Raw genomic sequence first — 71,268 nt, forward strand, 5'->3', positions numbered from 1 at the left:
CATCAGAGTCATGGTCAGGGGAATTGGGATCAGTATTGGCTTTTGCAGAAATCGGCGAAAACAAAAAATCATCTTTGTTTCTGGAAGAAGAGTCCTGCCTGGGCAGGGGACCCCCATCTCTGCTTCAGGCCTTATGTGGACTCCATGCCCCTCTCCCTCCTTAACTGGTAAGTCACTTACTGGGTCCCAGAAGTCCAAAGAGAAGCAGCCATAGAAACCAGAAGGCAGGAGGGATGTTTTCTCTTCTCATCGCTAAAGGATGCACACAGAAGTTGTCATTTGGATGCCTGGGTTCCAGAGGAAAGCTAGGCCAAAGAGGCAGAGAGACAAGGGGCAAACCCCCTGGGCCTTGATAGAAAACAAAGTCGTGCAAAAAGACCCAAAGGCCAGCCAGTGCCAGGGCAAGCCTTGCAGGCAAGTGGGATGGTTGGGAGGAGTTCCCAAATTGCTCCACGGTTTGGCTTCGTATTTTTCTTCTTTTTTCGTCGCAAGCATATCTGTGGCATTTATAGCTGACACTGAGTAAGGGAGGTCAGAGCTTTGGGTCCTCCCTCCCCAGGGAGGGGCATCTCCACGCCGTGCTTTCTGCAGGGCCGTCTGGAGAGGTGTACCCTAGAGGAATCAAGGCGGAGGAGAGAGTCAAGTCGGCAAGACCAGAGGGTGCACACATGAGAAGGGGCAGGGAGGGAGGCGGAAGGAGGGGATCAAACTTGTTGGAGTGGAAGGGACCCACCCTTTGAACCAGAGCTGACCTGAAACCTGTTTTCCCTGGGTATGCCTCATTTCCAAAGCAGGGGGGACCTTTGTGGAAGAAAGAAGGAGGAAAAGAAGAAAAGGAAGCAGATGGGTGATAAAGGTCAATAGCATCTCTCCGGGGGAAGCTGGGGATTTGGAGAGTGAGAGGAGCATCAGGACACATGCCCAGTTTTCTCCAGTGCTCCTTTCCAGCTGCAGAGCAGCATATCACTGTGTGAATGATACCTTCCACTTTCTATGAACTCTCCAAGGGTGGGGAAGGTGGATGCTGAGTGAGTCTCACTTCTAGTTTCAAGCAGAAGTGAGTAGGGAAGAGGATGGGGCAGAGAGCTATTACTTTCCCTGAGTCGATCTTTGGCAATGGCTCTTAAGCAGAGGTCAGGGACTCTAACTCACCTGGGTCCCTATTTCTAGGCTCACAACTGGCAGTTAATTGAAATTTACCGTGTAACTCAGATACGCAAGGAGAAATGTAGTTTGACTTGCTATAACTCACCCAACTTAGTTTTCAGACTCTGTTTTCCACCAATGGTGGAGAGGGCTGGGGTAGGGAATGGGGATATGGGTTTAAGCTTGCCAAATCTTGGTGATTAAATTTCGTTTTCTTTTAAAAGTGTCTCTGTGTGGTTCTAATTATATGAAAGTCAAGTACAGGGAAAAATCAGTTGATGATGATTGAAGTCAATATACTGACTACCTCTAGGGTGTCATTGCTGGGGAGGAGGCGGGGGAGGCTTCCGGGGTGATGGGAATCTGGCACATCTTGGTCTGGAAAGTGGGTAGGTGAGGGTAGGCATGTGTTAAGATTCAACAGTTGGCCAGGTGTGGTGGCTCATGCCTGTGATCCTAACACCTTGAGAGGCTGAGGTGGAAGGATTGCTTGAGCCCGGGAGTTCAAGACCAGCCTGGGCAACATAGCAAGACCCTGTCTCTATTTATTTAAAACAAATGAATTAAATAATTAAATAAAATTCGATGACTTGAGCACTTATGTGTCCACTCTGCACATTTTACTGGGTGTATTTTAAGCCTCAATATAAAGATTAAAAGCAACAGTCAAGGGTACAAACTTTCAGTTATAAGATGAGTGAGTTCTGGGACTCTAGTCACATGAAGACTGTAATTAATATTGTATTGTCTATCTGAAGTTTGCTAACACACATAGAAAAAGGTGGTAAATATGTGGTGGTGATATGTCATTAGTTTGACAGTGGTAATTATTTCACAATATATACTCATCAAATTAACACGTTATACCCTTGAAAACATCTCATTTTTATTTGTCAGTTATACCTCAATAAAGCTTGGGGGAGTATTAAAAACAATAAAAAAGAAAAAAAAATTTGGCCAGGTACAGTGCCTCACGCCTGTAATCCCAGCACTTTGGAAGGCCGAGGAGGGCAAATCACGAGGTCAGAAGTTCGAGACCAGCCTGGCCAACATGGTGAAACCCCATCACTACTAAAAATACAAAAAAAAAAAAAAAAAATAGCTGGGTGTGGTGGCAGGCACTACTCGAGAGGCTGAGGCAGAAGAATCACTTGAACTCGGGACGGGGAGGTTGCAGTGAGCTATCATGCCACTGCAGTCCAGCTCAGGAGACAGAGTGAGATTCCGACTTGCAGAAAAAAAAAAGAAAGAAAAAGAAATGCCTCAGGTCTCTTTTGGGTAAATGCTTGGCCATACGAAATTTAATGCCCTTCTCAGGGCTGTTCTTCCCACTTCAAGGGCTCTCCCCTCCACCTCTTCCTTCCCACATGTCCTCTGAGGGGGAATTTATGCCTCCTATTGGCAGTGTGGGAATGGGTCTTAGACCTTTCAAGCTGGTCTTTCCTGAGCTTCCTCTCATCCATTCTGGTCACTGGGATTCTGCATTGGCGTCCAACAACCCCTAGACCCAGTACTACCATTGTCTTCATTTTACAAATAAGGAAACTAAATCATAGAGAAGTCAAGTAATTTGGCCAAACTCACAAGTTAATAAGTGATGAAGTCAGGAATTAAACTATCAGTCCAGCTGCAAAGCCTGGAATCTTCGCCATTATAAAAGGAGGGTGTCATGTACAAACAGAGCTTTGAGTCTGGCCCCTGAATATCTTCCTCCAACCAGACTGCCTGTCCTCAACTTCATCTGACATAAAAATTCTGGATCTGTCACTGTTAGAAAGTACGCAGAATATAAAACCACAAAGCTACAGAGGCCCAGCCACGTGGAATTTGAAAAACAGATGAACAAGTCATCACAAGGGACGTGTCGGGAAAATTAATGAGTAAGGAGCATGTTGCTCAAGTGGAGCTGACTAGTCTGAGATCATTTTTTAAATGCTTATTTGGAAAGTCTGAGTCATGAGGGGTCTGATGATTATGAAGGAAAGAGCGCAGAGGGGTTGAGGGCTTAGGACTTGGGTTTGTTTTAGAGAGTAAGAGGAGTTTCACACTGTAGGGAATTCCAGGGACCCAGCATTTATGTAGAGTACACAATTTATAAACATAGCATAGATCTGAAATTCTCCCTTGAATGACCCGTACTGAAGGTTTTATTTAGGAAATGCCTGTGTTTCAGACTCTCGCTGCTGTCTCTCTCAGCCTCACCCTGTCCCGGCTTAGATTTTCTTCAAACTGGCTGGACAAGGGGTCTGCTTTCTCTTCTAATTTTAGTTTATCCACAATTCAAGTAGTTCTCTTCATCACGAGGAATCTCCATGGTTTATCAGAAAGTAGCAAAAAGAAGCAAATTTTTCTGTGAAATACAGCCCGATATGGTCTATGTCTGTGACCCATTGTCCCACAAACTGACCCCTCTGACGGTGGCCACCGTCCCTGGATTTAGAGATCTGTCCTACGGCTGCTTAGGCTTCTTCAAATATCTGGAGTCATCATTTGCATAGAAATGTCCTATGTGCTTGAGTGCCGGTCTTCAAATTTTCTGTCGTGTATATGCTGAAAAGCAATTTTGAAAAGCTGTTTTCCCTCATCTTTTTATGTTTAATGTAAATTTTTATCATCCATTTAATTACTGCAAAGAATGTAATTTCTACCATATTGTAAATATAGGCATTGAAATAATAAAACGGTTTTACTACTCGTTAAAATGTTTCCAGTAGACTCTAAACACTGTCAGCATCTCAACACTCATCATTATCCTACTTATTTTATTTTATTTTGAGAGATGATGGGGTCTCACTATGTTGCCCAGGCTGGTATTGACCTCTTGGGCTCAAACAATCCTCCCACCTCAGCCTCCCAAAGTGCTGGGATTACAGACGTGAGCCACTGCACCCAGACTCCATTCTTCTTCTTTTTCTGCGTGTGTGTGTGTGTGTGTGTGTGTGTGTGTGTGTGTGTATGACAGAGTTTTGCTTTTGTCGCCCAGGCTGGAATGCAGTGGCGTGATTTTGGTTCACTGAAACCTCTGCCTCCTGGTTTCAAGTGATTCTCCTGCCTCAGCCTCCCAAGAAGCTGCGATTACAGGCATGCGCCACTCCACCCAGCTAATTTTGTATTTTTAGTAGAGATGGGGTTTCTCCATATTGGTCAGGTTGTCTTGAATTCCCAACCTCAGGTGATCCAACCGCCTCAGCCTCCCAACGTGCTGGGATTACAGGCATGAGCCGCTGCGGCCAGCCTCCATTATCCTTTTTAATAATGCAGGCTGGGCGCAGTGGCTCATGCCTGTAATCCAAGCACTTTGGAGGTCAAGGCGGGCAGATCACCTGAGGTCAGGAGTTCAAGACCAGCCTGACCAACACAGTGAGACCCCCGTCTTTAAAAAATAATAATATTGTTGCATAGGTACACACATGGCAGTGTGGTTTGCTGCCTTCCGTCCCCTCACCTGTATCTGTCATGTACCCCAAAACCTAAAATGCAATAAAAAAAATAATAAATAATATTAATATATAAGCAACTCTTCCTCAACAGTCTAGTTTTTAAATGATTCCTCCTGATCTATGAACTTATAGTTCCATTTTACTTTCCTCACATTATTCTACTGGTCTCTCTCCATATATAATATCAAATACCAGTAATATATTCTACTGCTATATATGTAACAGTATATCTAATTAATAAACCTTATCTCTTAGAGCAGTTTCTGGTTCACAGCAAAATTAAGTGGAAATTACTTGGGTCCCACAGGCTTCCTGCCCCTGAGCAGGCACGACCTCCCCACCTCATTTACGTCAGGGTTTACTCTTGCATGTTCTATGGGTTTTGACAGGTGTACAGTGACATGCATCCGTCATTGCAGTATCATATAGAGTAGTTTCACACCCTAAGAATCCTCCGTGCTGCACCTAGTCACCACCCCACCCTCGTAACCCCTGGCAACCATTGACTCCTTACTGTCTCCATAGTTTCATCTTTTCCATGATGTCATACTGTGTGTAATATTTTTTTTCCTTGAAAAGCTTTTATTGATCACCTGATCATACTTCTCTGCACCAAAAGATATGTTTTAAAGTTTATAAACTTTTTTTTTTTTGAGATAGAGTTTTTGCTCTTGTTACCCAGGCTGGAGTGCAATGGCACGATCTCGGCTCACTGCAACCTCCGCCTCCTGGGTTCAAGCAATTCTCCTGCCTCAGCCTCCTGAGTAGCTGGGATTACAGGCATGCGCCACCATGCCCAGCTAATTTTTTGTATTTTTAGTAGAGACGGGGTTTCACCATGTTGACGAGGATGGTCTCGATCTCTCGACCTCGTGATCCACCCGCCTCGGCCTCCCAAAGTGCTGGGATTACAGGCTTGAGCCACTGCGCCCGGCCCAAGTTTATAAACTTAAAAAAAATTTTCTATGCCTTGTGAGACTCTAAGTGTTCAATTTATAGCACCCCAATAATTTTTTGGTGAAAGTTAAATAAAAATGCTTTTCTTATGACGTTTTTCCATATTTTTGAGAAAATACGAACCATTATATTAAAACCTAACATTTTATTTTTGGTTTTTTTTTTGTTTTTTTGTTTTTTTTTTTTTTTTTTTTTTGTTTGTTTGTTTTTTTTGAGGCAGAGTCTCTCTGTTGACCAGGCTGGAGTGCAGTGGTGCTATCTTGGCTCACTGCAACCTCTGCCTCGGGGGTTTAAGTGATTCTCTTGCCTCAGCTTCCCATGTAGCTGAGACTACAGGTACCCACCACTATGCTAGCTAGTTTTTTGTTTTTTGTTTTTTTTTTTTTTTTTTTTTTGAGACGGAGTTTCACTCTTGTTACCCAAGCTGGAGTGCAATGGCGCGATCTCGGCTCACCGCAACCTCCACCTCCTGGGATCAGGCAATTCTCCTGCCTCAGCCTCCTGAGTAGCTGGGATTACAGGCACGTGCCACCATGCCCAGCTAATTTTTTTTTGTATTTTTAGTAGAAACGGGGTTTCACCATGTTGACCAGGATGGTCTCGATCTCTTGACCTCGTGATCCACCCGCCTCGGCCTCCCAAAGTGCTGGGATTACAGGCTTGAGCCACCGCGCCCGGCCAGTTTTTGTATTTTTCGTAGAGATGGGGTTTCACATGTTGGCTAGGCTGGTCTCAAACTCCTGACTCAGGTGACCCACCCACCTCACCTCCCAAAGTGCTGGAATTACAGGCATGAGACACCTTGCCCAGCCAACTTACCTAACATTTTAAAAATAACAAAACTTATGAAATAAATTTTGTTAAGTGCTTATGAAATGCAGGACTATTCTAAGGGCTTCACAATAACTCTGTGAAGTGGATACTATTTTCACTCTCATGTTTACAAATATGGAAACTGAGACCCAGAAAAGTTAAGGAATTTGTGCAGAGCACTGAAATTGGATTAAAAATCAGAAATTCAAGTTCCACAATCTGTGCTCTTTTTTTTTTTTTTTTCCCACAATCTGTGCTCTTAACTGCAATGCCATATGGCCTCTCTATGTGTCTTTTATCTTAAGATGTAACATTAATCAATTGCAACTTACAACACTTTTCTCCTTGAAATCATGCAAAATACACAATTGCTACCTAAACCAAGAAACCAGTGAACACGAAGCTCTTTCCCCTTACAGAAAATAGTGTGCAATTCAGGGAAGTATGCTTCATAGCACATTGCTATGTCCTAGAAGGTTGTTTATAAATCTTGAATATTCTAAAGTAGGCAAGCAGACGGATACGGTGAATTGACAGCCATGGGATTTTTCTCCTTGGTTAAATAAGGCACTGCTTCCTTTATTCTTTCTGCTGATTCTGCTCTTGCTGTAATGTTATGAGATACCTTGAGAGGGACGCCTTTTTAAAAAGTGGATGGAAGAGAAGAGACTGTGAAAAAAAAAAAAGGAAAGAAAAAAAAAGTTTTTGTTACTCCTGTTACTTATTTTTACAGGGTAGCTGCGTAAATAACATCTTAACACATGCCAAAATTACCAATTCATTACACTCCGTGTAGCCCTTCACAGGAATTTACATGAGGCAGGAGAAAACAAGAAGTTCTACTCTGGGTATATGATCCCTAAATTAGAGGTATTTCAATTTTTGAGGTATCCCTTTACTAAAGGGATGATTTGTCAAGTAAAGGCTTTGACACCCCCAAAATGTTCTGCACCTTGCAGAAATATGGTAATAATAACATGGGAGCTACAGAGAAAATGTTGGACGATCGTCAAAGAAGAGTCAGAAAAGTGCAGCCCTGACCACAGAGGTGCTCTCAGACAGATCAGTTCTGGAAGATGGTTCCCATCAAACAACATAATACTCTTCAGGAAGTATTTTTGTACATTCAAGACGTGGGGCACAGATGTGATGTGAAGATCATTCATTGTGCTAACTCCACGTTGCAAAGGCACAGGTCTAGATGGGCAGCCCTTTAACCCTGTCCACTTCCTGGACTTTTGCTTGGGTCAGACATGCCTGGTGGGCTGGGGCTTTGTCAGATTACAGGAGTAATACGCCTGTATTCTATGACAAAAGCTGGGTAATGATGCTTCCAAGATCTACCCACACGCCCCAGTTGCTGGGAGTAATGAGATATTCACAGCATAACTATGTGAATCAATCACAAGCTAAATTGCTCACCAGGGATTTCCCCACTTTTGTCCTTCCTCCAGATCAAAATGCCCATTCATTCAAGTTATTTCTTGTTTATCTTAGGAAATAATTTGTTTTTTGAGATAGTCTCACTCTGTCCCCCAGGCTGGAGTGCAGTGACACGATCTCAGCTTATTGCAATGTCCGTCTCCCAGGTTCAAGTGATTCTCCTGCCTCAGCCTTCCAAGTAGCTGGGACTACAGGGGTGCACCACCATGCCTAGCTAATTTTTGTATTTTCAGTAGAGGCAGGGTTTGCCATGTTGGCCAGGCTGGTTTCGAACTCCTGACCTCAAGTAATCTGCCTGCCTCAACCTCCCCAAATGCTGGGATCACAGGTGTGAGCCACAACGTGTAGCTAGGAAATAAAAATTTTTATTTACATGATGTGCCTGGTAATAAGAGCTTTTTTGATCTATAATTTACATACCATATAGTTCACCTGTTTAAAGTATATAAACCTAGCTAGGCACAGTGGCTCACACCTGTAATCCCAGCCCTTTGGGAGGCCAAGGCGGTGGATCACCAGCCTGGTCAATATGGTGAAACCCCGTCTCTACTAAAAATACAAAGATTAGTCAGGTGTGGTGGCACTCACCTGTAATCCCAGCTACTTGGGAAGCTGAGGAACGAGAATCTCTTGAACCTAGGAGGCAGAGGTTGCAGCGAGCTAAGATGGTGCCACTGCACTCCAGCCTCAGTGATAGAGTGAGACTCCATGTCAAATTTAAAAACAAATAAAATAAAAAGTATATAAGCCAATGATTTTAGGCCGAGTGCAGTGGCTCACACCTGTAATCCCTGCACTTTGGGAGGCCGAGGTGGATGGATCACCTGAGGCCAGGGGTTCAAGACCAGCCTGGCCAGCATGATGAAACCCCATCTCTACTAAAAATACAAAAAAAAATTACCCAGGCATGGTGGCAGGCGCCTGTAATCCCAGTTACTCAGGAGGCTGAAGCAGGAGAATAACTTGAACCTGGGAAGCAGAGGTTGTAGTGAGCTGAGATCATGCCACTGCACTTCAGCCTGGGTGACAGAGTGAGACTCTGTCTAAAAAAATAATAATAATAATAAATAAACCAATGTTTTTTAGTATATTTATAGAGTTGTACTTGGTGAACCTTTTTATTTATAGACTCAAATCTTTTTTCTATTCCACCTCTTCTTTTCTTTTCCTTCTAATTCTTCCATCTCTTCTCTTTCTCTCTGTTTTGAGCCTGATTCCTTGCACGTTAGTCTTCCTGGATCTCTCCTCCAAATGTGTTACATTTGCAGGGTGATTTTCGTCCTGTATACTTGTGTCCATTTGAGTTGTTTTTCCCACTTGCTCTTCCAGATCACTAACATAACTCTCTAAGTGGCCAGCCTCTTTCAAATTTGTCTATTACATTTTGAAAATACATGTTTTACCTTTTTTTTTTTTTTTTAACGATCCAGTTGGACACCCTTGCCTGATCTTACTTCTTTTCACGTTTTTCACATAAGGCTTTCCACAGTTCCCGTCAGTGGGAGGCATCTTTTCAGGGTTTCCAACTTGTCTTCCCCTTCTGGCTTCTGGATCCCTTTAAGTGAGCAGATGATGATGATTGTCTGCATATGGCTCAGCATGGCCTCTCTGTTCCTCAGTGGGCAGGTGTGTGCACACCTCCCCGAAAAGACTAAGGATGCTGAGAGGCTGTGGAGACAAAGTGACTCCATCTTGGATGCTAATCTGCCATGTTGACTTCGGATTAACCAGGTCCCATGAGTCACATGGGCCTTCTCGTTCCTACTTTATTTACTGTTCCTGGTGTAAGAACAGATATTCACTGTAAATCCTGCCTTTTTTGTTGTTGTTTGTTGTTTTGTTTTGTTTTTAGAGGCAGAGTCTTGCTCTGTCACCTAGGATGGAGTGCAGTGGTGCAATCTCAGCTTACTGCAACCTCTAATTCCTGAACTCTAATGATCCTCCTGCCTCAGCCTCCCAAGTAGCTGGGACCACAGGCACACGCTACCACTCCTGGCTATTTTTTTTCTTTTTTGTAGAGATGGGCTGTTGTTTTGTTTCCGAGGCTGGTCTCAAACTCCTGCCTCCAAGCAATCCTCCCTTCTCTTCCTCCCAAAGCGCTGGGATTATAGGCATCAGCCACCACACCCAGCTTTAGATCAAAGCAACCTTGATATTATGGCACAAATTACGATATAATGGCTACGACCTACATAGCATTCTTGCCTGTTCTGAAGGGTTGGTTTTAATCATCTCTATGGGGAATGTACACCCTTTCTTAGGTAAGCCCTGGGTCTAGGCATAACAGGTGTGGAGATCTGCTTGTCTCGCTGCCACTCGAGACTACGCTTCTGTCTGTCAATTCCCCAGCAAATCACCATTTTTTTTTTTTTTTTTTTTTTTTTGAGACAGAGTTTCGCTCTTGTTACCCAGGCTGGAGTGCAATGGCGCGATCTCGGCTCACCGCAACCTCCGCCTCCTGGGTTCAGGTAATTCTTCTGCCTCAGCCTCCTGAGAAGCTGGGATTACAGGCACGTGCCACCATACCCAGCTAATGTTTCGTATTTTTAGTAGAGACGGGGTTTCACCATGTTGACCAGGATGGTCTCAATCTCTTGACCTCGTGATCCGCCTCAGCCTCCCAAAGTGCTGGGATTACAGGCTTGAGCCACCGCGCCCGGCCAGCAAATTACCATTTACCGACAAACTGGATTTGTCTGCCTTATTCTCAGTTTCTCCGCTCCTTCAGCATTTGGGAGCCACTTTACATATATGACCATTTCATGGAACAGAGGCTAAAATAAGAAGCTGACAAATCCAGTTTCTCAGAAAGAAATATTTAACAAGGACTAAGGAACAGAAGCCATATCCTGGGAAGCTGCGAGACAATGGATACTCGTACCCACTCTCCAGAAAATATCCTTTCTATAGCAAGCATTTAGGGTAAAGTATATGCAACTGGTCATATGTCAGACTTTCTTGCCAAAACCCATAACCACTGCGGAAGTCAAATAAGCATCTTTGTGAAGGGTTATTTATGTGGTTGGCATAAATTCTTTTTTGCTGAAGCCCAGGCGCGGTGGTTCACACCTGTAATCCCAGCACTTTGGGAGGCCAAGGAGGGCAGATCACAAGGTCAAGAGTTCAAGATCAGCCTGACCAACAAGGTGAAATTCCATCTCTACTGAAAATACAGAACTTAGCCAGGCGTGGTGGTGGTGCCTGTAATCCCAGCTACTCAGGAGGCTGAGGCAGGAGGATGGCTTGAACCCGGGAAGCAGAGATTGCAGTGAACCGAGATTGCACCACTGCACTCCAGCCTGGGAGACAGAGCGAGATTCCATCTCGAAAAAAGAAAAAGAAAACAGACTTTGCTGCAGAGTACTTCAGGCTATGCAAGGGTGGACCGTTGCTCATGAAGGTGGCTTTGCTTCAAAATGATGTCCCTGTTGTCATGCAACCGGCTGTATTCCTCCACTCCACCTCTCAGAACTGGCCCTGACAATTTCACAAGCTCACGTCTTCCGTGATAGTCCCTGGGCCTAAAGGGAGGGCTCTTGAAAGTGCATGGCTTTAGCAGTAGTGCGTTGGCTCCGCTGGAGGCAGATGTCACAGCAGCAGTAAAGGCTAAAACAAGACAGTAAGGAATGTCTGAGTACAGCACCTAAACCAAGAAGCAGCTTCTGCCACCAGGCACCCCAGAACCCAAGCCAGCTATGAAGCCAATTATTCGAAGCAGGGGTTTGATCTGAGAGATAGGCTATGTGGGTTTCTATATTAGTCATTAATTTAACCATATTATCTGATTCACGAGGAATATAAACACCTCAGTTTTTACAATTGCACAAGTCCCCCGTTGTACAGCAGGGAGTAGTATGTCTAAAGCCCCATAATTTTGGAGGACAGACTTTCCCATGACAGTGACTTCCATGTTTAATAGAGAGATTCCCAGGCGGAGCACAGTGGTTCATGCCTATAATCCCAGCACTTTGGGAGGCCGAGGCAGGTGGATCATGAGGTCGCAAGTTCAAGACCAGCCTGGCTAAGATGGTGAAACCCGGTCTCTACTAAAACTACAAAAATTAGCCAGGTGCGGTGTCAGGTGCCTGTAATCCTGGCCACTCGGGAGGCTGAGGCAGGAGAATCGCTTGAACACAGGTGGCGGAGGTTGCAGTGAGCTGAGATCATACCATTGCACTCCAACCTGGGGGACAGAGAGAGACTCTCAAAGAGAGAGAGAGAGAGAGAGACAGAGAGAGAGAGAGAGAGAAAGAGAGATTCCCCTGCAGCTATCATTTAAAGTTTTCTTTGCCTACTTTGTAGAGTTTCTTTTTTTTTTTTTTTTTTTTTTTTGAGTCAGAGTCTCACTCTATCACCCAGGTGGGAGTTTAGTGGGACAATCTTGGCTCATTGCAATCTCCACCTCTCGGGTTCCAGTAATTCTCCTGCCTCAGCCTCCGAAGTAACTGGGATTATAGGCATATGGCACCACACCAGGCTAATTTTGTATTTTTTGTGAAGATGGAGTTTCACTATGTTGGCCTGGCTGGTCTCGAACTCACGGCCTCAACCGATCCACCCACCTTGGCCTTCCAAAGTGCAGGGATTACAGGCTTTGTAGAGTTTCTATATGCCAGGTAATATCTTACTAGAGGAGGAAGAAAAATGGAGGCTAAATAATCATACCAATAAAAAACAGATCAGGACCAGTGGGATTTCAAATGAGGGAGATTGAGAGGCTTTGTGAGTGTGTGAACTATTCAGCCTGTGCCCATGTATAACCCAAAGAACACCTTCCTAAACATGTAGGGGGTCACCAAGGCCATAAATTGGTGCCATATATCCAGGAAGTTCCATTTGGGGCCAACCAATAAATTCCTGGACACAGTGCCAGTTCTGTAACATGCCCCGTGAGCATTTTATTATATTATAGTATAGAATATAAACATCAATCTCTTTGTATCCATCACATAACCCTTGTGCAAGTTGGCCAAGTATCTTTAGAATGATTCATTTGTTCCCAACACTGAGGAACAGGTTGACTAACATGGCCAAAAGATGGAATTAACCAAATAAATCCAGCCTGCATTTGGGTAGCAGGTTGTTTTGTTCTTTATTTAGGGTGTTGCCAGTTGAAGAGTGACTCAGTTAGTCTCATTGACAGAAAAACTCTCCCCATGCTCCTTTTCAGAAAGGATAGCATTAGGCCAGGCGCCGAGGCTCATGCCTGTAATCCCAGCTCTTTGGGAGGCCAAGGCAGGTGGATCACCTGAGGTCAGGAGTTTAAGACCAGCCTGGCCAACATGGTGAAACTCCATCTCTACTAAAAAATGCAAAAAATTAGCTGGGTGTGGTGGGGCACACCTGTCATCCCAGTTACTCAGGAGGCTGAGGCAGGAGGATGACTTGAACTCGGGAGGCAGAGGTTGCAGTGAGCCGAGATCACACCATTGCACTCTAGCCTGGGTGACAGAGTGAGACTTTGTCTCAAAAATAAAAATAAATAAATAAATAAAAACATCATTAATGACTCATTGGGATATTTTATTTCTAGTCAAACTCGTATTCAATACCATCATCTAATTTTGGGAAACAGTGGTCTATTCCTAATACTTTATTCAATCCTGTCCTTGAAAGGGAGATACCCACCACAGCAGGCTAGAAGCCCTAGAGGGTATCGTGAGGCCCATGGCTGACAGGTGCTTTTCTGTAAGCCACCAGCATAGTCTTGGGCCCATTGTAGGAGAAAGTTTTCTTCACAGGCAACAGCCGGTGATAGTAGTGACAGATTATAACTAAGGAAGAAGAGGAAAAAACATAGTGGGTAATAGCAAGGGAAGATCTTCATCTCTTAGAATAATGCTAGTCAATTCGTTTAGACAGTTAGGATACAAGGCAGCTCTTGGTTTTTGTAAAGGGGTCGTATACCACATATGTTACCCAGCAGATCAAGTGTCAGCAGTGGTTGTCAAAGTAATTTGGTTGACAGTAAACCATATTAGAGAGCCCACCACTGTGCCACAGGGTGTACATGCTTCTCCTGGCCATTTCCAGTGGATGGGTATGGATCCAGGTTTTAACAGAATCAATGAGGACCCCTCTAACTGTTCAATGAGGACCTCTCTAACTGTTCAGCATATTCCCCATGATCTCTCTGTCATTTTCTTTTTTCTTTTTTCTTTTTTTTGTTTGTTTTGTTTTGTTTTGTTTTTTTGAGACAGAGTCTCGCTCTGTTGCCCAGGCTAAAGTGCAGTGGCACAATCTCAGCTCACTGCAACCTCCATCTCCTGGGTTCAAGCAATTCTCCTGCCTCAGCCTTTCAAGTAGCTAGGATTACAGGCATGTGCCTCCACGTCCAGCTAATTTTTGTAGTTTTAGTAGAAAGAGTTTCACCATGTTGGCCAGGCTGGTCTCAAACTCCTGACGTCAGGTGATCCATCTGCCTTGGCCTCCCAAAGTGCTGGGATTACAGGCGTGAGCCACCTCGCAGACCTATATTCCCCACTCTGTAGCAGGAAATAGCCTATCCCGCCTGGGGGTATTTGCCATTCCAAGGCCCAGCATGTGTTTCCTCTCCATTAGTATATCTGCTGGCATCTTCATGTACAAAATACACTGATTGTCAATGAGGTCTGGGAGCAAGCAAAGTAATCATCTCAATTACCGCTTGGAAACAGTGGTAGGCCTGGGACATGGTTGTCCTAGCTGGTCCCATGGGGCAGGCGTCCCCACTTTAGCTGAATTTAAAGAAATGAAGGCTACAGATAACACAATAATCTGCCTTTGCAAGGTAGGTTTCCCAAATTAAAGTTTGAATTAGTGCTTGCAACAGACTGGTATTTCTTTTAATTAACCTGCTACTTGGAGGTTAATCTTCTAGGTGAGATAAAAGTGCCATACTGTATCGTGTTTCCCGGCTCAGTCCTGCACATCATATCCAGCAAAATGGGTCCCTCGGTCACTGTCGATGTGCCAGGGCTATCCATACATAGTACTGAGAGCCTCTAAGCCTTTAACAGTACTGGCTTCATTAGCTTGCTTATAGGGAGAATCTTGCAGTAGTCCGGTAGTCATGTCCATGCAGGTTAACACATATTTATTTCCTTGACTTACAGGGGTAGGGTCTAAATAATCCACTTGCCAATCTGTTTCATGGTGGACAGCCCTCTGAATATCTGAATACATCCTGCTTGATAGGATCTACAGTAGCGAACATGGTAAATGATTTGTAAGAGCTGTTGGGAGGGCACTATGTATTTTTTGTTGTATGTTGATCCCATAGAGATGGGATCTCGCTATGTTGCCCAGGCTGGCCTCAAACTCCTGGCCCCAAGTAATCATCCCACCACGGCCTCCCAAAGTGCTGGAATTGCACCTGCACCTGGACTAGATCACTATATTTTAAGAACAATCCTGCTCCCTTGACCATCTCCCAGCCTACTCTTGCACTTCTGTGACCACTTTTTTTTTTTTTTCAGAAGCCCCTTCCCTTCCCTCTGTGACCACTTTTTGTTATGTACCCCGGTCGCTAGTTCAGTGGCCTGAGCTGGCATGATGCTTCTAATTTTTGTTAGGGTTTTAGCTTCCATATTTCCTGGAACTGAGTGGTTTTTGTGTGCAGTCATGTGCAGTTAAATCAGCCACAAGGCGTTGCACTTTTCCCATATGTCTTGCCACATGTTCATGCTCCATGCGGGTGTGTGCATAATCATCCACTTTTCTTGCTCCCGTTGAGCCAGACACATCTTTAGGCCTTTGAATACAGCTCAGCTATGAATGCAAAGAACCAGGGGCCAGGCTCATGTGTGACTATTAACCAGGCTGCCTGCAACTCATCCCGCTGGCTCCTCTGATGCCCACCTGTATCAAACCGGATTGCATCAGTTTGTGTCTGTGTAGCCACAGCAGTCCAAGGACAGAGGTTTCCCCTGCTGGAGTCCTCTGTACACCGAGCATCATCTGGAAGCTTACTGTGTCCAGTGCTTGAATTGGAGAGGTTCACGTGGTATCCTTTGGTGTTCACATGTAATAGAACCTAATGCAGCACGTAATTCTGGGCTTAAGGGACTCACTGCTAGAACTCTTCCTGGTTGCAAATAATCATGCCATTCATTCAAGATAGGTGTTGGGGCTATAGCGGAGGTGGGTTGTTTAAAAATCCTTCTAGCCATCCCTTGATTGGTAGATCTATTCTCACAGTCATGGGAAGGGTCTTCATTAGCAGTTCCACCTGCTATAAAGCATTCTATACTAATAACACTTCTCATTCAACGGGAGAGTACCTGGTGTCAGCTCCCTTCCTAAAAGGACTAGTTTCCTAGACTGCAGTTGCCATGAGGTCCCACTCATACCCTCAGGAGCAGCAGTAGCATCCAAAGTCCTACCCATACCCTCTAAAGGGGTGCCTAAGACCTGTGCCTGCTGCACCAGTGCTTCAGCCTGTTCAAAGCTTCCTGCTGTGGTGTATCCAGGCCCGATGTGCCCTTTCTCTAGTAAGTCTGTATAGGGGTCTCAAAAATTAGGCTAAATGTGGGATGAATACTCTCCAATAACCCAAAAGACCCACAGATGTTTGGATTTCTTTTACTGTTTCTGCAGTTAACATTGTTGGGCTTTGTCAGTTACTGCACCCAGCATGAAAGGAGTCTTACCCAACCACGTAACCCAGAAAAACTTCACTGTGGGCCCTGGGCCTTGCATCTTCTGAGGACTGATTGCCCGTCTCCATTCCATAGATGAGCACCCAGTGCCGTAAGACATTACTGCAAACCAAAACAGCATAGTACTGATACAAGAACAGACACGTAGGCCAGTGGAACAGAATAGAAAACCCAGAAATAAGAGCACACACCCGTGACTATCTGATCTTCAACAAACCTTACAAAAGCAATGGAGAAAGAATTCCCTGTTCAATAAATGGTGCTGGGATCACGGGCTAGCCACATGCAAACAATTGAAACTTGACCCCTTCTTTACACCTTACACAAAAATTAATTCACGATGGACTTAAGACTTAAATGTAAAACCCAAAACTATAAAACCCTGGAAGACAACCTAGGCAATACCATTCAGGACATGGGCATGGGCAACAATTTTATAACAAAGATTCCAAAAGCAATTGCAACAAAAGCAAAAATTGACAAATGGGATCTAACTAAATTAAAGAGCTTCTGCATAGCAAAAGAAACTAGCAACAAAGTAAACAGACAACCTACAGAATGGGAGACAATTTTTGCAAACTATGCATCTGACAAAGGTCTCATATCCAGCATCTATAAGGAACTTAAACAAATTGCCCATGGATGGAGATAGAAGCCATTATTCTTAGCAAACTAATGTAGAAACAGAAAACCAAATACCACATGTTCTCACTTGTAAACAGGAGCTAAATGATGAGAAAACACGGACACATAGAGGGGAGAAACACACACTGGGCCTGTCAGAGGGTGGAGGGTGGGAGGGAGGAGCAGATCAGGAACAATAGCTAATGGGTCCTAGGCTAAATAGCTGAGTCATGAAATAACCTGTATAAAAACCCCCACATGACACACGTTTACCCATGTAACAAATCTGCACCTGAACCCTTGAAGTTAAAAAAATGAAAAGCCATTGCTGTTGCACAGTGAAAACTTCAGTGTTGACACAATGCCAATGAGATAACAAAACTAAGAAAGAAAAGACGGAGCAAGAACAAAGACAAGACTCTTTCATGGGCTTTGAGCTGGGCTGAAAATTGTTGTGCTTATTGGGAGGATAATCATTGCACTTATTTCAGCACGCTCCCTGGACAGTGTGAACTGTTTAATGTTGACAACCCATGTAGGGGCAGGAAGTTCCTTGGGCTCCCATTTCGCCTCTCTCCCAAGAACAGTCTTCACTACATGCACCTTCTATCTGAATTTTTCCACTGAAGTTTGCAAAGTCTTTCCTAACAGAACACCCATGCTTTCTGGGATAAAATGTTTTCTGGGATACGGAAAAGAAACACCATATATGAGGCAGGGGGAGCTTTCCCAATACCTAGATGTAATAAAGACCTTCTCACCCAGATCGTTTGTCCCCGTAACCATTGATGGCAGACCATTGATAGGTTTTACTTATGGATTCCCATGAATTAAAATACATTCTGCCTTAGTATTTACTAAGAAAATAGTCTTTTCCTCATTTTTTTTTTGGAGGAACAGTAAATGGTGAGCTCCATATGGAGCCTCTGGTCGCCTCCAACATGGGGTTGACCATGGCCCCACTCCTAATCTTGGGGCCAGGGTAGAATCCACACCTGATAGACTGGAGCATTAGAATGAGGGGATGAGTCATCTCCCACTTCTGACGGAGGGGCAGAGAAGAAGGGTCAAAACAGCTCTTCAGTCTGTGTCACTCCCTAAGGCTACTAACACACCATTTTTCATATTTTCCATTTGTTAGCATTTTTTACATATTTTTTTCTCAGAATGTTTCTGCTCCCAGTAAGTCATGCCACATTTGCTTCTGCTTGACAATTACTGGTCCCTTTCCCTTATTCCCCCCCTTCTTCCTGTGGAGTTTTCTTTTCCTCTTTTGTCAGCCCTTGCTGGGTCACAAAGCACACCCTGTTCCTGGCGTTCTTAGTTGCTCCCCAATCTGTGATGGCTTCTCCCACATCATATACATCTTTTTTGTTGTTTTCTGTCTTTTTTCTTTGACATGAAGTTTGGCTCTTGTCGCCCAGGCTGGAGTGCAATGACGTGATCTCGGCTCACTATAACCTCCACCTTCCAGGTTCAAGAGATTCTCCCACCTCAGCCTCCTGAGTAGCTGGGATTACAGGTGCCCGCTACCACACCCAGCTGATTTTTTGTATTTTCAGTAGAGATGGGGTTTCACCATGTTGGCCAGGCTGGTCTTGAACTCCCAATCTCATGTGATTCACTGGCCTTGTCCTCCGAAAGTGCTGGGATTACAGGTGTGAGCCATTGTGCCAGACACTTTTTTTTTTTTTTTTTTTTTTTGAGATGGAGTCTCCCTCTGTGGCCCAGGCTGGAATGCAGTGGCTTCTCAGCTGACAGCAACTTCCACCTCCTGAGTACAAGCAGTTCTCCTACCTCAGCCTTCCAAGTAGCTGGCATTACAGATGCACACCACCCAGCTAATTTTTGTATTTTTAGTAGAGATGGGGTTTCATCATGTTGTCCAGGCTGGTCTCGAACTCCTCACCTCAACTGATCTGCCTGCCTCGGTCTCCCAAATCACAGGTGTGAGCCACAGTGCCCAGTCTTCCCACGTCGTATACAATCTTGTCCCATTTGTAGGACTCAATAAAGTCAGCAAGTGGCCGTGACATTCTCCTGGTGCACCCTATAGCAATTTAGTTTCGATCCCTGCAGGAAAAATTGTTTTAAGTCCTGTAAAAACCCAAACATAGATGACAAGGCTCATTTCTAATACTTAGAGAAGCCCCGGGGCCTCTTCTTTTGACTGCCATGAGGTCGTCCTTTCTGGTAAGTTTCCTGCATTCGGCCAAGCCTCTCCCGTAGCTAGAATGATCCAGTCCATAGCTCTGACTCCCTTGTGTCTGCCTTGCCTTAACAAAGATGCTGGGGCAGGGCTGCGAGGGTGGTGATGTTACCCATTTTTTCTGCTTCTCATGTTTTAGGAAATATTAGCAACCCCTGTGTCCCACAGTCAGACCATCCAAGCAGCTCGAGATTCCCTAGATAGTTGTTTAAAGGTCTTTGCAATCTCTAAGAGTTCCGCAGAGGTAGATTCCCTGACAGTGAGTCTCCTGTATCAGCTGCCCCCCATTTTGCTGCAGTTGTTGGGTTTCGCTTTCCTTTGCGTGAGGGAGCGAGCTTGCCAACGATCCCCATCCCCTCCACACCTGTGACTTCTGTGTCCTCAGTCTTCCTCTTCATCACAATCCCAGGGATTCCAAGTTTTCATATCCCAATTGGGCTTACTTACGATGGTTCTGATTTTTGGTCATGTCCATGTCTTTCTCCCTAGGTGGACAAATCTACATCCTAACGCTTCAATTTTTGTCTCTGTGTTCCATGTTGTTTGCTAAGTTGGATGCGAGGAGAGACGTGGAGAGGTACATGTCTGCACGTCCTTTTCTAGTTGCGATTTCTTCTCTAGACATTTAATTATGGCGTCTGCTACTGGCTGGACCTTCACTGCCGAAAGATAGAGCCCACCCATGGCAGTGGCTACTGGCCACCCTTCCTTACCCCAGTGCACTAGCTGCTTTCAGTGAATCACTGCTCTAGGCCACCTGGCATTTTCAAGGCCTCCCTGTGCTCACACAGAGGTGCACAGGTATCGAACCCCTGTGCCATCCAACCCTACACAGACGTGGCTGCCACCCTGGGCTTTCCTTACAGACACTTCATTCTCCTTACCCACTCCTGGTTTTCTCAGCTCCTGGCTGGATCGCCAAGTGTTCTACCATGAGCAGGTCTACAGAAACCTACCCCTACAGGCTGAGGCAGAAAAGAGACCAAGGAAAGAGACTGACAAATTCAGTTTCTCACAAAGAAGTATTTAATGGAGACTTCCAAGCAGAAGTGACGTCTGCGGTGACCATAAGAGGGTGGATTTCCGCACTCCCTCTCCAAAAATAACCTTTCGAGAGTAGGATTTTATGGTAAAACATCTGCAACTGGTCACATCACAGACTTTCTTGCCAAAACTTATGACTGCTGGGGAGGTTAGATTAGCAGCTTTGCGAGAGGGTAATTATGCTACAGGCATTGTTTTAAGACCTTGATGCAGAACACCTTGGTATGCAGGAGTCAAACATTGGTCATCTGGCCAGGGGCAGTGGCTCACACCTGTCATCTCAGCAATTTGGGAGGCCAAGGTAGGAGGATCACTTGTGGCCAGGAGTTCAAGATCAGCTTGTGCAACAAAGTGAGGCCCTGTCTCTACAAAAAAAATTTAAAATTATCCAAGCATGGTGGCACACGACCAACTCAGGAGGCTGAGGCAGGAGGATTGCCTGAGCCCAGGAGTTGAAGGCTGCAATGAGCTATGATTGCACCACTCCAAGACTCCATGTTAAAAAAAAAACGGCCATCATGGTGATTTCACTTCAAGATGGTGTCACCGTTGCCATGCCGCAGGCTGTTTTCCTATAGCTGCACTGGTAAGATCCAACCCTTTGGTTTGCTGACACTGGAGAAACCCCGTAAGTGGCGGAAGATGGAGCAGTTTCTACTGCTGTGAGTTGGGGCGAACCCACCAACAGATGCTAATTCTCTGCTGAGAGCTCTGTCCCAGCTCCCCTCTGTCTTCCAAGACCTGGACTCCTGAAAGGGATATGTGCAGCTCTTCTGGGAGTGGATTTATGAGAATCTCAGGGTCTTTGCCAAGAGCCCCCTAGAGTATCTGGCCTTAACAGGCCAGAAAGTCTTTCCCTTGGGAAACCAGGGAGCACTGTCTCTCTTCTCCCCAAGGGAGCACTCTCAGAGACACGAGTGTCACCGGCACCTCCACCGTGATGGGTAGTCAAGCCCGGAGTACATGAAAATGCCCTGGGAACCTCAACTTCAAGTGAATACACCCTGCCGCCCCCACATGCACACACACACACACACACACACAGAGAGAGAGAGAGAGAACAGGTAGTTGTACCACCCTCACTTCACCCTGCTCCGGGCTCTTCACATACCACAGCCTAATCACTGTGTTCCATGGGCTTCTCCCATGAGCCCATGGCATCCTGGCACCCACCCTCCCTCCTCATCTCTCCCAAGTCAATTCTCCTGCCAACTGGGGTGTCTCAGAGATACGGGGATCTTGCCTGGGGCAAAAAGGATTAGAAAATGCAGACACATAGGCTGGCCATGGTGGCTCACACCTGTATCCAGCACTCTGGGAGGCTGGAGTGAGTGGATCATGAGGTCAGGAGTTTAAGACCAGCCTGACCAAGATGGTGAAACCCCATCTCTACTAAAAATACAAAAATTAGCCGGGCGTAGTGGCAGGCACCTGTAATCCCAGCTACTCAGGAGGTAGAGGCAGGAGAATCGCTTTAACCCAGGAGACGGAAGTTGCAGTGAACCGAGATCCTGTCACTGCACTCCAGCCTGGGCGACAGAGTGAGACTCTGTCTCACAAAAAAGAAAATGCAGACACACAGGTAAGAATAAGGTCTCTGGATTTGACTGTGGAGATTCTGAATGCCAGATGGATTCCAGCATGGAGGTTTTCTCCTATAACTGAGAAGTTCGTCTCTGAACTAGAGACATCCACCCCGGAGCACATGCAGCTTCTCTTTGTCATGTGTGATAGATGTATTTATTTCTAAATGAGCAATATGGTATCCTCTTTCCAGTGTCTGCTAAAGGCAAGAGAGGTAAGGAATGTCTCCCTCAAGATTGCCAGGATCTCAAACAAAGCTGGGAGGGGTCTCCTGGGGTGAATGAAGGAAACCAGGTCTCGGGTCCCCGGGTCTCCTCCTTCCTGAAGAATGTTGCACTCGCCTCGGGGGCTGCTCAGGGCCCGCTGTACCTCCCGCTCATCTCCACGGCGATCGAGGATACTGGTCTCCTCCAGAACCAGTCAGGGCTCCACCTGGTCCTGTGGGGGGCTCCACGATTCCCTCCAGGACCTGGGCCAAGGCCATGGTTGAGGCCATGGGGGCGGTATACAGCTGTGTTAAAGACGTTTCTCAGGGACAGGCTGTTTCTCTAGAAAAAGAAGAGTCAATAATTTCAGAATTGCACCCCTACTTCCCAAGCCTTCACCACAGACACCTTCTGGAACTCTCTTCCCCTTCCAATCATACTACTTTTCCCTCCAGTCCTTTCTTCTTCTTCTTTTTTTTGAAACAGAGTCTCAATCCATCGCCAGGCTGGAGTGCAGTGGTGCGATCTCGGCTCACTGCAACCTCTGACTCCCAGGCTCAAGCAATTCTTCTGCCTCAGCCTCCCGAGTAGCTGGGACTACAGGTGCATGCCATCACACTCGGCTAATTTTTTTATTTTAGTAGAGACAGGGTTTCACCATATTGGTCAGGATGGTCTCGATCTCTTGACCTCATGATCCACCCGCCTTCGCCTCCCAAACTGCTGAGATTACAGGCATGAGCCACCGTTCCCAGCCCCTCCAGTCCTTTCTGTGGCCCCCTTTCCCGCAGGTCACCAGCTTCCTCTGCACTGACCTGCCATTTCTCTGTGTAACTCTCCCCTGAGCTCCCTTCCTCCCCACACACCCCTGACTTGAGACCCCTTCTATTCACACCCATTGTGCTTCTGCTGCTCCCTCCCCAGGCATTTTCCTATATATTGGCTACTCACCATACAGAAGTAAAGCCCAACAAAGAGCCCCACGACCGCCACAACCGAGACCAGGGTGATGAGGAAGATTTCCCACGGCACCAGGGACCCGGCAGGCTTCGCCTCACTCACTGCAGTAGCAGCACCTGTGCTAACTCTACCAGAGGTTGTGTGCGTTTCAGTCGGAGCTGATGTTTCAGAGCCTCCAGAGGTCACACTGGACCCAGAGTTGGTGGCTGTGCTGGCCCCACTGGAGGTTGTGCTGGAATTAGAGTTGGTGGCTGTGCTGGCCCCGCTGGAGGTGGTGCTGGTCCCAGAGTTGGTGGCTGTGCTGGCCCCACTGGAGATTGTGCTGGTCTCAGAGTTGGTGGCTGCGCTGGCCCCACTGGAGATTGTGCTGGTCTCAGAGTTGGTGGCTGCGCTGGCCCCACTGGAGGTTGTGCTGGACTCAGAGTTGGTGGCTGTGCTGGCCCCACTGGTGGTTGTGCTGGACTCAGAGTTGGTGGCTGTGCTGGCCCCACTGGAGGTTGTACTGGAGTTAGAGTTGGTGGCTGTGCTGGCCCCACTGGTGGTTGTGCTGGTCTCAGAGTTGGTGGCTGTGCTGACCTCTCTGGAGGTTGTGCTGGACTCAGAGTTGGTGGCTGTGCTGGCCCCAGTGGAGGCTGTACTGGACTCAGAGTTGGTGGATATGCTGGTCCCTCTAGAGATTGTGCTGGAGTCAGAGTTGGCTGTGCTGGCCCCACTGGAGGTCACACTGGACCCAGAGCTGGTGGCTGTGCTGGCCCCAGTGGTGGTCACACTGAATCCAGTGTTGGCAGAGGTACTAGTCCCACTGGAATTTATTGCTGAAGAAATCATGTAATGACAAATACATATTGTGTATATATACTTTCTGCTTACTGCTTGACTAAATTCATTGCATAAATAATTCTGTTTAATGCTTGCCACAGCCCTTTAACATAGATGCTATTAGTATCATCAGCTGAAATGAAGAAATTGAGGCTTAAAAATGGTGACACTGGCCCAAGTGTACAGAGCTAGTGAGTAGTGGAACAGGAACTTGAACCCAGGCTATTGAATGTGCACTTGTGGGGACTAAGCTAAGTCACCCACACACCCCCAACACCAGAGTTACAACACCTGGTTTTACTGGTAGGTAAGCTTATTCCACATTCTGCTATACAAGATCCAGTACAGATAAAAGTATTGTAAAAGAATTATAGGACTAGGTGAAACTAGTATATATTGATCAATTTATTCTTATGTAGTATTGCTTCTTTCTTAGCAAATATTTCTCAGAATGATGTTCAGAAAATACCTACATCAGAATTACTTAAGGGAGCATGTTGAAAATATTCTTAAGTAAAAAGATTCTTAGTCTAAATGAATTAGAGTTTGAGATGGGGCCCAGGTGTCTGCTCTTCAGCAAGAAACCAGGTGACGAAATGCATGAAAGCTCCAGGGGTCCTTGATTACTACGGCCAAGGCTGGAGAAGAACAAGTTATATGTAGCTCAAATACATAAGAGCTCCCAGGATTCAGGGCTGTACACCAAGGTCTAAAGGTAGAGGAAAGTTTTTAACTTCTTGGAGGCTCGGCTGGAGTTAAGGTTGTTTCAGGTTTTTGCCCTTTATTTCCCTGAAGGATGAAGACATTCAGCCTCCCCAGCCTGTACATGGGAGGCTGATGTGGAATTAGGTGTAGGAGTAGAAGAGAAATTGAGTTTGTAGAATACAAAAGAGTAATATTTTATTTTATTTTATTTTTGTTTTTGAGACGGAGTCTCGCTGTCACCCAGGCTGGAGTGCAGTGAAGCAATGTTTGCTCACTGCAACATCTGCCTCCCGGGATCAAGCAATTCTAGTGCCTCAGCTTCCTGAGAAGCTGAGATTACAGACATGAGCCACCATGCCCAGCTAAGTTTTTCATTTTTAGTAGAGATGGCGTTTCACCAGGTTGGCCAGTCCAGTCTCAAACTCCTGACCTCAAGACATCTGCCCGCCTTGGCCTCCCAAAGTGCTGGGATTATAGGCATGAGCCACTGCACCTGGACTTATTTTATTATTATTATTTTTTGAGACAGAGTCTCACTCCGTCACCCAGGCTGGGGTGTATTGGCACTATCTCAACTCACTGCAACCTCTGCCTCCTGGGTTCAAATGATTCTTCTCCCTCAGCCTCCTGAGTAGCTGGAACTACAGGGGTGAGCCCACAGGCTCAGCTAATTTTTGTGTTTTTAGTAGAGACAGGGTTTCACCATGTTGGCCAGGCTGGTCTTAAACTTCTGACCTTAATGATCTTCCTGCCTCACCCTCCCAAAGTGGTGGGATTACAGGTGTGAGACGCTGTGCCCTGCAAGGAGAGTGATATTTTAAAAGCAGCCAACTCTTGTTCTTAATATTTAAAACCCCAGCCATATCACACAGGTTGTTACCATTTTAAAGATGCAGAAATTGAGGCACAGAGAAGCAACTGACCCAAAGCACACAGTTAATAGATGGAGCCGTAATTCAGATGTAGGCAATGTGATACCAGAGCCCAGTTTTAACCACTCTGTCTGACTGCCTCCCCCAGAAATACATTGTTAGGCTGAAGTGATTACAGTCAAATGATGATCCTCACTCTATGGAAGAGAAACAGAGCTAGTCCCAATAGTGGTCACATCTCCTCCAACTCCTCAAAAGTTCTCAGACCACCCGCTTTTAAATAAAATCACTCACCGGCTTCTAAAAGCAATAGTAGCCAAAATGTAAGGAGAACATTCCTTTTTTTCTGCATCTTCATCTGTCTCTTTGTGGCTATAAAGCAAGATGCCTGGATCCTAGATGTGCCAAGGCTTTAGAGCACAAAGAGCAGAGGATTCTTGAGAAAGGGGTCTTCAAGGTGAAAAGATAAAGGCTGATGCTTCCAGGAATGTGGGTCTCCTATGTTTGTCTTCCTGGGAAGAACCTTGGGCTTGGGCATGGGCAGCTGGGTGCCTGGCTTCCTTAGGCTTCCTCCAGGCAATGTAGTTGCCTCTTTCTCTCTTGTGAAAGGGCTGCAGAGGCCTTTATAGCTTCATATGACCTGGGGAGAGGTGGGGCAGCTGACCTGACAGTCTGCCAATTACAGGCAGGTGACAGAATGATACCAAGCCTGGGAAGAAATACAGCAGGGGTCAAGAGGAAGGTGAGAAGGGAGAATGACATGATCACACTAGGCAGGGTGCTGGGCCGGGTTGCAACAGGAAGTAGAATGGGATAAGGAGATCAAGGCTGTTAGAGTGGAAGGGACCCACCCTTTGAAGCAAGGATCGGGTCAGAAACCTGTTCCAGCTCAAGAATTTGTTTTCTGGTCAGAAAGTCCTGTGAGCCTGCTTTAACATGAAAGAAGCCCTAATGAGCTGAGCCAAGAGGGTGGGACATCACATCTCTGCAGCAGGCAATCATAGGCGACCCAAAAGAGACCAGCAACTAGGAATCTGGGTTCCTGGATTATGAGCAGAAGACAAATGGAGTGTTGCTGAGTATGCAGTAGGCACTCAACAATGCATATTGAAGGAACAGGGGAATAGAGATCCAGAAGACATAATGAAATAATGAAAACATTTTTGGAGGCATGGGAACTGAGGGTGTGGGAGAGTATTGAATATGTTTTTTGTCAGATTCATAGCAGGTGAAGGAGGGTAGGGTCTCCTTCTGACCCTCAACCATAGGAGTTTCCCTCTGTTTTGTTTTGTCTTGAGAGGCTCTATAGAAGTCTTTCCACCCTGAGATCCTTCTGATGTGCCTTCACATCAGTTCCAAGGAAGCGTCTCTCAGGAGAGTACACACTGCAGGGAGAGGCACAGTGCCATAACAGGACATAAGTCTGAAGCAGGGGGATCAACAGTCCAATTCCCATAGGAGCCTTGAGTTTGGTCTGGACACTTGGTTATGGCCAGCAGAAAGGACATATCGTCACGTATCAGCCAAATGAGCATGAGTGAAGAGACTCAAATGAGCAGAGGGTTTGGGGTGATCTGAGATGGCATCTTGTGACCAGGCTGATGGGGTTCCCATGTACCATCTGTATTTTCTGCCTTAGTCCATTGGTGTTGCTATAAAGGAATCCCTGACTTTGGGTGACATAGAGAAAAGACGTTTGTTTGGCTCACGGTTCTGTAGGCTGTATGAGAAGCATGGCACCAACATCTGCGCTTATGAGGGTTTCAAAAATCTTCTACTCATGGCGGAAGGAGAAGGGGAGCTGATTTGTACAGATCATACAGCAAGAGAGAGAGGAAGCTGGAGAGAAGGAATAGAGGCGGTGACAGGATCTTTTCAACAACCAGTTCTTGTGGGAACTAAGAATGAGAAATCACTGGTTTGAGAATGGCACGGAGTTGTTCATGAGGGATCGGTTTCAACCACCCAACCTCCTCCCACCAGGCTCCACCTTCAAAATTGGGGATCAAATTTAAACATGAGACTTGGCAGGGCCTAACACCCATCCCAACCATAGCAATGACCAACATGAGTTGTCTCCATTTTCTCCCACTAATGACAAAAAGCTTCCTGGAAGACGCAATCTCTCAGTTTATTTGTAGGCGAACACGCTTTCCTGACAGACAAGTTCTGTTGGAAGGAAGCTGGTGAACAGGAGGTGGCTGAAGACATGGAGGAGCTCTGAATGAGTGAAACGGAGAAGCAGAAAGCGTCAGGGTTGTCCTGGGAAAGGCTCAGAAGTGAGTTTGCCCAGTGGCGTGACAGGAAGTTCCAGAGGCTCAGGTGTGCAGGAACGCTCAGTGACAGGTTGGGTCCTGGACTCCTGGCAGTCCTCCTCTGTAGCTGAAAAGCCAATGGCACTCTAAGAATTTTCTTCCTCCAGAATTATTTAGAAACAGAGATCCTAGATTCAGGTCCAAATTTCACCTTTTAGAGGATATCTGGAAATTGTAGCAAGCATACTTATCAGAGCCCAATGTAATTAATATCTTTACTCGCTGTCAAAATAATGCAAAGACCTCAGAACATTTTTATTCTTATTACCCATCTCCCAAGTCATACTCTAATATCATCAAGTATTTTAATTCTATCTTGTTTTTAAACTTCATGAAAGATTGCTGTTGTCTGCTTACACACCCTCAGCCTGAACACAGTCACACAGCTACATTAAGCTGCAAGAGAAACTGAGAAAGACTGTCTCTAGCTGGGTCCATGTGTGCTCAGCTGACACTTGAGAGTTCTGTTTCGAAAGATGAAGAGTGGGTATTAGCAGACAACCATAAAGCCATGACATGATCCAGCAATCTCACTACTGGGTATGTACCCAGAAGAAAGGAATTCATTATATCAAAGAGATATCCTCACTCCTATGTTTGCTGCAGCACTGTTTGCAATAGGTAAGATTTGGAACCCTCCATTAAGTGTCTGTTAATGGGTGAATGAATAGAAAAAAAAAAAAACAGTACAGGCTGGGCATGGTGGCTCATGCCTGTAATTCCAGCACTTTGGGAGGCTGAGGTGGGCGGATCACGAGGTCAGGAGTTCAAGACGAGACTGACCAACATGGCGAAACCCCGTCTATACTAAATATACAAAAATTAGCCAGGTGTGGTGGCAGGCACCTGTAATCCCAGCTACTCGGGAGGCTGAGGCAGTTTGCAGTGATCCAAGACTGTGCCACTGCACTCCATCTTGGGCAACAGAGACTCCATCTCAAAAAAAACGGAAAGAAATGAAAAGAAAAAAGAAAACGTGGTACGTATACACAGTGGAGCACCATTCAGCCATAAAGAAGTAATGAGATCCAGTCATTTACAACAACATGGATGGAAATGGAGATTATTATGTTAAGTGAAATAAGCCAGACAGAAAGGGAAACATTGCATGTTCTCATTTATTTGCAGGATATAAAAATCAAAACAATTGAACTCACGAACATAGAGACTAGAAGGATGGTTACCAGAGGCTGGGAAGAGTAGTGGGAGTGTTGGGGGAGGTAGAGATAGGTAATGAATAAATTAATTAAATGAATTAAATTTTTTTAAAACATGAATGAATTAGAATGAATAAGACCTACCCTTCATAGCACAACAGGGTAACAACTTAATTGTATATATTAAAATAACATAAAGAGTTTAATTGGATTTTTTGTAACTCAAAGGAGAAGTGCTTGAGGGGATGGATACCTCATTCTCCATGATGTGCTTATTTGACACAGCATACCTGTATCAAAACATCTCATGTACCCCATATACATACCTACTATGTACCACAAAAGGTAAGAATTAAACAAAATTAAAAATAAAGCCATGACACATGTTTAAACCTAATTACCCTATAACCTGTATTTAATAATTTCAATACCTAAAATCTTTGTGGATCTGATACTGCTGTCCAGTTGTTTGCTTTTGTTTTTCCCCTTGTGGGTTTTCACTCACGGTGTCTGTTTTCACTTGTGCTTTGAGAATCGTGACTATAAACTTATTTTTCAGAACGTTATCTGTCGAGGTCAAGGCTGCACTGGCACTGGCGTAGCTCACTGCGGCCTCAACCTCCTGGGCTCAGGCAATCTTACTGCCTCGGCCTCCCCAAATTCCGGCATTACAGATTAAGGTGTGATCTTTCACAGAGAATTTACATGTTTTTTCCGGGCATATGGAGACATTACCCTTTGAGGATTATTTTATTTATTATTATATTTTTAATTAAAAAAATTTTAACTAACTCATTGTTACTGTATATACTTAAAGGGTACAATTTAATATTTCAATACCTACATATGCTGTATAATTTGAGGATTATTTTAAATTAAACTATAGGATTGCAGTCTTTTGAATTACCTAGATTGCACGTTTTATGGCTACAAACCGTGTAAGTAAGGTATTGTTGGTTGTTGTGGTTACAATTTATTTCTCAAGGGATATTTTCCCGTACGCTCCTTTGCACCAAATTTAGAGACAGGTAATTTTGCTTATATTTCCTTAGAGAAGGAGCAGGTTTATTTTTAGTTTACATTCTCACTGAAAGCTGTAGATTTATGTGATTCCTCCCCACCCCTGACCTTGGGCTGATCCAGCTGAGGCTGTAATACTCGAAGTGTAAGTCCTTTGGGTTTGGCAAAAGTTGGCTTCAGTACTTCCCTTACCTCCTGAGTCCTACCTAGTCTTTAATTTTAGCATTTCACACTTTCATGCCAATTCACTGACGCCTTTAAGAAGATTTTGAAGTCCATAACTTAGCTTTTCAGTGTATTTTCAGTCAGGGCACCTAGCCCATTATATCGCCAGAAGTTTAACTTGTCATTGAATATTCTTGAGAAATAAATGGTGATGTATTGACAGGCACCAGCATAGTGTTTGGCACTTAATAAGCATCCAATAATAAAGGACAAAGGGAAAATAAAAAGACAAAAATACATACATAGATGGCACGTGTATTTTGAGATTTTAATTTGTAGACTGTCCCAGCCCATTTCTTCTTACTATCACATAGCATTTGAAAGAGGCAAAGAAGCAGGGAAGGAGACTCTTCCCACAGACAAAGGAGAACTGGAGGGCACTGAGTGGGTCTAAGAAGATTTTCTGATCTACCCAGTCTGTACAGTTAGAAGTTAGAAATCTGAATGAAGAAAGTCATGTAATTACAAATTCTCAGGGGAAATTTTTCACCCCTCCATTATTATAAGCTGTGATAATATTATTCTTCCTCTTAATGGTCAGGTTGCATCCTGAGGAAACAATAGAAACCCAAAGCCTAAAGAGTTATGACTCGTGTGTTGAGAGATCAAAGAGAAATTGTTCTGAGCTTGATCATTGTGATTCCCCCTCCCCACAAGAGTTGGAACCATGGTTAAGCTCAGGTGACAGTTTCACTTGAACTCACACCCAAACCTGATGAGGCTGCAGGTCTGCTCCAGGACAGCTCCCTATTTTTCTGGCTGTCCCATTGACCAAACCCTCTGTGTTCTTTTCTCTGGTTCTTTTCTTGATCTTGATCATGACCATTACTCTAGCCATTCCTTGGAGACCTCAGGGAAGCCCATCCTGACTTATTTTATGGTCACTACCTTCTCTTCCATGATTCCCCTTCTTCCCCAAGATTTTGTTTTCCATGTACCTTCCATTATCCAGTCTATGTCCACACTCTCCTTTTCCTTGGTGACCTCCTCTGTGCTGCATTTCATGGTTATTGCTGTAGCTTCCTCCAAGTCCATAACGCCCACCATGATTCACTCCACAGCCATCTCCATGGCTGTGGCTCAGCCCATGGAGTGGGCTCCATGTCCAAAGCCATGTGTTCCTGTATGTCCCATCTCAAGTCCCCTTCCATGAATGAGTGCATTTCCCAGAGCCCAGGAATGAGTCCCAGTACAGCCAAGGCCAAGGCTGTGGTCATAGAGGTTATGAAGGCCTCTGTTTCAGGGGTAAAGAAAGATCCTTCTAAAAGAGAGAAATATCTATATTAGTAGTTAAATCCTTTTCTTCTTTATCATTAAAACTTCATGGATTATCAATATAAATTTTCACTTTTTGATATTGTCTATTTTTTTTTTATCAAATCTTGTGTTTGTGTGTGTAAGTGATTTTTTTTTTTTTAAGATGGGGTTTCTCCATGATGGTCAGGCTGGTCTTGAACGCCTGACCTCAGGTGATCCACCCACCTCGGCCTCCCAAAGTGCTAGGATTACAGGCGTGAGCCACCGTGCCCAGCCTATGTATGTGATATTTTGGACTCTCTTCCTCTCGTTTATTTATTTCTTGGTGAAAACAGCCTTCCTAATGTGAAAAGTAAAAAGTTCCTCTTCAAAGTTTCCCTTTTTGTTAAAAAATAAATAATAAGTATTAGAAATAATAATTTCATTTAAAGACTAACTTCTTTCAGGCTTTCTTGCTTTTTGCTATTAACTTTTTGTTAAGCCCTATGTAGCTATTAAATATAGTAAGGGAATAAGCACATTCTATGTCCTTGTACTTTAACCAAGTTATTTGTTCTGACCTATAGCCTGCTCAGACATGTCTGAACATTCCCAGGCATTTCCCGGCTTACAGCCCATGCCTCTTCCTTATTTGGAAATATATTATTCTCCTAGTTTCCTGTAAACAGCCCCCTTCCTTTTTTTGTTCTCAATTGCACATTTACCTATTTAGGAAAGTTTTAAGTTTTTAGCCAATTGGGATCAATCTAGATTGTGCATTCCAGCACCAGCCAATGGAGATAGAACATAGCAGTAAGGACCCACTGCATCAGGGATAAAAACCTCTGCTTTTCTTTGTTTGGTGTGCTCTTGTGACAATCAGGCTTCCAAGAAACACCCTTTCTGCAGAAAGTAAAATTGCCTTACTGAGAAAATTCTTTAAGCACTAGTTCTTCTTTTTGGCACTGGGGAACAAGGATTTGCTTCTACACTTGATCTTAGCCAAAAGGCCGAGAAGCGATAAGGATTTGCTTCTAACAAATTGGAGGGCCCACCTGGGATTCCCATTCTCCTCTGGGGAATAGGGTCCTGGTCCTCTCTTGTGAGGAGGCATGCTCTGCTGCCTTGTTGCAGTGGCCTCAGGAGTAAGGAATCAAGACCCACCTGGTTTGACTAATAAACCTGGACTCTCAGCAATGCAGGAAGAAAGAGACCAACCAGTAACTTAGGGGGAAAAGATCATCTCATACTACAGTGACCAGGTAACTCTGTGCATAGACCAAGGTAAGAAACATCAAAAACGTGGCAAAGTATTTCCTTGGTGGTTGGGACATGCCAAGGCAAGAAAAGCCACATGGGTGACTTTTCCATTTCGATTCCTTGGTCAGGGTATCTTGAAGGTTAAAAAGAGGCAAGAAATTTTCATTGAAGGGGGAGGGATTGAGCCTCACACAAACCTCCAGTAGTAGGAAAGGTGAAAATTTTCCAGTAAGGGAAACTGAGCCTCATTCCAAAAGGCAAGAAATTCCCAGAAAGGGAAATTGAGCCTCACCCCAAAACCATCAAGATGGGAAATACCCCAAGTAAGTTAAGAGATCAAAAGGATAAATCTAGGAACAGTAACAAGACTAGAATTAGAAGACCCCCCTCAAATAAGGGATGTTGAAGCTTCATTTTGTAACTAATAGTTGGCCAGATACTAACAAGAAATTACAAAAGATAGGCCTATAAAAGAGCTTCTAAGAGAAGCACAAAAAGTACATATAAAAAGAGATGACGGAAAAACAGAAGCAGAAAGCAAAAATTCTGCTGTCCACCATACAACAAAGTTGCTGTTAAAGGAATAGCTGAGCAATTATGGGTTACTAGGCAGATGGCTTGGGAAAACCGGATAGCCTTACACATGATATTAGCAGAAAGAAGAGGAGTTTGTGTCATGATTAAAGCTCAATATTGTACCTTCATCCCAAACGATACCACCTCTGATGGAAGTAGAACAAAGGCATTGCAGGGTCTAACTGCTCTGTCCAAGGAGTTAACCACAAAGTCAGGAGTAAATGACCCCTTCACAGGGTGGCTAGAAAAATGATTCTGTGAATGGAATATCATAACCTCAATTCTTACTTCTCTCATGCCCATGGTAGGTGTTTTCATTCTTGTCAAGTGTTTTGTCATACCATGCATCATGGGCTGGTGAAAAGACACAGAGACAGCGCTTACTAAAACCTCCCTTAACTCTCCTCAACCTTATTCAGAGAAGCTTGTTCTTTTAAAGAATCAAGGAGAACAACTAAGCCAAGACGTGTTAAGGAAGTTGAAGAGGAAAAGCTGTAAAATCAAGAGGGGGAATTGTAAAAGTAAAAAGCTCCTCTTCAAAGTTTCCCTTTTTGTTAAAAAATAAATAATGTGTTAGAAATAATAGTTTATTTTAAAAACTAACTTCCTTCAAGCTTCCTTGCTTATTGCTAATAATTCTTTGTTAAGCCCTATGCAGCTGTTAAGTATAGTAAGGGAATAAGTACATTCTACGTCCTTGTACTTTAACCAAGTTATTTGTTCTCGCCTATAGCCTGCTCAGACATGTCTGAACATGCCCTGGCATTTCCTGGCTTACAGCCTATGTCCCTTTCTTATTTGGAAATGTTATTATTCTCCTAGTTTTCCATAAACAACACCCTTCCTTTCTTTGTTCTCCATCATGCGTTTTCCTATTTAGGGAAGTTTTAAATTTTTAGCCAATCAGGATCAGTCTGGATCATGCGGTCCAGTTCCAGCCAATGGAGATAGGATACAGCAGTTCAGCCATTGTGGAAGACACTGTGGTGACTCCTCAAAGACTTGAAGACAGATAACATTTGACCCAGCAATTTCATTACTGGGTATATACCCAAAGGAATATAAATGATTCTGTTATAAAAACACATGCACGCATGTTCATTTCAGCAGTATTCACAATAGCAAAGACATAAAATCAACCTAAATGCCCATCAGTGATAGACTGGATAAAGAAAATGTGGTATATATACATCATGGAATACTATGCAACCATAAAAAAATGAGATTGTGTCCTTTGCAGGGACATAGATGGAGCTAGAGGCCATTATCATCAGCAAAGTAATGCAGGAACAGAAAACCAAATATTGCATGTTCTCGCTTATAAGTTGGAGCTAAATAATGAGAAAACATGAGCACATAGAAGGGAACAACATACACTGGGCCTGTCAGAGGGTGGAGGGTGGAAGGAGGGAGAGGATCAGGAAAAGTAACTAATGGGTACTAGGCTAAATAGCTGGGTGATTAAATAACCTGTACAAAAAAACCCCATGACGCACATTTACCTACATAACAAACCTGCATATGAACCCCGAACTTAAAATAAAAGTTAAAAAAAGAAAAGCCATTAGTACAGCACAGTGAAACCTTCAGTGTTGACATAATGCCAACAAGATAACAAAACTAAGAAAGAAAAGATGGAGCAAGAACAAAGACAAGCCTCTTTCATGGGCTTTGAGCTGGGCTGATAATTGTTGTGCTTGTTGGGAGGATAATCATTGCACTTATTTCAGCACGCTCCCTGGACAGTGTGAACTGTTTAATGTTGACAACCCATGTAGAGGCAGGAAGTTACTTGGGCTCCCATTTCGCCTCTCTCCCAAGAACAGTCTTCACTACATGCACCTTCTATCTGAATTTTTCCACTGAAGTTTGCAAAGTCTTTCCTAACAGAACACCCATGCCTAAAATGTTTTCTGGGATAGGAAAAATAAACACCATATACGGGGCAAGGGGAGCTTTCCCAATACATAGATGTAACAAAGACTTTCTCACCCAGATTGTTTGCCTGCCTTGGCCTCCAAAAGTGCTGGGATTACCGGCATGAGCCACTGTGGCCCCCCCAACCCCCTTTTTCTTGAGATGGAGACACTCTGTTGCCCATTCTGGAGTGCAGTGGCACCATCTCAGCTGACTGTAACCTCCACCTCCTGAGTTCAAGCAATTCTCCTACCTCAGCCTCCCAAGTAGCTGGGCTTACAGGCACACACCACCCAGCTGATTTATGTGTTTTTGTTTTTGTTTTTGTTTTTGTTTTGAGATGGAGTTTCGCTCTTGTTACCCAGGCTGGAGTGCAATGGCGTGATCTCGGCTCACCGCAACCTCCACCTCCTGGGTTCAGGCAATTCTCCTGCCTCAGCCTCCTGAGTAGCTGGGATTACAGGCACACGCCACCATGCCCAGCTAATTTTTTGTATTTTTAGTAGAGACGGGGTTTCACCATGTTGACCCAGATGGTCTCGTGTTTTTAGTAGAGATGTGGTTTCATCATGTTGTCCAGGGTGGTCTCTACCTCCTGACCTCAAATGATCCGCCTGCCTCGGCCTCCCAAATTGCTGGGATTACAGGTGTGAGCCACTGTGCCCAGTCTTTCCACATCATATACATCTTGTCCCATTTGGAGGATTCAATAAAGTCAGCAAGTGGCCGTGCCATTCTCCTGGTGTAGGCTGCAGCAATTTAGTTTCCATCCCCGCAGGAAAAACTGTTTTAAGTCCTGTCAAAACCTTTTCTAGTTGCAATTCCTTCTCTAGACATTTAATTTTGGCTTCTGCTGCTGGCTGGACCTTCACTGCCGAAAGATAAAGCCCATGGCAGTGGCTACTGGCCGCCCTTCCTTACCCCAGTGCACTAGCTGCTTTCAGTGAATAACTGCTCTAGGCCACCTGACCCTTTTCAAGGCCTCCCTGTGCTCACACAGAGGTGCACAGGTATCGAACCCCTGTGCCATCCAACCCTACACAGATGTGGCTGCCACCCTGGGATTTCCTTACAGACACTTCATTCTCCTTACCCATTCCTGGTTTTCTCAGCTCCTGGCTGGATCGCCAAGTGTTCTACTATGAGCCTGTCTATACCCCCTACAGGCTGAGGGGAAAAGAGACCAAAGAAAGAGACGGAGAAATCCATGTTCTCACAGAGAAGTATTTAATGGAGACTTCCAAGCAGAAGTGATGTCTGTGGTAGCCGTAAGATGGTGGATTCCTGCACTCCCTCTCCAAAAATATCCCTTTGAGGGTAAGCTTTTAGGTAAAACATCTGCAACTGGTCACATCCCAGACTTTCCTGCCAAAACCCATGACTGCTGGGGAGGTTAGATTAGCATCTTTGTGAGAGGGTAATTATGCTACAGGCATTGTTTTAAGGCTTTGATGCAGAACACCTTGGTATGCAGGAGTCAAACACTGGTCATCTGGCCAGGGGCAGTGGCTCACACCTGTAATCTCAGCACTTTGGGAGGCCAAGGCAGGAGGATCACTTGCAGCCAAGAGTTCAAGGTCAGCTTGTCCAACGAAGTGAGGCCCTGTCTCTACAAAAATTTTTAGAAATTAGCCAGGCATGGTGGCACACAACCAACTCAGGAGGTTGAGGCAGGAGGATTGCCTGAGCCCAGGAGTTGAAGGCTGCAAGGATCTGTCTAAAAAAAAAAAAAAAAAAAAAAAAATGGCCATCATGGTGGTTCACTTCAAGATGGTGTCACTGTTGCCATGCAGCCGGCTGTTTTCCTATAGCTGCACTGGTAAGATCCAACCCTTTGGTTTGCTGACACTGGAGAAACCCCGTAAGTGGTGGAAGATGGAGCAGTTTCTACTGCTGTGAGTTGGGGTGAACCCACCAACAGACACCAGTTCTCTGCTGAGGGCTCTGTGCCAGCTCCCCTCTGTCTTCCAAGACCTGGAGGACCCTCTTCCCTGGACTCCTGAAAGGGATATGTGCAGCTTTTCTGGGAGGGGATTTATGAGAATCTCAGGGTCTTTGCCACGAGCCTCCGGGAAGATTACACCCTAACAGCCAGAAAGTGTTTCCCTTGGAAAACCAGGAAGCACTGTCTCTCTTCTCTCCAAGGGAGCACTCTGAGGGAGAACAGCACCTCCACCCTGATGGGTAGTCAGGCCCGGAGCACATGGCACTGCCCTGGGAACCTTGACTTCAAATGAATTTCCCCCTCCCTGACACACACACTCACACTCTCTCTCTCTCTCACACACACACACACACACACACAGGAGGTAGTTGCATCGCCTCCCCCTCATCCTGCTCTCAGCTCTCCATATACCGCAGCCTATCACTGTGTACCACAGGCATCATACCTGAGCCCGTAGCGTCCTGGCCTCCCTCCTCATCTCTCCCAAGTCAATTCTCCTGCCAACCAGGGTGTCTGGGAAATCTGGGGATCTTGCCCGGAGCAAAAAGGATTAGAAAGTGCAGACACACAAGTAAGAATGAGGTCTCTGGATTTGACTGTGGAGATTCTGAATGCCGGATGGATTCCAGCATGGAGGTTTTCTCCTGTAACTGAGAAGTTCATCTCAGAACTAGAGACACCCACCCCGGGGCACACGCAGCTTCTCTTTGTCATGTGTGTTAGATGTATTTATTTCTTAGCTAAATGAGCGATATGGTATCCTCTTTCCAGTGCCTGCTAAAAGGAAGAGAGGTGAGGAATGTCTCCCTCAAGATCGCCAGGATCCCAAACAAAGCTGGGAGGGGTCTCCTGGGGTGAATGAAGGAAACCAGGTCTTGGGTCCCCAGGTCTCTTCCTCCCTGAAGAATGTCGCTTCGGGGGCTGCTCAGGGCCCGCTGTACCTCCCACTCATCTCCACGGCGATTGAGGATACTGGTCTCCTCCAGAACCAGTCAGGGCTCCACCTGGTCCTGTGGGGGGCTCCACGATTCCCTCTAGAGTGTGTAGCCCATAGGGACATTATACAGCTGTGTTAAAGACGTTTCTCAGCGACAGGCTGTTTCCCTAGAAAAAGAAAAGTCAATAATTTCAGAATTGCACCCCTGTCTCCCAAGCCTTCACCATGGACGTCTTCTGGAATCTTCTCCCCTTCCAATCATTCTCCTTACCCAGTTCTTCTCTCTCCAGTCCTTTCTGTGGCCCCCTTTCCCGCAGGTCACCAGCTTCCTCTGCACTGACCTGCCATTTCTCTGTGTAACTCTCCCCTGAGCTCCCTTCCTCCCCACACACCCCTGACTTGAGACCCCTTCTATTCACACCCATTGTGCTTCTGCTGCTCCCTCCCCCAGGCATTTTCCTATATATTGGCTACTCACCATACAGAAGTAAAGCCCAACAAAGAGCCCCACGACCGCCACAACCGAGACCAGGGTGATGAGGAAGATTTCCCACGGCACCAGGGACCCGGCAGGCTTCGCCTCACTCACTGCAGTAGCAGCGCCTGTGATAACTCTATCAGAGGTTGTGTGCGTTTCAGCTGGAGCTGATGTTCCAGAGCCTCCAGAGGTCACATTGGACCCAGAGTTGGTGGCTGTGCTGGCCCCACTGGAGGTTGTGCTGGACTCAGAGTTGGTGGCTGTGCTGACCCCACTGGAGGTTGTACTGGAGTTAGAGTTGGTGGCTGTGCTGGCCCCACTGGAGGTGGTGCTGGTCTCAGAGTTGGTGGCTGTGCTGGTTCCACTGGAGATTGTGCTGGACTCAGAGTTGGTGGCTGTGCTGGCCCCACTGGAGGTGGTGCTGGACTCAGAGTTGGTGGCTGTGCTGACCCCACTGGAGGTTGTACTGGAGTTAGAGTTGGTGGCTGTCCTGGCCCCACTGGAGGTTGTGCTGGTCTCAGAGTTGGTGGCTGTGCTGACCCCACAGGACATTGTACTGAACTCAGAGTTGGTGGCTGTGCTGACCCCACTGGAGGTTGTGCTGGTCTCAGAGTTGGTGGCTATGCTGGTTCCACTGGAGGTTGTGCTGGTCTCAGAGTTGGTGGCTGTGCTGGCCCCACTGGAGATTGTGCTGGACTCAGAGTTGGTGGCTGTGCTGACCCCACTGGGGGTTGTGCTGGTCTCAGAGTTGGTCGCTGTGCTGGCCCCACTGGAGGTTGTGCTGGTCTCAGAGTTGGTGGCTGTGCTGGCCCCACTGGGGGTTCTGCTGGAATTAGCGTTGGTGGCTGTGCTGGCCCCACTGGAGGTGGTGCTGGTCTCAGAGTTGGTGGCTGTGCTGACCCCACTGGAGGCTGTGCTGGAATTAGAGTTGGTGGCTGTGCTGGCCCCACTGGGGGTTGTGCTGGTCTCAGAGTTGGTGGCTGTGCTGACCCCACTGGACATTGTACTGAACTCAGAGTTGGTGGCTGTGCTGGTTCCACTGGAGGTTGTGCTGGTCTCAGAGTTGGTGGCTGTGCTGTCCCCACTGGAGGTTGTGCTGGACTCAGAGTTGGTGGCTGTGCTGGCCCCATTGGAGGTGGTGCTGGACTCAGAGTTGGTGGCTGTGCTGACCCCACTGGAGGTTGTGCTGGACTCAGAGTTGGTGGCTGTGCTGACCCCACTGGAGGTGGTGCTGGTCTCAGAGTTGGTGGCTGTGCTGGCCCCACTGGACCTTGTACTGGTCTCAGAGTTGGTGGCTGTGCTGACCCCACTGGAGGTTGTGCTGGTCTCAGAGTTGGTGGCAGTGCTGGCCCCACTGGAGGTTGTGCTGGACTCAGAGTTGGTGGCTGTGCTGACCCCACTGGAGGTGGTGCTGGTCTCAGAGTTGGTGGCTGTGCTGGCCCCACTGGACCTTGTACTGGTCTCAGAGTTGGTGGCTGTGCTGACCCCACTGGAGGTTGTGCTGGTCTCAGAGTTGGTGGCAGTGCTGGCCCCACTGGAGGTTGTGCTGGACTCAGAGTTGGTGGCTGTGCTGGCCCCACTGGAGGTTGTGCTGGAATTAGAGTTGGTGGCTGTGGCTGTGGCTGTGCTGACCCCACTGGAGGTTGTGCTGGACTCAGAGCTGGTGGCTCTGCTGGCCCCAATGGGGGTTGTGCTGGACTCAGAGTTGGTGGCTGTGCTGGCCCCACTGGAGGTTTTGTGGGAGTCAGAGCTGGTGGCTGTGCTGGCCCCAGTGGTGGTCACACTGAATCCAGTGCTGGCAGTGGTGCTAGTCCCACTGGAATGTATTGCTGAAGAAATCATGTAATGACAAATACATATTGTGTATATATACTTTCTGCTTACTGCTTGACTAAATTCATTACATAAATAATTTTATTTCATGCTCACCACAGCCCTGTAACATAGATGCTATTAGTATCAGCTGAAATGAAGAAATTGAAGATTAAAAAATGTGGACACTGGCCCAAGTGTACACAGCTAGTGAGTAGTGGAACAGGAAACTGAACCCAGGCTACTGAATCTGCACTTGTGGGGACTAAGCTAAGTCACCCACACACCCCCGACACCAAGTTACATCACCTAGTTTTATTGGTAAGTAAGCTTATTCCATATTCTACTATACAAGATCCAATACAGATAAAAAGTATTATAAAAGAATTATAGGACTAGTATATATGGATCATTTTATTCTTAAGTAGTATTGCTTCCATCTTAGAAAAATATTTCTCAGAATAATATTCAGAAAACACCTATATCAGAATTACTTAAGGGAGCATGTTGAAAATATTTTTAAGCAAAAAGATTCTTAGGCAAATCACTCCAGTCTAAATGAATTGGAGTTTGAGATGGGGCCCAGGTGTCTGCTCTTCAGCAAGAAACCAGGTGACGAAATGCATGAAAGCTCCAGGAGCCCTTGATCACTATGGCCAAGGCTGGAGAAGAACAAGTTATATGTAGCTCAAATACATAAGAGCTCCCAGGATTCAGGGCTGTACACCAAGGTCTCAAGGTAGAGGGAAGGTTTTCAACTTCTTGGAGGCTCGGCTGGAATTAAGGTTGTTTCAGATTTTTGCCCTTTATTTCCCTGAAGGATGAAGACATTCAGCCTCCCCAGCCTGTACATGGGAGGCTGACGTGGAATTAGGTGTAGGAGTAAAAGAGAAATAGAGTTTGTAGAATACAGAAGAGTGATATTTTATGTTATTTCATTTTTTGTTATTGATTGATTCTTGAGATGGAATCTTGCTCTGCCATCCAGGCAAGAATGCAGTGGTGCAATCTCGGCTCACTGCAACATCTGCTTCCCAGGTTCAAGCGATTCTTCTGCCTCAGCCTCCTGAGTAGCTGTGATTACAGGCATGAGCCACCATGCCCACCTAATTTTTCTATTTTTAGTAGAGATAGGGTTTCACCATGTTGGCCAGTCTGGTCTCAAACTCCTGGCCTCAATACATCTGCCCGCCTTGGCCTCCCAAAGTGATGGGATAACAGGCCTGAGCCACAGTGCCTGACCTTATTTTATTTTATTTTTTTTTTTTTCAGACGGAGTCTTCCTCTGTCACCCGGACTGAAGTGCAGTGGCACCATCTCAACTCACTGCAACCTCCACCTCCTGGGTTCAAATGATTCTCCTGCCTCAGCCTCCTAAGTAGCTGGAACTACAGGGGTGAGCCAACATGCTCAACTAATGTTTGTATTTTTAGTAGAGATAGAGTTTTGCCATGTTGGCCAGGCTAGTCTCAAACTTCTGACCTCAATGATCTGCCTGCCTCACCGTCCCAAGGTGGTGGGATTACAGGTGTGAGACGCTGTGCCCCACAAGGAGAGTGATATTTTAAAAGCAGCCAACTCTTGTTCTTAATACTTAAAACCCCAGCCATATTACACAGGTTGTTACCATTTTAAAGATGCAGAAATTGAGGCACAGAGAGAAGCAACTGACCCAAAGCACACAGTTAATAGATGGAGCCGTAATTCAGATGTAGGCAATGTGAGACCAGAGCCCAATCTTAACCACTGTCTGACTGCCTCCCGCGTGAAATACATTGTTAGGCTGAAGTGATAAGAGTCAAATGATGATCCTCACTCTATGGAAGAGAAACAGAGCTAGTCTCAACAGTGGTTACATCTCCTCCAACTCCTCAAAAGTTCTCAGACCACCCGCTTTTGAATAAAGTCACTCACCGGCTTCTAAAAGCAATAGTAGCCAAAATGTAAGGAGAACATTTCCTTTTCTCTGCATCTTCATCTGTCTCTTTGTGGCTGTAAAGCAAGATACCTGGGTCCTAGATGTGCCAAGACTTTAGAGCACAAAGAGCAGAGGATTCTTAAGAAAGGGGACTTCAAGGTGAAAAGATAAAGGCTGATGCTTCCAGGAGTGTGGGTCTCCTACGTTAGTCTCCCTGGGAAGAACCTTGGGCTTGGGCGTGGGCAGCTGGGTGCCTGGCTTCCTTAGGCTTCCTCCAGGCAATGTAGTTGCCTCTTTCTCTCTTGTGAAAGGGCTGCAGAGGCCTTTATAGCTTCATATGACCTGGGGAGAGGTGGGGCAGTTGACCTGACAGTCTGCCAACTACAGGCAGGTGACAGAATGATACGAAGACTGGGAAGGAATAGAGCAGGGGTCAAGAGGAAGGTGAGAAGGGAGAATGACATGATCACACTAGGCAGGGTGCTGGACCGGGTTGCAACAGGAAGTAGAATGGGATAAGGAGATCAAGGTTGTTAGAGTGGAAGGGACCCACCCTTTGAAGCAAGGATCGGGTTAGAAACCTGTTCCAGCTCAAGAATTTGTTTTCTGGTCAGGAAGTCCTGTGAGCCTGCTTTAACATGAAAGAAGCCCTAATGAGCTGAGCCAAGAGGGTGGGACATCACATATCTGCAGCAGGCAGTAATAGGGGACCCAAAAGAGACCAGTAACTAGGAATCTGGGTTCCTGGATTATGAGCAGAAGACAAATGGAGTGTTGCTGTGTATGCAGTAGGCACTCAACAATGTACATTGAAGGAACATAATGAAGAGAGATAATGAAAACATTTTTGGAGTCTCTGGGGCATGGAAACTGAGGGCATGGGAGAATATTGAATATGTCACCTGTCAGACGCATAGCAGGTGAAGGAAGGTAGGGTCTCCTTCTGACCCTCAACCATAGGAGTTCTCCTCTGTTTTGTTTTTGTCTTGAGAGGGCCCTATAGGAGTCTTTCCACCCTGAGATCCTTCTGATGTGCCTTCCCATCAGTTCCAAGACAGCATCTCTCAGGAGAATACACACTGTAGGGAGAGGCACAGTGCCGTATGAGGACATAAGTCTGATGGGAGGAGGGAGATCAACGGTCCACATCAACAATCCCAGTAGGAGCCTTGAATTTGGTCTGGACACTTGGCCAGCAGAAAGGACACACAGTCAGCTAAATGAGCATGAGTGAAGAGACTCAAATGAGCAGAAGATTTTGGGAGATCTGAGATGGCATCTTGAGACCAGGCTGATGGGGTTCCCATGTGCCATCTGCATTTTCTGTCTTAGTCCATTGGTGTTGCTATAAGGGAATCCCTGACTTTAGGTTACATAGAGAAAAGAGGTTTATTTGGCTCATGGTTCTGTAGGCTGTATGAGAAGCATGGCACCAACATCTGTGCTCATGAGGGTTTCAAAAAGCTTCTACTCATGGTGGAAGGAGAAGGGAAGACAGTTCGTACAGATCATGTAGCGAGAGAGAGAGAAAGCTGGAGGAGGTGACAGGATCTTTTCAACAACCAGGTCTTGTGGGAACTAAGAATGAGAAATCACTGGTTTGAGAATGGCACGGAGTTGTTCATGAGGGATCGGTTTCAACCACACAACCTCCTCCCACCAGGCTTCACCTTCAAAATTGGGGATCAAATTTGAACATGAGACTTGGCAAGGCCTAACACCCATCCCAACCATAGCAATGACCAACATGAGTTGTCTCCATTTTCTCCCATTAATGACAAAAAGCTTCCTGGAAGACGCAATCTCTCAGATATTTCTTTTTGTAGGCGAACACGCTTTCCTGACAGGCAAGTTCTGTTAGAAGGAAGCTGGTAAACAGGAGGTGGCTGAAGACATGAAGGAACTCTGAATGAGTGAGACGGAGAAGCAGAAAGGGTCAGGGTTGTCCTGGGAAAGGCTCAGAATTGAGTTTGCCCGGTGGCAGTGATAGGAAGTTCCAGAGGCTCAGGTGTGCAGGAACGCTCAGTGACAGGTTGGGTCCCAGACTCCTAGCAGTCCTCCTCTGTAGCTGAAAAGCCAATAGAACTCTAAGAATTTTCTTCCTCCAGAATTATTTAGAAACAGAGATCCTGGATTTAAGTCCAAATCTCACCTTTTAGAAGCTAATCTGGAAATTGTAGCACACAAACTTATCAGAGCCTAATGTAATTAGTATCTTTACTTGCTATCAAAATAATACAAAGACCTCAGAACATTTTTATTCTTATTACCCATCTCCCAAGTCATACTCTAATATCATCAAGTATTTTAATTCCATCTTGTTTTTTAACTTCGTGAAAGATTGCTGTTGTCTGCTTACACACCCTCAGCCTGAACACAGTCACACAGCTACATTAAGCTGCAAGAGAAACTGAGAAAGACTGTCTCTAGCTGGGTTGATGTGTGCTCAGCTGATACTTGAGAGTTCTGTTGCTAAAGATGAAGAGTGGGTATTCGCAGACAACCATAAAGCCATGACATGATCCAGCAATCCCACTACTAGGTATGTACCCCAAAGAAAGGAATTCATTATATCAAAGAGATATCTGCATGCCTATGTTTGTTGTAGCACTGTTTGCAATAGCTAAGATTTGGAACCCACCTAAGTGTCTATAAATGGATGAATGAATAAAGAAAATGTGGTACAGGCCAGGCATGGTGGCTCTTGCCTGTAATCCCAGCATTTTGGGAGGCCAAGGTTGGGTGGATCGCGAGGTCAGGAGTTCCAGATCGGTCTGGCCAACATGGTGAAACACCATCTACTAAAAATACAAAAATTAGCTGAGTGTGGTGGAGGGCACCTGTAATCCCAGCTACTTGGGAGGCTGAGGCAGGAGAATCATTTGAACTTTGGAGGTGGAGGTTACAGTGAGCCAAGATCACGCACTTCAGCCTCAGCAACAGAGTAAGAATATGTTCAAAAAAAAAAAAAAAAAAAAAAAAAAAACAGAGAGAGAGAAGAAAATAAAATGTGGCACATATACACAGGGCAACACCATTCAGCCATGAATGTGAAAGAATGAGATTCAGTCATTTGCAACAATGTGGTTGGAAACGGAGATCATTATGTTAAGTGAAATAAGCCAGAGACAGAAAGAGAAGCAGTCCATGTTCTCATTTATTTGCAGGATCTATAAATCAAAACAATTGAACTCATGGACATCAAGACTAGAAGGATGGTTACCAGGGGCTGGGAAGGGTAGTGGGAGGGCCGGGGGAGGTAGAGATAGTTAATGAATGAATTAATTAAATGAATTAAATTAATTTTTAAAAACAAATGAATTAGAATGAATAAGACCTATTCTTTGATAGCACAACAGGCTAACTATAGTCAATAATAATTGTATATATTAAAATAGCATGAGGAGTGTAACTGGATTTTTTGTAACTCAAAGGAGAAGTGCTTGAGGGAATAGATACCTCATTCTCCGTGATGTGCTTATTTCACACTGCATACCTATATCAAAACATCTTATTTATCCCAAAAATACATATACCTGCTATGTACCATAAAAAGTAGAAATTTTTAAAAATTGAAAATAAAGCCATGACACACATTTAAACCTAATTACTGTATAACCTGTATTTAATAATTTCAATACCTAAAGTTTTGTGGATCTGATACTGCTGTCTAGTTTTTAGGTTTTGTTTTTTTCCTTGCTGATTTTCACTCATGGTGTCTGTTTTCACTTGTGCTTTGAGAATCATGACTATAAACTTATTTTTCTTGGAACGTTATCCATTGAGGTCAAGGCTGCAGTGACACTAGCAGAGCTCACTGTGGCCTGGACCTCCTGGGCTCAGGCAGCCCTACTGCCTTGGCCTCCCAAAATTCTGGGATTGCAAATTAAGGTGTGATCTTTCACAGAGGATTTGCATGTTTTTCCCAAGCATATGGAGACATTACCATTTGAGGATTATTTTCTTTATTATTATATTTTTAATTTATAAAAAAAATTTTATTGACACACTGTTACTGTATATAATTATGGGGTACAATTTAACGTTTTGATACATATATATGCTGCATAATTTGAGGATTATTTTAAATTAAACCATAGGATATCAGTCTTTGGAAGTACCTGGATTGTGTGACTTGTGGCTACAAACTGTCGAGTCTGACCCACAGACACTGACCCAGCGACAGATGAACAAATGCACTCAGACACAGATATCTGGTGACAGAGTGGGCTAGGGGACCAGGCCACTTACAGACAACGAGGAGAGTGCTGTGAAGAGTCAGGAGCCAGGGCCCTCACAAGCTGGTGCAGCATGCATTTATTCAGTATAGATTTAATGACAAAGGCTTTGAGTCAACGCATTTGTGGATAATTAACATGATCGCCCTCCCCAAAGAGAGCAGTCTTACAGATGATTAAAGGCCATGTTCCAGCACCTAAGTAAACTAACTTATCTAGATCAGTTTCTTTACATCCCCTATTTATCTAACTTAAGCTTTCAGGCACCAGATAAGAGAATCTGGCTGCCTTCAGTCAAATCATATTACAAGGCTTTTGCAGGATCTTCTGGCCTTCCAAGAAGGTTTGCATCCGTTTTACAACTTTTCCCACCACCCTGACTGAACTCTGACACCTCCCCCTTTTCTGTTTTTTGCATCAGGTTTTGTTGATTGAAGAGCACAGATGTGTACAAGAACAGATTTGTCTGGCCCAGTAGTCACTGCTTGTATTCCAGCCTTACATCTGAGAATTAGTAAATAACACAGGACAAACAGGAGTGTAATCAATAACATTCTTTTCCAATCAAGGAATGATCCCCCCAGGAGTGGTGGTCAATCCAGGAGAAATGTTCTTGCACACCCTTCCATATGGCTGTTTGTTGGGTGTGTGAATCTACAGCATTTAGGGATTCTGGAATTTTAGTTTTAAGTTGCTTTACATCTGCTATTAAATTATCATGGAATGTTCCCCAGAGGTGTTGTTTCACCTTATCCCATGTATGGATTGATTCCAAGGTACAGAGGTGACACAGGTATGCTTCTGCTCCCAGTCACAATTTAATTGGTGTCAGAATGCCAGTGCATCTTGTCACTCCCCTACATATTCCAAAGCAGTTTCGAGAGCTTGCAGACATGCAAGAATCTTTTGATCTATACCTTGCTGTAAGAGAAGTTCATTGGACACATTTATGGCCAGATTATCTACAAATGTCATTGTTTGCACTGATTCAGTAATAGATGCTACAGCCACACTAGCAGTAGCTGGGATGAGTATGTCTGAGACTATCAAGGCTGTAAGTGTAACTACGAATCTTTTGTGTCTGACATGGGACAGGGCACATTCTAAGCTGGCAAGGGCAGAGAAACCTTGCCAATCACATGTTAAACCGACTAATAAATTGACTGGAAAGCCTCAGATTGTCTCCTCATTACCATGACACTAGTAATATTTAAATTAGACATATTGTAATTAGAGATACAAGAGGCAAACCAGCCTGCCCCTGTACTCAGGTCACAAACATGTTTTGGGGTGTAATAGAAACATTGGTTCCCATAAGGAAAACGTGGATAGGTAGTGCAAATCAGGCACTGATCAGTGTGATTATGAAAAAAGGTCATAGTATAATTGTGACTGGAATTATGGTATGTCCCAGGTGTTAAGTGGGGGTTGCTAAGATGTCCCAGGTGCCATAGAGTGTCTTGGGGTGGCATGGACTCTACTTGGAGTCTGGGACATCCCATCCCCCTATTGGCCTAAAATATAGGGGAACGGGACATGGCTACAAAACTGTCATTGATGCCATGATAGACGCAGACATCAGCACGATCAGCCTGCAAATGGCTGTGGGGCTCCAGTCTAAGATGGTATAATTGCCTAACTGGAGGCTATGGGCCTGTTTCCCATGACAGACCTCCCAGCTAAAGTGGAAGCCATTACTTTCCTGGCTTTGTTCTTTAGCACAGGAAAGAATGTTTGGGAAAGTGGCATTGATTGCATTGCCCAGTTTGAGGCTACCTGCAACTAAGACTGTTAAGGCATTTCCTCTTCCATGATGTAGCCATGCATGTGTTTGGGCAGGTACGCAGTAAGGGCTAGAACTTTTATAACTTACACACATTGCAAGGACAGTGGGGTGATATGTAGTGTTACCTGGCACCTTAATCCAATGTGTGCCATTAATGAGGGACACCATGGGGGAGGGGTAAATCTATCCCTCCCAGCCAAGCAGTTACATTATTAGAGGCTGGGAAGGGGGTGTCTTCCCAGGTGACAGGATGAAAGAGGGGCGGATCTGAGATATGAGCCCAATAGAGTGTAGCAGGTGCAGGTTGCAGACAAAGCAAGAGCATAAAAAGGATCAATACCCCACACGAGTTGCAATGTACAACAGAGAGCATAGCCAGGAACAGATTATCTGGAGCAAATGGGGCCTATGTCTGGCACAGGATTCATTCAGCCTCCTGAGTTTTCTTCTTTGGCATTCCCCAGGTGATGTCTGGGGCCTGTTTTGTCTGAGAAAGCTGCATCGTCCAGGGCTACAGGTCTTGCAGGGCCATCTCCTTCACTTCTGGTATCAGGTTGGGCTCTAGTCATGCCATGGTAAGTTTTGATGCATCGTGCTGGAATCCAGAGAGGACATGAGGGGGAGTGAACACAAGCATATTGTCTTCCCCATGCTAGCAAATCATTTGGACCTCACCATTCATTACTATTTCCATAATTCCATGAAACTGCAGGTTTTATGTCTTGAGAGGTTTCAGCAAAGTACTTTTCTATAGCTGATTGAAATTTGTCATCTAAATTTTAAAAATTAAGGGTAAATAAGGTTTGTGCTAGTCGTGTTGCACGGTCCTTTTTTGTTTTCTGAGCATATTTTTAAGGGTGGAGTGGGCATGTTCTACTATGGCCTGTCCTTGGGGTTTATATGGGATGCCTGTGGAATGCCGAATATTCCATGTGTGACAAAATTGTTGAAATTGTGAGCTGGCATAAGCTAGATCATTATCAGTTTTAATTTGGGGCACTGCCTCAGAAACGCAAAAGTTAAAAGAAGATGTTTAATGACATATGGAGTGGACTCTCCAGGCAGAGCGTGTGTGCTAATTAGATGAATGTTGCTATAAACGGATACATATCTTAGTTTTGCTGTAAACAGATATATATATAAACATGTACATATCTTAGTTTTCCACATTCAGGCACGTGTGTAACATTTGTCTGCCACAACTGATTGGGTGCTAGTCCTCCAGGGTTAACACCTGTAGGAGGAGGGGACGTGCCTGTGTGCTGACAACTGGGGCACTGCAGGATAATTTGTTTAGCTAGTCTTTGGGTAAGTTGAAATCATTTAGTTAAGTTTCTCCAATTTGGGTGGAAAAATTGATGCAATTGGGTGGCTTGGTCAAGCGGTGATATCATAACCTGCAAGTCTGCTTGATCATTGCCGTAAGCCAAGGGGCCAGGCAGTGAGCTGTGGGCCCACATGTGTGTGATAAAAACAGGATCTGGCAATTGCTGAAGTCAAAGAAAAAGGGCACACAGGGTGAGCTCGAGAGTAGATTTAATTAGTGCTGTCTCAAGGTTCTGCAATAAATAAACAGAGAAAGCAGAGTCACTAACAATATTGATGGGCTGAGCAGAGAAAGTTCCCAGGGCCAAGATTAAAGCTCAGCTCTCTGAGTGCTAATAAATCCAGATCAAGTGAGGGAATTATGTAGTCTCCACCAAACAACTGCTTTTCCATGTTTATTAGAGCCATCGGTAAACAGTGTTAAAGAGTTAGGTACGGGGAGTTGAACTACTTTTGTAGGCAAAACCACAGAAGTACAAGATAAGAACTAAAGGAGCTTGTCAGCAGGAAGGGCAGGAAGAGCATGCTCTATATGGCCTGTGTAATCATAGAGAGCTATTTGCAGGTCCATAGATAATGGCGATACTGCTTTGAATTGCTTTTTACTTAAAGGAATTCTGATGATATCAGGGTAATGACCTAGCAACTGATTGCATCATCTGCAGTCTGAATAGATGACTTTACTAACTGGATATAGGGAGAGTGTTTTAGTCCCAGTATGTGAGCAAAAAAACCATTCTAGAAAGTGTAGTCCTGGGGTCATCTGTCCATTTTCACACTGTAGGGGAGTGTTTGGTGAGAAAGACAAACAATTGAACTGAATAGTGCAGGTTTATGCAATCTAGTTGCCTGTGAGAAATGGCTTGTTCTATTTCCTCAATGTCCTCTTTTGCTACAGGGGTTAAATACCTGGGAGAGTGCAGGGCAGCATTGCCTTTTGAGATAGAAAACAGGTTTTGCAACTTGTTAGTAGGTAGGCCCAAGGTGGGACGAAGCCAGTTAATATCACCTAGCAATTTCTGATAATCATTTAAGGTCTGTAAGTTGCTAGCATTTAATTTGAACTTTTGAGGTCTTACTGACAGAGAAGTTAGTATGTACCCAAGGTATTTCCAAGGAGAAGACATCTGTACTTTTTCAGGTGCTGTGATTAAACCTCTTAACTGTGTATTCCTTACGACAGAGGCATATAAACTTAGAAGTACTGGTTACATTGAGGCTTCCAGTAATATATCATCCATAAAAATAATCTTGCAATTAGAAAATTATTTTCTACTGGGGAATGAAGCCTGATTTACATGATACTGACACCTGGTAGGACTGTTGAGAATTCCTTGAGGAAGCACTGTGCGATGAAATTGACGAGCTGGCATTTCATTATTAATAGCTGGTATTGTTAATGAAAATTTTTCTCTGTCCTGTTCTGCGAGGGAAATGGTATAAAAGCAATCTTTTAAGTCAATAGCAATTATAGACCAATCTTGAGGAATCACTGCAGGGGAAGGGAGGCCCTGATGAAGAGGCCCCATAGGTTTCAGATTAGTATTATTAGCCCATAAGTCATGCAAAAGTTTCTATTTGCCAGACTTTTTGAGAATGATAAAAATGGGTGAATTCCAAGAGCTGTTAGATGGTTCGATACGGCTGGCTTTTAATTGCTCCTCAACTAATTCATGGGCTCTTTGTGATGTGTCTTCATTCAAAGGCCACTGTTCTGCCCAGACAGGATCTTGAGAGAGCCATGTCAGGGCCTAGGGGAAGGATAATAACTGTGGTCATTATTAGAAAGGGGTCTGCAGACTGACCACCCCATTGTGCTAATAGGTCCCATCACCAAAGTTTAACAGGGATGGGCATGATTAGAAGTTAGTTAACTGCCTTTCTTCCTTCCGAATCAGAGCATGTGAGCGGGCTCATGCTCTGCTTGGCCATGTGTGCCTCTCTGATGTTGACAATTTTTTGTTTATGAGTGATCCAAGGCCAGGTTTCTGGGCAATTTTGATTGCTACTGATTGAAATATCCACCCCTGTGTCTAACAAGCCAGTAAAACTTTTATTTCCAATTTTTAAGGTAATCATGGGTCTCTGATCTGTGATTAATTGGTTCCAATATACTCTTGTGGCTCCCATGCTTCCAAAACTTCCCTTTCTGCTTTCTTTTTCCTGGGAGTTTGGTACCCAGTATGGTAAAAGAAGTAACTGCGCTATCTTTGATCCAGGGGGAAGAATATGCAGACCTTTACACTCCATCATAACTAGTATCTAGCCTTGATAATCGCTATCAATTACCCTGGTGAAAACATTAATCCCTTGACTGGATAGGCTCAATTGCCCTAGGACTAATCCTACTGTTCCCAAGGCAGTGGGCCCCAGATCCCAGTTGCAACTCTTTTGGGTCTTCTCCTTCTTTTCGCACTAATTCATTGGGGCAGAATAAGTTCAGTCCTGCGCTCCCAGTGGTGGCTGCTCTGAGAGAGAAGACTCTGGCCTTTCCATCTGACCAAGGAAAGTTGCTGGAATTGCCCCAATTGGGAGCAGGGCCTGGGGAAGGCCCCCCATGAAGTTTTCCATCTGATTACTTAGGGGTTTGCCATTGTTATCAAATCTGGACTTGCATTGATTTGCCCAACGTTTCTCTTTTTTACATCAGGGGCACATAGAAGGGAGTTCTTTCCCTGAGTTACCTTGTTCCCTACTATTGAGACATTCATTCCCTCTTCATATGACCTGGCTTTCCACATAGAAAACAATTTGGGTTTCTCTCCCTTTCACTTTAGGAGGCCTTAATGCCATAGCTAATATTCTGGCTTCGTGTGTTTCAGTCCCCACCTGTTGACAAGTTCCCTGACTGTGGCAACCTTTCCTCTGATTGCCTGCATCACTTGCTGGCAATCCACATTAGTGTTTTCATAAGCCAGTTGCAACAATATGATATCAGTGGCTTTGAGTGTGACTAATTTGTCTCTTAATTGCCTGGGTTAACCAATTAATAAACTCAACAAATGGTTCCTGAGGCCCTTGTTGAACATTTATAAAAGATCCCTGTTGAACTTCGCTTTCAGAAATTCAGTACCAAGCCCTGAGAGCACACAAAGACACTTGTGCATAGACCTGGGGATCAAAATTCAGTCGTTGTTGTACATCAGCATGGGGACCCCTACCCTGGAGCATAGCAGCTGTTACATCTTTCCCAGTCAATTGATTCTGGTTGGCTTGTTGTTTGCACAACTCATCATATTCTTCCCTCCAGTGGAGGTATTGGCTGGGCTCCAAAGTTGCTTTAGCTAGCATTGACTAGTCCCATGGGATCATATGGAAGTTGTCTGCCAGAGCTTCAATCATTCCTTTCATAAATGGACTAGCAGCTCCGTTTTCTTTAATGCTTTTTCTTAGCTCTTTATAAGCATTAAACAAAATGGGTTCATGTATCCCATTGCGTTGTTGATTTTGCATTACCAGGCAGGCTAAGAGCTCCCATTCTGATGCCACTTGACATAGCTGTAGTGTATCCCTGTCTTTTTTCCAACTTATTGGAGGAGGCTCAGGGAAAACCTTCATTTTCTCTCTGTTATCTTGTCCGAGTGATAACAGGGCTGAGGGATAAGGAGGCGGTAAGGTAGGTGACGGTTCCTCCTCCCTCCTCTTTGTAGGCTCTTCTGTGTATAGCAGAGCCAGAGCCACCCTAACTAAAGCCCATAATGTTAGAAATGTTACTGGGACCCATTGCCCCTGAGCATGATGCTGGTTAAGATTTCTCCCCATTTGTTCCCAGAGCTCTATGTCTAGTGTGCCTTCTGCTGGGAACCATGGATTATGGAAGACAACAGGTTGCATTAGGTCTCTTAATTGAGCCTGCGAAACTGAGGCTCCACTAGTTTTAAGCAGCTGTTTCAATACTTTTATATACTGCATCTGTTGTGCTGATAACTGTTGTCCCATGATGAAAACCTAGTCTGAACAGTTCCCTCAAACTTGGAAATCCCAAGCGGGCACCAATGACTTACTGACTTACTACTGTTGACTTCTTGACTTACTACTTATCAACTGTGCAGTCTTCTTCATCTTCATTTTCTTTTCTTTTCTCTTTTTTAGAGGGAGGAGGAGACAGGGGTTTAAGGTATTCACCTCCATTTTCAAGGGTTCTGTAGTGATCCACAATCCATTACAGCTGCCTCATACAGGGCACCAGCTGTTGGACCTGACCCTCAGACCCTCAACCAGTGATGGATGAACAAATGCATTCAGACACAGATAGTCAATGAAAGAAGAGGTTAGAGGACCAGGCCACTTACAGATACTGAGGAGGATGCTGTAAAGAGTCAGCAGCTGTGGCCCTCACAAGCTGGTGCTGCAGGCATTTATTCAGTAAAGATTTAATGACAAAGGCTTTGAGTCAACACACTTGTGGATAATTAACATTGTCACTGCCGCCCCCCCCCCACCACCACCAAGAGAGCAGGCTTACAGATGATTAAAGGCCAGGTTCCAAGGCCTAAGTAAACCAACTTATCTCATTAGTTTCTTTACATCCCCTATTCATCTAACTTAAGCTTTCAGGCGCCATATAAAAGAATCTGGCTGCCTTAAGCCAAATCCTATTCTGAGGCTTTTGCAAGACCTTCCGCCTTCCGCCTTCCAAGAAGGTTTGCATCTATTTTACAACTTTTTCCACCACCCAGACTGAACTCCTACAACAAACCATGTAAGTAAGGTATTGTTGGTTGTTGTGGTTACAATTTATTTCTCAAGGGATATTTCCCCCTACCCTTCTCTGCACCAAATTTGGAGACAGGCAATTTTGCTTACATTTCCTTAGAGGAGGGTCAAGTTTATTTTTAGTTTACATTCTCACTGAAAGTTACAGATTTATGTGATTCCTCCTCAACCTTGATCTTGGGCCGATCCAACTTTGGCTGTGATGACTGAAGCTTAAGTTCTTTAGGTTTGTCAAAAGTTGGCTATAGTACTTCCCTTACCTCCTGGGTCCTACCTAGTCTTTAATTTTAGCATTTCACACTTTCATCCCAATTCACTGATGCCTTTAAGAAGATTTTGAAGTCCATAACTTATCTTTTCAGTGTATTTTCAGTCAGGACACCTAGCCAATTATATAGCCAGAAGTTTAAGTTCTCATTGGATTGTTTTGAGAAATAAATGGTGATGTATTTACAGGCACTAGCATAGTGTTTGGCACTTAATAAGCATCCAATAATAAAGGGAAAAAAAAGACAAAAATACATACATAGATGGCATGTGTACTTTGAGATTTTAATTGGTAGCACTGTCACAGTAGATTTCTTCTTACTTTTCACATAGCATTTGAAAGAGGCAAAGAAGTAGGGAGGGAGACTCTTCCCACAGATAAAGGAGAACTGGAGGGCACTGAGTGGGTCTAAGAAGATTTTCTGATCTACTCGTTTGTACAGTTTGAAGTTACAAATCTAAATGAAGAAAGTCATGTAATTATAAATTCTCAGGGGAAAATTTTCACCCCTCCATTATTATAAACTGTGGTAATATTATTATTCTTCTTGCTGGTCAGATTGTATCCTGAGGAAACAATAAAAACCCAAAGCCTAAAGAGTTATGACTTGCGTGTTGAGAGATCAAAGAGAAATTGTTCTGAGGTTGATCATTGTGATCCCCCCTCCCCACAAGAGTTGGAACCATGGTTAAGCTCAGGTGACAGTTTCACTGGAGCTCACCCCCAAACCTGATGAGGCTGCAGGTCTCCTCCAGAACAGCTCCCTATTTTTCTGTCTGTCCCATTGGCCAAACCTTCCGTGTTCTTTTCTCTGGTTCTTTTCTTGATCTTGATTGTTGGAAATAAGAGCTTGGAGTCACCAAGAAAATGAGCACTCAAACAAAAGACTTCTCAGCAAGGCAAATTTACTTCTGCAGAAGGATGCTGCCTGCATCTGATGCAATCACAGGGGCACATCAAGCAGAGTAGAGCAGAGTAGGACCTGTTTCTATGACCTTTCCCTATTAGTTGGAGTCAGACTGCACAGTCTCAGCTGAACCAATTGGCTAGTGTTTGAAACTGAATATGGCTAATTAGGTGGGAAGGGAGAGGCTGTCCATTGCAAAGGCACAAAAGGCTGTTTACAGAACAAGTACAAGGCATGTCTAGGAATGGCAAAGGTGGAAGGATTGTTTACAGAACAGGAAAGAACAAGAAAGCACAGGGAAGTTTGAAAAGGAACTTATTGTCCTTAACAATTTCCCCCCTCTTGATTTTATAGTTCTTCCTCTTCAAATTTTTCTAACATATTCTTACTTTGTTGTTCTTCTTGGTTGTCTAAAAGGAAAAGTTTATCTGAATAAGGTGGAGGAGAACCAAGAGAGGTCTTGGGAAGAGCTGTTTCTATAAGCCTTTGCACTAGTCCATGAATACAGGGATGATGCAGCACCCTACAAGAACAAGGACACCAATAACAATTACAAGAGATGTAAATATGGAAGTCATAAGCCCTTTCCATTTTTCAAACCATTTCTCCATGAAACCTGTAAAGGGGTCATTTATTCCAGAATTTGTGGCTAATTCATTGGATAGGAAGAAAAGGCCTTGTAAGGCCTTTGTAAGTGTTCCGTTGGGGGCTGTGTTATTAGGGATAAAAATACAACATTGGACTCCAATCATGGCACAGACTCCACCTTTCTCTGCTAACATCATATCAAGGGCTATCCTATTTTCCCAGGCTATTTGGCTGGTGGGGCCTAATGGTTCAGCTATTCTTTTAATGGCATCTTTTGTGTAATTAACAAACTGCTGTTGATTGTAGTAAATGTAATTTATCCAGTCTACATTTTTGTTTATAGTTGACCTTCAGAACAAGAAAAATACATTTGAATAGAAGATTGAGACCAGGATGGATAATAGAACACAGTCTGCTGCTGGCCGGCAACTGTCACACGGGCATGAAGAACTGCAAAGCGCTGGGACCTCTGGAGCGTCAAACCTCCCCTAAACTGGGGGAAGCGTTTCTACAGCTTCCATTCTTCAGAAGGGCATTTTTTTGTCAACTTCCCTTAGTGCAGATTCGAATCCTGTGGCTATTTGATTTCAGGCTTTAAATTCATCTGGCATCCCTCATGGAACACCAATAGCATCTATGTAAACATAAGGGTCAAAAGACCTGTGAGGGGAACTTCTTTTCTTATGATTGTCTCTCTTATTATGTTGATGGAATGCTAGAGTGAAAGGGACGGCCAATTGAACTACAGCGCAAGTCCCACTCCAGTTACTGGTCAGAGTACCCGGTAGTGGCCCACCGCAGTACCACTATACATCTGTCCGGGGATAAAGAAGGGCGGCCTAATGGGTAAGCTCTTGGAAGGGTTTGGTTTCACTGCACCCTGTTAGGTCTCCAAGGGACATTAATTTTTCCCCTTGCTGTGAGTGACAGGAGATGAAATTAACATCCAAAGTGAGAGGCCAGATGGGTGTGCCTAGGTCAGAAGTGGTTAAAATGGGATCACAAACAGCACCAGTCACCAGAATAGAGGTGGGTGTGCTCGGAACCAAGGGCATAGAATCAGATGCAACCTGTGTGCTGATGGAAAGTGCCAGAGAATAAACAAAATTGTTTGGTCTTAAACTGGAGGAAGATGATATGATTTGGATTTGTGTCCCCATCCAAATCTCATGTTGAATTGTAATCTCCAATACTGGAGGAGGAGTGTATTAGTCGGGGTTCTCTAAAGCGACAGAACTAATGGAGTACATATAAAGGGGAGTTTATTTATTATATGTTAACTCCCATGATCACGAGGTCCCACAATAGGCCATCTGCAGGCTGAGGAACAAGGAGAGCCTGTCCAGCTTCCAAAACTGAAGAACTGGGAGTCCGATGTTCAAGGGCAGGAGGCATCCAGCACAGGAGAAAGACGTAGGCAGAGAGCCTAGTCCAGTCTCTCTTTTCACATGTTTCTGCCTTCTTAAATTCTAGCTGAGCTGGCAGCTGATTAGATTGTGCCCACCCAGATTAAGGGTGGGTCTGCCTTTCTGAGACCACTACTCGAATGTTAATCTCCTTTGGCAACACTCTCACAGACACACTCAGGATTAATACTTTGTATTCTTCAATTCAATCAAGTTGGCACTCAGTATTAACCATCACAAGTTCACTCCTTGTCAACTTGAACCCATGCACATCTCCTGAAATCATAAAAAATCTTCAAATAAAGACAATAGTAAGGTCATAATTATGCCTAACATAATATAACTATCCTTCATACAACTGGAAACGCACCAATCCCCAACCCAACTACTATTACTTAACGTTAACAATACTTAAATGCTGATGTGACGTCAATAAATCTTATGTCATATGATAAAAGAGAAAGGATATAAAATGAATGTATTTTTTAGTACAAGTGTATACATGTACAAATGTGTTTTTAACAAAAGAAGGAAATATGCCAATTACAGTGCTCACATCTGCAGCTGGTCACATGTTCATAGCTGATATTGATGACTACTTTCTTCTGCTACCCATTCTGTATTCCCTTTGCCTTCAGCAAGCACCTCAATAGGTCGTGGATTTTTCCTAGTGGAATAATCCCAACTTTCATTCCTGAAGGGTCTGGGTCATTTGTAGCCCTGCCCGGATTGGGCTGTTGTACTTTCCCATTGACCTTAATCACAGGGCCTGGTAATGCTAAGAGATGCCCTAATGTATGTCCTGTATTCCCTGCATAAGTTTCCTTACCTGCATTGTGGAGTAATAGACTGATTTCATCTGGATAGTCCAGGTCAGTCACCACAGCCAACGCTGTAACTCCCTGCTTAGCTTGTTGACGTAAAGGTAGAAGGAGCCCAAAGTGTACAGGTGGCAAACTTAACTTCTAGTTTAGCGGAATCATTGTGTCTCCTGGTGGCAGCGTTCCTCCCTCTGGAACTAAGACCTCTAGGCCAGCAGAATGTAATGTCGCAAGAATAGGAAGCAAAACTTTTGCTAATGGGTCATTAGGGGTGATGGTGAGTGGTGCCACTTCCACTTCCACCCCTTGATTCCCGGACCCATGAATCCTGGCTATGGGAGAAACAGGACCATATATTGGACACTGATTCAGAGCATACACTGCCTTCTGGAGAACTTTGCCCCAGCCCTGCAAAGTACTGTCACCTAGCTGGTGTTGTAATTGAGACTTCAAGAGGCCATTCGACAGTTCTATCAATCCAGCTGCTTCAGGATGATAGGGAACATGGTAAGACCAGTAAATTCCATGAACATGAGCCCACTACTGCCCTTCTTTAGCTGTAAAGTGAGTGCCTTGCTCAGAGGCAATGCTGTGTGCAATACCATGACGGTGGATAAGGCATTCCATGAGTCCACAGATGGTAGTCTTAGCAGAAGCATTGTTTGCTGGATAGGCAAACCCATATCTGGAGTAAATGTCTATTACAGTGAGGACAAGCCTCTGCCCTTTCCATGATGAAAGAGGTCCAGTATAATCAACCTCTCACCAGGTAGCTGGCTGATCACCCTGAGGAATGGCGTCATATCGATGACTCAATTGGTCTCTGCTGCTGGCAAATTGGGCACTCAGCAGTGGCCATAGCCAGATCAGCCTTGATAAGTGGCAGTCCATGTCACTGAGCCCATGCATAACCTCCATTCCTGCCACCATGGCCACTTTGTTCATAGGCCCATTGGGCGATGACAGGCGTGGCTGGGGAAAGGCTGAGTGGTATCCACAGAACAGGTCGTCCTATCCCCTTGATTATTAAAATCCTCCTCTGCTAACGTCATCCGTTGGTGAGCACTCACATGGGACACAAATATCTTCACACTTTTTGACCGCTCAGAGAGGCCCATCCACACACCTCTTTCCCAAATTTCTTTGTTACCAATTTTCCAATCATGCTTCTTCCAAGTAAGGATCTGACTATCTAGCCAAACCACTGACTACAGCCCATGCATCAGTATATAATTGCACATCTGGCCATTTCTCCTTCCATGCACAACCAGGTGCACTACTTGAGGTTCTGCCCACTGAGAAGATTTCCCTCCACCACTGTCCTTCAGGGATGTCCTAGAGAGGGGCAGTAGTGCGGCAGCTGTCCACTTTTGGGTGGTGCCTGCATCTGTGAATCAGGCCCTAGTCTTTGCTTCCTCTGTCGACTGATCATAGGGAACACTCCATGAGGCCATCAGTGCAGACTGGGAAGAGAAAGCAAGGTGGCAGGAGTGGAGACCACGGGCATTTGAGCCACTTCATGGGAAGTGGCTTCAGGACCTGCTCAAGCCCAGTGACGTGTATACCACTTCCATTTGATGATGGCATGCTGCCATGCACCGACCCACGTTATAGCTAGATGGGTCAGAAAGCACCTAGTTCGTAATAGGCAGTTCAGGTCACATGGTGACTTGATGACCCATAGTCAAACGTTCGGTCCACCAAAGCCCGGTAACAGGCCAAGAGCTGTCTCTCAAAAGGAGGGTATTCATTTGCAGAAGATGGCAGGGCCTTGCTCTAAAATTCTGGAGGGCTCTGCTATGATTCACCTATAGGGGCCTGCCCAAAGCTCCAAACAGCATCCCTATCTGCCACTGACACCTCAAGCACCATTGGATCTGCTGGGTCACATGGCCCAAGTGGCAGAGCAGCTTGCACAGCAGAGTGGACCGTTGCAGGGCCTTCTCCTGTTCTGGACCCCACTCAAAACTTTCAGGCTTTGGGTGACTTGATAAATAAGCTAGAGTAGCACACCAAAATGAGGAATGTGTTGTCTCCAAAATCCAAATCGGCCCACTAGGCATTGTGCTTCATTTTGGTTGTAGGAGGGGCCAAATGCAGCAACTTATCCTTCACCTTAGAAGGAATGTCTTGACAGCCTCCACACCACTGGACCCCTAGAAATTTTACTGAGGTAGAAGATCCCTGAATTTTAGTCAGATTTATATCCCCTCCTCTGGCACGCAAATGTCTCACCAATAAGTCCAGTGTGTTTGCTATTTCTTGCTCCCCGGATCTAATCAGCATAATGACATTGATGTAATGGACCAGTGTGATATCTTGCAGAAGTGAAAAGTGATCAAGCTCTCTCTGAATAAGATTATGACACGAAGCCGGAGAGTTGATATACTCAGAGGTAGGACAGTAAAGATGTATTGCTGGCTTTGCCAGCTGAAGACAAATTACTTCTGGTGGGCCTCGTGGACAGGAATGGAGAAATAGACATTTGCCAAGTCAATGGCTGCATACAAGCTACCAGGAGATGTGTTAATTTGCTCAAACCACATCTGGTACAGCAGCTGCAATTGGAGTTACCACTTGGTTAAACTTATGATAAGCTGGTGTCATTCTCCAAGATTCATCTGCCTTCTGCACAAACCAAATGGGAGAATTGAACAGGAATATGGTGGGAATCACCACCATGTGTCTTTCAAGTCCTTGATTGTGGCACTAATGTCTGCAATCCCTCCAGGAATGTGATTTTCTTTAATTTACTATTTTTCTGGGTAGAGGCAGCTCTAATGGCTTCCATTTGGCCTTTCCCACCATAATATCCTCACCCTATCAGTCAGGGAGCCAATGTGGGGGTTTTGCCAGCTGCTAAGTATGTCTACACCAATTACACATTCTGGCACTGGGGAAATAATCAGGCTGGAGCCACTGTAAGTCCAACCCAAGCTAAAACTCCATTAATTACCTGACCTTCATATTCATAAGCCCCTCCTTTTTTTTTTTTTTGGAGACAGTGTCTAACTCTGTTGCCCAGGCCAAAGTGCAGTGGTGCAATCTCAGATTACCATAACCTCCACCTCCCCAGGTTCAAGTGATTATCTTGCCTCAGCTTCTCGAGTAGCTGGGACTACAGCCACGCGCCACCATGCCTGGCTAATTTTTGCATTTTTAGTAGAGACAGGTTACACTGTGTTGGTCAGACTGGTCTTGAACTCCTGACCTTGTGATCTGCCCACCTCGACCTCCCAAAATGCTGGGATTACAGGCGTGAGCCACCATGCCTGCCTCATGAGCTCTTGCTTTAACCAGAGGGCCACAATGACATTTTGGGTCTCCTGGAATTAACATCATCTCAGAGCCAGTGTCCAGTAATCCCCAAAATGTCTAATCATTTCTGTCTATTCTGGTTGCCACTCTCCCTCTGCTGTCCATTTTGGTAGCTATGCCCACCTTGCCCTTTGATGGTTGAGTGCCGCCACTTGGCCCCTGCCACCTCTGGATCCAATTATTCCTATTGTATTTTAATTTTGCAGTTGAGTGACTGCACTTCCCACTGGTAGATCTAACATACAGAGAAGAGCAATTACAGCGCTCTTCAAAGATGCAGGTGCTGCCCTTACACATCTATTTTGCAAGGCATTGGTCAAGGGTATATCTTCTGGACCCTCCCAGCTGGGATGAGTAGGTCTAACGTGACTAATCCACTCCACCATCCCAAGCCCCCTAAGCCTAAGCCTTTGGATCCCTTCCTCTACATTAAACCAAGGGAGTTGAGACATTTCCAGCTCGCTCACAGTGGGCCATCTTTTAATCCATATTTTAGCTAACCAAGCAAATAAACTATTAGAACCCTTTTTTTTAACTCCCCCAGCTGCAACATTAAATGCAGAGTCCCTACTTAGTGAGACCAAATCAATAAATTCAGCCTGATCTAACTATGTTCCTGCCACCATTATTCCACACCCTTAATATCCATTCCAATGCCTGTTCTCCAGATTTCTGTTTACAGAAATTAGAAAACTCAAGCAGTTCTTTTCAAGTGTAGTGCACCTCCTCATGGGTCACACTCTCAATCTCACCTCTAGGGGACCGCCAGGAAGTGATACCTAACACCGTACTGGCGGGACTCAAGCCAGGGCAGAGATGATAGAAACCAGTGAACGGCTGGTAGCTGCCTTTGGAATTAAAACGTGTGTGATCAGAGAAGACATGGGAGTTAGTAGCTGACACAACTGTGTTGGTGATGGTCTGAGTAGTAATGTCAGTGGCCTTCTTGGGCACAAAAGGGGCAGAGATAGTGGCAGAGGTTGCAGTAGCCTCGGAGGCTGTGGTAGAGGCCAAGAAGGCCAATGAGGCCAAAGCGAAGGCTGTGGAGGTGATAGATACTGCTGTGGATGGCATGGTGGTCTCAGAGCCTGTGGCGGAAGCCATACTGCTTCCAGACCCTGAAGTGACCTCAGAGGCTGTGCTGGCAGCCATGTTGTTAGCAGACACTGCAATGAATGCTGTGGTGATCTCGCAGTCTGTGGAGGAGGCTGTCATGGGCACAGATACTATTACGGAGGCAGTAGGGGTCTCAGAGTTTGTGAGGGAAGCTATGGAGGTTTCAATGGCTATAGTGGTCTCAGATCTTGTAGGGGAGGCTGTGGTGGTCTCAGAGCCCATCATGGACAAAAATCCCACAGTGTGCTCAGTGGCCATCATGGAGGTAGCTGAGGGCACAGAAGCTATTGTGGACGTAGTGTGGGTCTCGGAGGCTGAGGTGGCCTCAGAGGCCATAGTGGAGGCCAAGAAGTGATGGACACAAATATTTTGAAAGAGGATGTGGTGGTCTCAGAGGCTGTGGAGAAGACCCCAGTAGTTTCAGAGGCTGAGGTGGGAGCTATGGTAGGCACAGAGGTTATCATCCAGGCGGCGGGGATCTCAGAATCTTCTAGAAGCCACTGTGGTCACAGACTCTGCAGTGGTTCCTGAGGCTGTGGTGGAAGCCCGAGTGATCTCGGAGCATGTGGTGGTTTCAGAGGCTTTGATAAAGACTGGAGTGGGCACAGATGTTATCTTGGAGAGAGCTGTGCTCTTGGTAGAGGCCATGGTAGGCACAGACATGCTCACGGAAGCTATGGTGTTCTGAGAGACTGTGGTGGACACGAACGCTGTAGTGGTCTCAGCAGGCATTATGGTGGCTGTGGAAGTGGCTGGAGAGGGCACAGACTCTACAGCTGTCCCAGAGGCTTTTGTGGAGACTGTAGCGGTCTCAGAGTCCGTGGTGGAGGCTGGGGGTTCTCAGAGTCCGTGGTGATTTTAGAGGCTGCAGTGAAGACTGTGGTGGGCAGAGATGTTATTGTAGAGGTCATGGTGGCCTCAGAGGCTGTGAAAGAGGCTGCAGAGGATTTAGAGGCTGTGTTGGGAACTGTGGAAGGCATAGATGTTATCATGGAGGGTGTGGTGTTCTTGGGGACGGTGGTGGACGCAGATGCTGTGGTGGCATCAGTAGGTGTTTTGGTGCCTGTGTGGAGCACAGGCTCTGCAGTTATCACGGAGGTTTGGGAAAAGTGTTATTTGAAAACCTCATCCAGCTCCCGGCAAGGTGGCTTTCACCTGTAATCCTAGCACTTTGGGAGGCCAAGGCAGGCCGATCACCTGAGACTGGGAGTTCAAAATCAGCCTAACCGGCTCTACTAAAAATACAAAAGTAGCTGGATGTGGTGGCACGTTTCTGTAATCCCAGATACTCAGGAGGCTGAAGCAGGAGAATCGCTTGAACCCAAGAGGCAGAGGTTGCAGTGAGTCGAGATCGCACCATGGAACTCCAGCCTGGGCAACAAGAGCAAAACTCCATCTCAAAAAAAAAAGAGAAATAGTCACTCAAGTATCAGTTCCTTTCTGTAGCAATGACCATGAGGCTGGGAAAGCTGTGTCAGGAGAGCTCCAGCATAGCAGGAGTGTGTGGAAGTGGTGCTGAGCTGCACTAGAACAGCTTCCAGAAGGGTTTGCCCAGCAAGACCAAGCTGCGCCTCAGAGGTCAGCGACTCTCCACTTCTCAAGTACATGGGCAATGATTATGCTAAACCCAGCCCGAGTTTAGTGGTTCCAGGACAGAGAATCCAGAAGAAATCACCAGGAATGGTTGCACAAGCACATGAATGTACTTAATGATACTAAACTTTACTCTTATAAGTGGTTAAAATGTTGTATTTTATGGTATGTATATTTTATCATTGTTAAAAAATAAAAAGAAGGAAGAGGAGAAAGCAGAGGAGGGAGAAAGAAAAGGAAGAATTAGAAGAAAAAGGAGGAGCGGAAGAGGAGAAGAAGGGAAAAGCAGCAGCTACACGGGCCAAGCCTGGTAGCATCACCTTCGAGGCTGCTGCTCAGGAAGACAAACATTTGGAACTGTGCGAGTATTTTGCTAGGCAAAAAGAAAAGGTCATATTCTGACATGGCATTTCGTGGACTTGGGGCTTGTATACGAGTACTCCATACTTCTTTGCATCCATGGTTTTGAATGCTGATAAAGACTCTAAGACTGGGCATGGTGGCTCATGCCTGTAATCCCAGCACTTTGGGAAGCCAAGGTGGGTGGACCACCTGAAGTCAGGAGTTCAAGACCAGCCTGGCCAACATGGTGAAACCCTGTCTCTACTAAAAATACAAAAAATTATCCAGGCGTGGGGTACATGCTTGTAATCCCAGCTACTCAGGAGGCTGAGGCAGGATAATTGCTTCAACCTGGGAGACAGATGTTGCAGTGAGCCAAGATTGCACCACTACACCCCAGCCTGGGCAACAGAACAAGACTCTGTCTCAAAAAAAAAAGGACTTTAATTTTTAGTTATCAATTCCCCAAATAACCTATCTGCGTCAGCTAGATGGGAAGCATTTTTTCTTTCCATAAGAGCTTTCCTAAAACATAAGCAAGAGGTAACCGTAAATGCACTGTCAAATTTTCATACAGTTGATTTTAAAACTTATGAGCCTAATTCTAGATAAATCATATTTTAAACAAGTGAAACAATAGGTACGGACATTTCTTTTTTTTTGAGTCATGAGGGGAAGATGCAGAGCCTGTGACTATGAGGCCAGTTAATGTGTCTCCGGGGACAGGCTGGCAGGAAGGACTCTGACCCAGGACACTGGCAGTGAGGACAGAAGAAGACTCGACGTTCAAGGGGCTGGAAAGGGAGGTCTGGACTCTGGAAGAAGGGGCTGGACACCCTCGCACAAATCTTAATTACACCCTGTTCCTTAGGTGGTCCCTATAACATCCCACCCATCCAGGTGGGGCTGCCTCAGTGGCAGGGAACCTGGCTCCACTGAGGAACAAAGCGAATTTGAGGCTTGGAGAAAATAAAGCAAACCTTCTGTTCCATAGGAGCCGCGTGGGTTTCAACAGGGCGCTTCTCTGAGCCTCGGTTTCCTCATCTGTAAACAGGCCTTCTAAGGACTCGCAGGGTGATGGGAGGATCACAGGTGCGATGGAAGTGAAAGCACAGCACAAACGCGTGTCAGTTTTATGGCCAATGGCACGGCGGTGAGGGTGGCGGGGAGAAGCGACGCCCAGGCCGGTCAGTCCGGGTGTCCCCGGGGGCTGTGGGCCGGGAGGAGGGGATTCGGCGCAGCCCGGCTGGGGCGCTGCCGGGGCGGCGGCCTCGAGCCACTAATCTGCGCTGTCAGCGAGAGAGATCGGAAGCCGCCCGCAAAGCGGAACCTAGCCGACTGAGGGAGGGTCGCAGACTCGGGGAATGGCGCCCCCGCTGCCCCTTCCCCTCTCCGCCCGGACAGCGGCTTCCGGCGCCCCGGCCGCCTCCCTGCCCTCCGGGCACGCGCCCCGCCCCCCGCCGCCCCGAGGTGTCCTCCCCGGGGGCTGAGGGAGCGCATTCCCTCTGGTCCTACTGATTAAGTAATTATCCCTAACGAGGGCCCAGCCCCGGAGCTTGTTAAAGGATTTCCGCCTAGATTTCAAAGTGATAATCAGCGGGGAATGGAGACGCCGGAAGTCGGAAGGAGACACCTGCCGCGCCCCAAGGCCCACAGTCCGCGTTTGCCAGGCGAAGAACCTCCCGATTCCCCCTTCCCATCCCCCTCTACACGCAGCCTTTGGCCTCAATGCTGCATTTTGGTGTCTTGATAGGGGAGGGGTCTGTCCGGTTTCATCTTTAGGACTCCAGGGCCAGAGGTGTTTTTATTTCGTTTTGTTTTTTAATTGGGGTCCGGGCTGAGTTTAGGGGTCTCTGCATCCCTCCCAGGGCAGAGAGACACTCCTGTCCCTGCAGATGCCACAGGCTAAGTCACCATCTGCTCAGACAACTAAAATCCAGGTATCTTCCTCCTTTTCTTGAGGGCTCTCCAGAACCCAGGTGTCCCTCTGCCTCTTTTCTCCAGGGACCTAAGTCTGGAGTCCCTCTGGCACCTGGCATGCCTCCTCTCTGAGAGCCGAGCTTCAATCTTGCCCTTGGCAGAGCGGGTCTCTGGTGGGAGATTCAGTAATATTCCCAGCCCAGCCAGGGCCAGATAGTTCAGTGACATCAGTGTCAGGGTTGAGATTACTGACCATGATAGTTTTCCAGCTTTCAGCAAATGGGGATGCCCAGAGAAGCAGATAGTGAGTGACCTGTGGCCCTGATGGTTGATTCTAGGTGGAGTTAACATTTAGAAAGCTGGCAGCAAACTGGGGTGCCTGTCCTGATAGTGACGATGCCATCCTCCTCTGGTAAGAGAGCCAAGCCTGCATGGGTAATGGGAGGTTTCTCTTGGGACTGACATGGGCACAGAATGGTTTTGCAGCAGGGCTGGTGCCCTAACATAAATAGAGGAAACACTAGATGCTCACGGATTTGGGCTTAATGAATTAGGGTGTTGTTTTATTCTGTATAGCATTACCTTGTGACAACTCTTGTTGAATTATTTAATTTTAATTTTCTTGTTTTTGTGTCTCAGGTGAAAACTATGTCTTATACTTCTTTATATCCTCCACAGAGTACATAATAGGTGCTTTAAAATACTTGCTTATTAATCGACAGATTTTTCTACTCGTTTTGTTACCATGCAAAAAAACCCAGCATGGATTGAGGCTGGCTCTTATCTAAACCCAGAAATGAGCCATTTTTGGAGCAATAGAGGTTCAGCCTCCCCTTTCTTGACCCTCCATAGATTGCCAGTGCTGTGCTCCAGCTCCTCTGGCTCTTCCTCTTCTGTAAGGTCGCAGACAGAACCAGGAACACCAGTCAGGATTTTCTCCCAATCAATAGTCTAGTAAATATGATGCCCTTTATAAACATGTCATATTCTATTATAAAAAAGGTCAATAGAGAGAAGGAGACTATCATCATATGTCCATTCTCCTTTTCCCTCTCTGCCCCAGATATAAGGTGAAATGGCCATAAGAAAGGGGAGAGAACATCCAGAAAACACACACACATGAAATGCCTACAAGGAGAAAAATTGGAATCAGGGTGAAGGTGTGAGGAGAGAGGATGGGGACGGTAGAGAAGATGGGTGACTTTTATGAGATAAATCCACAACTGGCTTTTGGTGGAAGAGACAGGAAAATAAATGCTGAGACACCATCAGGGAAGGTCTGGGATAGAGATCAGTGAGTGAGACTGCTGGTCAAACAAAGATCCCTTCCTTCTGTGTCCACCCACAACCCAGCAAGCCAAACCAACAGTGTCCACTATAGACATTAAGGAAGGCTAAGGGATTTGGGAGGAAGAGGGAACCACCATGTGGATGAGAGATACTTATAATTTCTCCTGGACTTCTTCTTTCTCCACGGAATGGAGAGAGTGGAGAAGAAAATAAGTTCTCTTTTCTTCTTGGATCCTTTTTTCTTTTTCTTTTTTTTAATTAAAAACAGGGGGGCAAGGGTCCTGAAAACTCAGAGATGAGCCTGTTATCACACAAACTCTTAAATAATAATGAATGGAAATAACGTAATTCTGTCCTGAAACCCAGAGACTCCACCTTCAGTCTCTCTCTTTCCCCATAATCCCCACTCACAAGTCAGTCTGGGACATTGCCTTCTAAGGCTCCTGTCCTTCCTTTAGGACTCAGGTTCTGTATTGCTCCCCAACCATGTCCATCAAACACCTTTTCATTCTCAGACCATTGCCTTCTACAGAGAATGACTACTTGTATTGTTCATTCTTTCTTCTCTATCCCCTAAACTTACAGCCTCCTTGCTTATCACCTCATTCCCCAACCAGTTTCAGTTAAGAACAGAGGAAGGGTTATTGTTGTTAACCATCGGTATTCTCTGCCCTTCCCAGAGTCCAGGAAATAGAAATTGTGAGTCCAGTTCCTCATCCAGGAAAGGGGCGGAGCATGGAAGAGCCGGGGCTCGGTGCCTACTCCAAGATCACCGTGGGGAAGGGATCTGGCCCATGCCAAGTGTCTGCTGCTCCATCAGGTAAACTGGGTAGGAATTGGGGCCACCCTCATCCTCTGTGTCATTGTCCCGGGTGTTCTGGGTTAGTGTGCGGCGTGTCCGCATCATATAGGAGACCTGTGATTGGGATGAGAAAGGAGGAATAAAACCACCTGTGATTTGTTTTTCTCAACACTCACCTCAGGTCTTTGATTCTATTCTCAAGATTCCATCCAAACCTTAATGTTTATTCCAGCCCCAGATCCAATACAATGAGTCCCAGCTCCATCATCAGTTTACCTCTCTACCATATTCTCCTTGTCCTTATACCTCCTATTCTCATACCCAGACTCTCCACTCCCCACACTTTCACACCCTTTCATTCTCAGTCACAGCCTTCTCCCCAATTCCAGCTTTTTATCTCCTGTGTGTTTATTGTCTTTCCCCTTAGTTTTCACCAAAATCCTCCCTTTATTACTGTTCTCCCCACTCCTGCCATGTCTCTTTTCCTAGACTCATTATTCCCTGTAACTCTGACCCCTAATGTCTCAATTCCCTATCCCATAGATTCATTTCCATGGGGTTCATCTGTCCCTTACCAAGAAGATCAGGCCAAGGAACACCAGGAGGAGAATCACAGCCACCAGGACCACAATAACTATGGCCCATGCAGGGAATGAATTATTCTCCCCCATCTGTCCAGCGTGGATACCTTTCTGTGAGCCATCTTTATTGTGGTATGGATAGCTCTCGTTGCCTGGGACTTCTGGTATGATAGAACTCAGCTTCATTCCAGATGTGATGACTGTAAAAGAACTAATGGGCACCTGATGAGTAACTTCAGTTTTATTTAGATGAGAAGACGTAGTAGTGATAGATTTGTCTCCTGTGACCTTGACTGAAGGTCTTACAGTCTTTGTTTTTTCCGAGTTTTCTGTGGACTTTACTGGGGCTTTTGTGGTCTCAGTGGCCAGTGTGGTGTTCCCTGAGTTTTCTGTAGGCTTTTCTGAGACTGGTATGTTTTTCCCTTTGGTGGATATGGTCTTCTTTGGGTATAGTGTAGGCTTTTCTGAGGCTCTTGTGGTTTTCTCTGTAGTTGATGTGGTCTTTTCTGAGTGTTCTGTGGACTTTATTGTGACTTGTGTCATCTTCTCATGGGCCAATGTGGTCCTTTCTCCATGTTCTATAGGCTCTGCTGGGGCTGGTGTGATCACATTGGCTGATATAGTTCTTTCTCTATGTTCTGTAGACTCTGCTGCAGATGGCGTGATCTTGTCACTGGGTGATGTGGTCCTTTCTCCATGTTCCGTAGGCTCTGCTGGGGATGGTGTGGTGTTCTCATTGGCCGACGGTGTCCTCTCTCCGTGTTCCGTAGGCTCTGCTGGGGACGGTGTGGTGTTCTCGTTGGCCGACGGTGTCCTCTCTCCGTGTTCCGTAGGCTCTGCTGGGGACGGTGTGGTGTTCTCGTTGGCCGACGGTGTCCTCTCTCCGTGTTCCGTAGGCTCTGCTGGGGACGGTGTGGTGTTCTCGTTGGCCGACGGTGTCCTCTCTCCGTGTTCCGTAGGCTCTGCTGGGGACGGTGTGGTGTTCTCGTTGGCCGACGGTGTCCTCTCTCCGTGTTCCGTAGGCTCTGCTGGGGACGGTGTGGTGTTCTCGTTGGCCGACGGTGTCCTCTCTCCGTGTTCCGTAGGCTCTGCTGGGGACGGTGTGGTGTTCTCGTTGGCCGACGGTGTCCTCTCTCCGTGTTCCGTAGGCTCTGCTGGGGACGGTGTGGTGTTCTCGTTGGCCGACGGTGTCCTCTCTCCGTGTTCCGTAGGCTCTGCTGGGGACGGTGTGGTGTTCTCGTTGGCCGACGGTGTCCTCTCTCCGTGTTCCGTAGGCTCTGCTGGGGATGGTGTGGTGTTCTCGTTGGCCGACGGTGTCCTCTCTCCGTGTTCCGTAGGCTCTGCTGGGGACGGTGTGGTGTTCTCGTTGGCCGACGGTGTCCTCTCTCCGTGTTCCGTAGGCTCTGCTGGGGATGGTGTGGTGTTCTCGTTGGCCGACGGTGTCCTCTCTCCGTGTTCCGTAGGCTCTGCTGGGGATGGTGTGGTGTTCTCGTTGGCCGACGGTGTCCTCTCTCCGTGTTCCGTAGGCTCTGCTGGGGATGGTGTGGTGTTCTCGTTGGCCGACGATGTCCTCTCTCCGTGTTCCGTAGGCTCTGCTGGGGATGATGTGGTGTTCTCAATGGCCGACGGTGTCCTCTCTCCGTGTTCCGTAGGCTCTGCTGGGGATGGTGTGGTGTTCTCGTTGGCCGACGGTGTCCTTTCTCTGTGTTCCGTAGGCTCTGCTGGGGATGGTGTGGTGTTCTCACTGGCCGACGGTGTCCTTTCTCCGTGTTCTGTATGCTCTGCTGGGGATGGTGTGGTGTTCTCATTGGCCAGTGGGGTCCTTTCTCCATGTTCTGTATGCTCTACTGGGGATGATGTGGTGTTCTCAATGGCTGACGGGGTCCTTTCTCCGTGTTCTGTAGGCTCTACTGGGGATGGTGTGGTGTTCTCAATGGCTGATGGTGTCCTTTCTCCATGTTCTGTATGCTCTGCTGGGGATGGTGTGGTGATC

General features: G+C 45.7%; 4 protein-coding genes and 1 pseudogene across 4 annotated transcripts in view; all 5 read right to left on the reverse strand.

The window, feature by feature from the left end:
• MUC22 (mucin 22) overlaps positions 1-250 on the reverse strand; it is a 19,946-nt gene extending 19,696 nt beyond the window's left edge. Inside the window, exon 1 of the mRNA XM_074397104.1 lies at positions 181-250. Within this exon, the coding sequence (XP_074253205.1) occupies positions 181-250 (70 nt within the window). The remainder of the gene's footprint in view (positions 1-180) is intronic.
• A 22,002-nt stretch (positions 251-22,252) lies between these two features.
• Positions 22,253-23,893, reverse strand: LOC101032738 (uncharacterized). Its single transcript, XM_074397105.1, has 2 exons — positions 23,057-23,893; positions 22,253-22,447 (listed from the first exon to the last, which is right to left on the reverse strand). Exons 1-2 carry the CDS (start codon positions 23,891-23,893, stop codon positions 22,253-22,255), a joined length of 1,032 nt encoding a protein of 343 aa, XP_074253206.1.
• Positions 23,894-32,268: 8,375 nt separating this feature from the next.
• On the reverse strand, positions 32,269-32,436 carry LOC120363541 (U2 spliceosomal RNA; annotated as a pseudogene).
• A 5,601-nt stretch (positions 32,437-38,037) lies between these two features.
• LOC120363226 (uncharacterized) lies at positions 38,038-42,317 on the reverse strand. The gene is given in 4 exon segments (XM_039467660.2): positions 38,038-38,147; positions 38,150-38,216; positions 38,528-40,137; positions 42,254-42,317. Coding segments are annotated over 4 exon segments (1,851 nt in total).
• A 26,206-nt stretch (positions 42,318-68,523) lies between these two features.
• The window catches only part of MUCL3 (mucin like 3), a 10,426-nt gene continuing 7,681 nt past the window's right edge, over positions 68,524-71,268 (reverse strand). The window contains exons 2-3 of the mRNA XM_039467675.2: positions 69,270-71,268; positions 68,524-68,808 (exon numbers count right to left, since the gene is read on the reverse strand). The exon at positions 69,270-71,268 is cut by the window's right edge and continues 865 nt beyond it. Of these exons, the coding sequence (XP_039323609.2) occupies positions 68,662-68,808; positions 69,270-71,268 (2,146 nt within the window). The 3' untranslated portion in view covers positions 68,524-68,661. The remainder of the gene's footprint in view (positions 68,809-69,269) is intronic.

The sequence above is a fragment of the Saimiri boliviensis genome, chromosome 4 (assembly GCF_048565385.1).
Source record: "Saimiri boliviensis isolate mSaiBol1 chromosome 4, mSaiBol1.pri, whole genome shotgun sequence".
Lineage (NCBI taxonomy): Eukaryota > Metazoa > Chordata > Mammalia > Primates > Cebidae > Saimiri > Saimiri boliviensis.

What these genes read in the sequence shown, in the direction of transcription:
- LOC101032738 (XM_074397105.1), bottom strand. Translation starts at nt 23,893, where the DNA reads ATGATTTCTTCAGCAATAAATTCCAGTGGGACTAGTACCTCTGCCAAC. An exon ending in TTGGGCTTTACTTCTGTATG is followed by an intron (nt 22,448 to 23,056) that starts GTGAGTAGCCAA and finishes TTCTTTTTCTAG; the next exon opens with AGAAACAGCCTGTCCCTGAG.